Source organism: Amblyomma maculatum, chromosome 4, assembly GCF_055883805.1.
Source record: "Amblyomma maculatum isolate TAMU_Amacu chromosome 4, ASM5588380v1, whole genome shotgun sequence".
NCBI lineage: Eukaryota > Metazoa > Arthropoda > Arachnida > Ixodida > Ixodidae > Amblyomma > Amblyomma maculatum.
In genome coordinates, this window is record NC_139347.1 from 30,291,905 (window position 1) to 30,363,993 (window position 72,089).

Below are 72,089 nucleotides of genomic sequence, written 5' to 3' on the forward strand. Positions count from 1 at the left end.
AAGAGCATATTGCTTACTTATGACTGAACCGGAACAGTCGGTTCATTTGATAAGCAACACAGATATTCTCAAACTGCACTTAAGACTGTTGCCGTGCAGGCCTCATCTCCGCTCTCTGAAGTCGAAAAAAAAGAGCATCCACTTTTTTAAGTGCGCGAAAAATGCAGGCCTGTGAGTATACTGGCAGACATGAAAAGACCCACCGTGATTTCACAAAGAAAGTTATTTTAGATTTCCAGACTTTTGGTTTGATTATGTGCTTGAAATTTAACGTCCCAAAGTGACTCAGGCGTGAGAGAGGCCGCAGTGGAGGGCTACGGCAATTTCGCCCACCTGGAGTTTTTTAACGTGCACTGGCATTGCACAGCACACGGCCGCCTAGCTTTTCGCCTTCACCGAAAAGCGGCCACCACGGCCAAGATTCGATTCCGCAACATTATTTTCGGACTTTCAAAGGACAGTTTGTGAACAAGCTGAGCCTGCACATGTCAACTTTCGATGGGATCTATTTACCCTTTGTTTAGACACACTTATTTTGTCCCTCTAGTGCACGTAGAGGTACGTGATAATTGGCGATGCAGCTGTACCAGCAGGTGTGCTGAGGAGCTCCTACTATACGAATAAGGATGCAAGCCGGCAAAACCAAAACGACGCAAGTACCTTCAGTGATAGCTTTATTATGAACCGCAAAAACTAAGCCTTTATACTTTGTCCCCTGTCAGGTACGCATGCAAGCCTTTCTTAGAAGTATTGTACCACACAGTGCAATCGGTGCATTGCGAAAATTGTGAATCTCTCTGCTTAGGTGAACTGCTTTACCTATCGTAGACTTTCCAAGTAGCACACAATACAGGGCCCCGCTAGGGTCCATATATGGGCAAGATGGGCTGAGGAAACCAAAACATCCATGAGGGCCCTCTTTAAGCATCACGTGGGCAAACCCAAATCGGGCTTACCGCTATTTTTCCCATGGCAAAGGGTAACAGAGCACATATTCCCGCTTCTCACTCTCAAGGGTCCTTCGTGGGGAACTTTTAGGCAGATGCAAAGCAAATTTGGGCTTTAGAAAAATTCTTGACTAACGAGAATGGGGCTGTCCACTCAAAAGCCCCATAGGCCCCACATGGGCCGAGTTGAGGATAAAAACAGACGTGCCCGAACACTGCCTACGTGAGTACCTTGAGGGGTACTCCAGGGAAGGTGCGACGGAACTGTGGGCTTCATGTAGAAAACTCCTTCGTTATCCCAAATGTGGTTGCCCACCAAAAAGCTCGATAGTTTCCGCATGGGCTGTGGCGGGGCTGGAAAGTGGTCATACTCCCTTCTGTCCAGATCGGTCTCTTGCGGGGCACTTTATGGCAGATGCGGCGCAAATGTGGACCTCAAGCAGATAGAAGAGGGGCTGGCCCAAATGGGGCTGCCCACTCAAAAATCGAATAGGTCCCGCATGTGTCGCGGCCGGGCTGAAAAGCGGGCATTCCCCCATGCTGCCCACATGGGCCTTTGTTGAGGTGCTTGCGGGCAAATGCAACATAATTCGAATTCTTCGCTAATAATTAAGATGAGCCCTATTGGTGCTGCCCATGGGAGGCCGAAGTGGGCCCCAGTATGGCCGTAGCTGGACACACACACACACACACACACACACACACACACACACACACACACACACACACACACACACACACACACACACACACACACACACACACACACACACACACACACACACACACACACACACACACACACACACACACACACACACACACACACACACACACACACACACACACACACACACACACACACACACACACACACACACACACACACACACACACACACACACACACACACACACACACACACACACACACACACACACACACACACACACACACACACACACACACACACACACACACACACACACACACACACACACACACACACACACACACACACACACACACACACACACACACACACACACACACACACACACACACACACACACACACACACACACACACACACACACACACACACACACACACACACACACACACACACACACACACACACACACACACACACACACACACACACACACACACACACACACACACACACATGTACGTATGCACGTATGTATGTACGCACGCATGTATGCATGCATGTACGTATGCATGTGTGAGTGCGTGCATGCATACATACATACATACATACATACATACATACATACATACATACATACATACATACATACATACATACATACATACATACATACATACATACATACATACATACATACATACATACATACATACATACATACATACATACATACATACATACATACATACATACATACATACATACATACATACATACATACATACATACATACATACATACATAAACTCACCCATCCATCTATTCATCCACCAGTCCGTCCGTCCACCCACCCACCTATTAAGGTGAAGCCTGCTGTGCAGTCAAATACTTCCCGGAGGTTGTTGGTACTCATCCATAACAGCGCTGTGTGGTGTCCCTCCTTCATATCTGTCCTGTCGTTTGCGCTGTAGTTATGGATCGTCGAAAACACCAACTCGCCCAACAAATGCCTTTGTTGGCACCCGCTTTTTCCGGTCGCTTACCGTTGTAGACGATCATTTGCTCTCCTAAAGACAAGGTCGGATGCTCCAAAACATACGGGGCCCCCTGTGGATTGAGAAGATTCCGAGCGTTGCAGCCCCACAGAAGATGGGCTAGCGCAATACGCGGGAATTCTCTTGTAATTATTTAATCGCTAGGCACGCTGCGGTACCCATGACTATTTTATCCCATGGCGGCGGCGAATGTTTTGTGATGATGACATTAAAGATCAAGAGGGAGAGCTCCATATGCACTTTGAAAAACATGTTCAGATCCATTATAGAATCTCGTTCGAACCGTAAGCCCTTGAAAAGGCTTACTACAAAAGTAACGGGAAGTCCCTATTCCTTCGGAAAGCTGGTGCTGTTTTCTATGAGACTGGCAATTGAACCTAGCGAATCAGGAATGCAGCGCAGGTGCTGTAGGCCACTGTGCTGCTGCAGCAGCTGGCAGGAGCCGCTGCAGACGCCCTTTTGTGGGCTTATGACGGTCTGGCGCTAACCCCCAAAACAGCGATATCGGTCCTTTCAAGCTGCCAGATAGGGCTTATAGACCTCTTCTCGTCTGCGGCATCACAGCACCGCTTTCCAGACGGGTGGGCAAAAGATGCACCATACCGAGGGGACACCAAATGAGTGAAGAAATATTGGAATACACATGTCGGGGCTCGTATAATAGGAGCAACAATAGCTCCGGGGGAGAAGACTAGAAAAACTTGCCCAGAAGCGAAAGTGGTTGATTTTGCCCATAAGGCAACACCTTTTTGAGGTCATGTTGTTTACACGAGGGAGGGGTGTGTTTGTTGTGTTCTAGTTCGGCAAAAATTCAATGTATCGCATGACGTGTTTGCCTCTATATGAAAGGAGCTTGTTGTAGTGAGTTTGCCTAGATAAGCCAGGCGGACCTGTTTCCAGATAAGCCAGGCGGATCTGTCTCCAGCTGAGAGCAGCAAACTTGAGCTGCTGCGCCGCGAGTTTTACGAACAGCATTGCGGTTTTCTTTCGAGAGCAGAACGATATGGTGATTATGACCAGTTAGAGAGCTCTTCAAGGGAGTAACGAACATGCACGAGGCACACACGTGCTCAGTTTCTAGCTTTGTTCTTAAAATATTAAAAAGAAGCCTTGGAAGTTCTGTAGTCACTTTTATTTTCTCTTTTAGTGCATACCTCTCTCTCTTCTCTTCCTAAAGGATGCCTCTTGACGCTGCAAAAATATGTCAACATATTACAAACAGGCCAGGTATAGTGGGGTCACCTATACTTATGCAAATCGGCACACGTTCAGCCTTGAGTTGGAACGTTAAAGTGCGGTATTCGTCGACGTATCCTGTGCATATACTTTCTTCAATGAAGCCAAATGGGAGTAGTGCACTAGTGTGAACAGCCCGTAAAAGCAAGAACAGCACCAATGGTATAGAACCAGTGCTGAAAAAAAAAAAAGCACACAAGACTCGGCTTTACTAGTACTAGCTTAGCTCTGGCGAGGATCAGGTTTGGTTCTTGTATTCTGCTTTCGTCCACAAGAATGGCGCTCGTTATTCTGGCACCGCGTTTTCTGAGTGCAAATGGCTTCATTAGCAATTGTTCGCTTTCTATGTTGCTGCGCTGTTGAGGTCTGACGAGAAAGGGGCATAGCAGGATCACTTTTTCCGACCACATTCGGTCCAAACGTAGTAAGTGCTGCTTACAAAAAAAAAAAGAAAAAGAAAGGAAAACGGACCTTTTTTTTATTGGACTCTGGAAAAACGCAGAACGGAATTCGCGGTCACATAAGCCGCTGAAGAAATGGCACATTGAACAGCTAACGGCTGAAACTTTTTACAGTGGGCCTAACGCGTTTAAATTCGGTAAACATCAGGGCAGGCGGTGGGTGAAATCTTACATTCTACTTACGTCGTTGTGGTTACTTCCACAGAACGAATGTAGAAATAACTTATTGCTCCCAAGGGACTCTTGTTTACTTACAAAAATTCACAAGTGAAGGCTGCCAGTCTGTGATGTTTGAATGCACGCTTTAGGTCTTGTAGACAGTCCTGTCACTATGGTAGAGTATTCAATATTATCAGTTTCCTTACAAGGAAATTTTACACTACACTACCGTACACGATTGAGTATTGCAGTGCGGAGTTATACTTAAGGGCTAAAACATTCATGTGGTACTTAACTATTGACCTGTGTTTGTAGCCGTCGAAGCATTTGTATAGATTTTTTCTGTAAATTTTCTTCAAGGAGTTGATCCTAACGTACGAATAAGGACATCCTATCGAAGACCCAGCTTTCTTGTGCCAGATCGCACCAGGGTTGAAAACATGCTGGGCCTGATGGTTGTACCGGTAGCGATGTCAGTGACGGGTGAGGTTAGTCTTATATTAAAATACAGGCAATTAACACGTGCGGTCTCATAGGCTAATAAAAATATATTTTCTACCTTGTGTCCTGCAGATTTTGAGCTTTATATTTTTTCTTTATTTTTTCCGGCGCGATTGTTTCACGTATATGCGCCCAGGTATCAATGTTTTGTTGGGAAAGCTAAGTCAGGATGTATTAGAAGCGGTATTTGCTTTCTGTCTTTTTAGAAATGAAAAAGACGTTGTGTTTGATGCTAACAGCTAGGAGGGTAACGTTGCCAGAAGAAAGTGGCGCTACGTCATTGTGTCTGTGTTCAAGATCAAACAAGTCGTAATTGGTAAATAGGACAACATTAACCAACACGGGAAGTGACTGGCTCCACACAGCTGTGAATACTGAGAACAACAGCGAAAACAAAATAAAAAAAAAAGACTCCGAAAAACACGCAGTGGGCTGTTTCTGCACCGTTTCTCTACCGTACTTTTGGGCTCTTTCTAGAGTCCTTGAGCTCGTTTCTATGAAGAAATAAAAGCCTAAGCATTGCGGAAGTGCTATCGTTCCTTATGTGTCAAGATGTAGGTGCCCTACGTCCAGAAAATTTGGGCCAAGACCTTTATGTTGTTCCGCTGATGTCACAGATGATAGGGAGCAAGATGTGTTGAAGGTATTTAGGACAGACTAAAGTAAGGTGAGGCTATTATTGAGAGTATGTTCTCTTCCCCACCAAATAAGCTGCAACCCCAGTTGGACATTAAGGGAGATCATGACGTGGAACACTGCTTGCCCCACTGCATCGCCCTTCCAAAATATATATCTTCGGAATGGACATGGACTGGAATAATATGCGTCAGGCTGTTATTTTCTCCCAAAAAAATTGTAGGCCCTTCTAGCTGCTTTGCATTCCCGTTGCAAAACTGGTGAAAACTAGCGTAGTCAAACAACCTATGCAACGCACCAAGGCATTAGCGATTCTCCGCTGCAAAAAGAAAAGAAACTACGAAATAGCGACTGAAAGAAAAAAGGAAGAATAGAAAAAAATAATGTATTCAGATTCAGCGCTTTCGCTAGCATTTTAGAATGCATTCTTCGCGAGTCATAATCTCCGGGTTCATGAATGCCAAAAAGACCTAGGGAAACCAACAGTACCCTTGCGACTGCAATGGTACGGTAAAGTAAATGATGGGGTGCAGTGACAACGCATTGCTTGAGTAAAATGTGCGCGTTTTGAAGAACCAAATGCATTCGAATACACATGGATGTCATATTTATAACGAACACTTCCTTGTCACAAACGACGAACCGTCAAAATATGTACTGCACGACAGCTTGTCACTGTGCATCAGATAAAACAAAGTATGGCCACACCATTCGGCTATAAAGAACGTTGAGTCCTCGAGGCGCCACCGCAGTCGAACAAGTGCGCTTCTCGCCAATTCGGAGACTGGAGAGCATCTCCCAGGTGCAGATCCCCCCCTTTCTTTCTCTCAAAGAATTGGTCGATCCTTCTATAACAGCGGTCACAAGATAAATCGATGCGTGTATATACCCTGGTTGGGTAGAATGTCTCACGTCGAAGCAGAAGTGAGGTAAGCGCGAGAAAGGGGGCATCGCGGAGAGAAAAACTGCTGCACACGGCCGGTGGTCAACCACCATCACCGATCTGAGATCGGAAAACCTAGAATCCTAGTCGAGAGGCATGCTTCACTGGCCAACAAAGACCGGTGCGACGGCACAACCCGTATCGGATCTCCACCTTCTGCGCTCACACCGCACATACCGCAGAGATGAAATGCATCCTGCGTGCAATGTGCTATAGTAAATTCGCCGCTGTATCCTTGTCGAGAATCGAAGAGGATGATGGCGGCCGACGACCAACCGTAGGAAACGCCACAATCGCTATCATTATTAACGCGTTCGTATAGTGCCTGGTCCCCGAAAAGTGCGTCTCCCATAGCGCAGGGTCATGGTATACAGCGAGCTTAGAAGCAAGCGGCTTGGTAGTGTCTACTTTGAAAAAGCAGACACCGAGTTATTGTTGATAACCAAGGGAACAAAGCCGAGAAGCAAGCTTTACGAATAAATAAAACCATTAGAATACTTCTATCGTTGCACTTCCGTATAGTATGTTCTCTTCCATTAATAACAGAGCCATGCAATTTTTCGAGCATGTTGCTTCGGTGGTGGTGAGTAGATAAGCTCTCGCAGTGAGTTGACGAGCGTGCAGTATTATAAGCTACAGAAGCTGATATGACTTAAGCAGCATAAGCTGCTACAGATACTGTGAAGTACGTCCTTGCACGGCTAACTTGAGCTGTCATCTTTACTTTATAGGTTTTTGGAGGCTACAGTGACACCTAGGGAAATCAGTTCACTTCAACGCGCGAAAAAAATTCAAATAGGTGAGCTGAAACTGCACAATCCCATTTGATGTCTCGTTTTTGAAAGATCACTTGAGCCACTAGGTCAAAATGAAATTGAAGGGTAGTCCTGGCAGGTCATCCCCTCTTCAATGTGGGTGCGCTTGAAATCAATATGCGTAGGAAAAATTCTGCAAAATAGCTGCAAAATTATTATATTGATGGGGTTATCTGAGCGGAGTGCAAAATGGAGATCAGTATGAAAGCAGCTTTGCTGCAATCTAAGCAATAAACAGCCTGCGAAGGAGTTCTAGTTAACTGTCGCTCACTCTCGATAAGGTGGGTTGAAGCGTGTTTGATCTAAATTTCGTTGCATTTTATTTTGTGTTTGTACTAATTCCAGCTCTCAGGCTACTCCAATAGTCTTCCTGCAATGGGCTACTCCAAGAGGAAAAAGCTAGGCGGTTCAAATGCGGAGCATAGGAAGCGGGCCATTTTCTCACAGTGTGGATGTACTTGGATACTAACTGTGGAACGAAAATGAGGTGAACATGGTTGCAGCTGACCATGTCTAAGAAAACAGTTATATTCAAATGACAATCTTTTTCTAATGTTTAAGGGAAATACCCAAGATGGAGTAATGTTGCTCATTAACATCCACCCAAGTGCATCCAAAAGGGCTCCGAGGGAAAGTTATGCAGCTTTCTCGGAAACATTGTAGTAGAAGAAAAACATTATCTTGGTCTGGAACAAGTACGAATGTTTCTTTAACTGCGAAGCTTCTTAGAAGGCTGTACAACGTTCCTTTGTAGCCGTATATGGCTGCGCTTGGGTGTATGATCTATGAGTCATTAGTCTTTCACTATAAATAACAAACTAATTAAAACTTAAAATTAAATATTGTTGAATTTGGCTACCGCTACAGATATAGCTTTTTTATATTTAGTGAAGTATAGATCATTTTATAAAAGCAAGCATGTTGAAATCCTGACAAAGGACAGCACAGCTATTGAAGCGACCGCAGCGAAATAAATTCTCCCTGCAATGAAAGAAAATATCCAACCTAGCCGATAACTTGCAGCTCTGCTGGGCAAGAGCCATGAAGCCTTCGTATGTTATGCGGCGTTCTTGCCTAAACATAATTTTATTATCGGCCCACAAATTGCTACAGTGTAAAAAAATTCGTTTGCTTTACCAACTAATAGCATCGCAGGCCTTACACCATTACGAGAAGGAAAGCGAGAAATGTTCTTATTGTACAGGTGTCTTAAAAAAAAAATATTGGAAAGATTTATTCCGGCCAAACCTAGATACCTAATCATAAGAGCTGTTAAGCATGGCTACAAATGAGCCTGACGCCTGACCCGAAGTGCTGACGCACTCAGACCGTTACTCATTTCCATAGCGAAGCTGTGCAGCCAAGCGCCGGCGAAGCAGTTGTTGAACCCCCGCCTAGTTAACTGTATCATAGCGGAGACGCTCCGAGGGAGCGCTCCAGCCACCCCTCTCCGCACTTGGTCGCATGGAGTTAGCATTCACTGCCCGCTTACCCGCTCCAGGAGCTCAATGTCAAAGACGAAAATTAAGGACCTTGAGAGTTACAATGGGAATTACAGTGAGGCCCGCGCTAAACAAGTCGCCTTTCCCAGACAACTATGCAAGTTTATAAGCGATTTTCCGGCAGTAGTAGCCTCATTGTATTCGTGATCGGCCTTAACAACATTTACGTTGGAGATATTTTACAGGCAAAATTTCGTTCTAGGCATTTGTGTAAAGAACCAGAAATATCTTCCCAGGCAGCAGAATCTATTGGCCTAATATTGGTACTCTGTCGGCAGTGTCCGGCCCAACATAGAACCGGTGCATTGTCAATGTAGTACCAACATATTGGGCCGATTGTCGGTTCTTCCTGGGTTATTGCAGCCTTCGGTTCCCAGTAGTGCTGACATGAAACAAGAGACTTCTGGTATTACTTTGCCCTCACCGACTCGTACAAAACGTTTGCCACGACGCCACCTTCTGTGGTCATATTCGTGAACGTCCGCAGGTGAGTGACCTGCTGCTCTGCTCTACCCCCCTCCCCCCTCCCCCCCACACACGCACGCGCGCACACACACACACACACACACACACACACACACACACACACACACACACACACACACACACACACACACACACACACACACACACACACACACACACACACACACACACACACACACACACACACACACACACACACACACACACACACACACACACACACACACACACACACACACACACACACACACACACACACACACACACACACACACACACACACACACACACACACACACACACACACACACACACACACACACACACACACACACACACACACACACACACACACACACACACACACACACACACACACACACACACACACACACACACACACACACACACACACACACACACACACACACACACACACACACACACACACACACACACACACACACACACACACACACACACACACACACACCACACACCACACACACCACACACACACACACACACACACACACACACACACACACACACACACACACACACACACACACACACACACACACACACACACACGAGAGAGAGAGAGTGCACAAACTGGCACAGGCTGCAACTCATTCGAGCGCATATAGCTATAGGTTCAATTCTTTGATCGAAACAGTCTGGAAGGACTCATTACGTCGAACTTGCCTTTTTGGTAATGATATGCGACTATCTTCTCTGCTTCGGTGTTCTTCGAAAAGCGCAGAAAGCGTAGCTCCGCAGAATTTTTCGTTTGGAGCATGCAATCCTGCGGGAAGTTACTCTAGGCCAGTAGCTCGGAATAAGTTTTCGCAAAGCTTTCACCATAGGCCGGCACCAGCTGTTGTATTTAACAGGGGCGACACATTCGGCCCATTTCTTTTGCAGTTTTTATTTTTCTATTATTCTAGGCGCTGGAGGCACAGCGTATATGAAAGAGTAATTAGAATAAACTTTCACGGGTTCAGTGTGAAAGCATGATTAACTTGTTTGTTCTTTCTTTGAATTTTGGACATCGCAAGGTTCCTTACATGAATTGAATGTGGAAACTGTCTTATCTCTTCCGAAAAGAAAAAGAAACTCATTCTGTGTGTCATTTTTTGTTTTTTTTTGCCGAGCAGAAGGAAGCGATATACATCTCCAGCTTTTACTGGATGGTGTAAGGCGAAAGGAAGCTAAGATACAACTCAGGGGTACTTTGGCTCACTTACGTGCTTCAAGGCGGAAGCCCTCCCCGCCGCGCTGCTTAAACTGCGAGACCGTTTTCGATTCACTAGAATTGTGCCAGATACGGCGCCTTTTCTTTGCTGTCAACCAATTTTAAACGCCGCTCATGCCTGCTGTTCTGCGTCTATTTCTATAAATGCTCTGTGGTGCGACGTTCGAGGAAACGCCAAATAAAAGGCGGCGCACGGACGCCGGGATGGAACGCCCGGCGGGGCCAGCTTCGTATATGCGTGAATCTCCTGGTGACGTCATCACCAGTCATGACGTCATGACCAGATGTAACGTCATTATTACTTCCCGTTATTAGACTTGACCGGATGTGACGCCATGAGGACAAATCTGGTCATGGCGTCACGGCCAATGACGTCCCCAGTGACAGCTATGGACGTCGTGAAACGTCTAACCATTACTGTTGGTTAGTGATAAGTAACGATGACTTGTACTTTCTGTACTATTTGTCTTGTTAGTGTTAGTTAAACACCCCTTAGCTAGTAAGTGATGGTTAGTGATAGTTACGATGACCTCCAAATGCATGGGTTCCTATGGGCATCTGCTTAACTATTTCATTATAAGTCGTAAATTATTACGAAATTGTCAGAAAATGCCTTAAATCATGTTCCGATATCATCCCATTGCTATTGATTAAGTATTGATCCAATGGTGATTGGCATATGCCCATATAAGGCATGCACCCGAAACGCGGACACATTTGCGGACGACAGAATGAGGCATTAAAGGCTTTCGCCTTAATAGGCGTTTGCTTGCTGCCCCACTATCGCCAAGAAAAACTAAGTCCAGAACAAAGTAGAGCCTGAGTGTTACTCTATGAGATAAATATTTTTTTTTAAATCGATATTTATTGCCTCAGGGCATCAGTAGGTTATGAGATGAAGGATGAATAAATGATTAAATGAATGGGAAAAGGTTGGCTGATTTTATGAAGTCCAGAAGTGAGCGATGATGAGGTCCCTGCGTCCAAGTGACGTATGAGGCAGGATTGGTTGCTGAAAGGCCAGCTATGCTCAGGTGCCGGATTCGTGTTGGCTTGAGTGCTGGGCAGTCCCACAGCAAGTGGCGGATGTCGGCCTCGACATCTTCGTTGTTACAGATCGGGCATCCTGGGCGAGGATATAAGTGTTGGAAGTATGACCACGTCCTAGTTACTGCTGGTGTAAGGGCAACACCGACCCGGATCCTCCTAAGCGCAACCTCCTCTGCACGGGTGAGACCGCGGGGAAGGGATATCGCACACGGAGGGATAAGTGCACGTGTGCGGCGCCGGAGGTGCTCCTTTCTTGACAAAAGGAGGGTAGCGTCGTCGACTTCGAGAAGCCGTGGGATTGATGCGTTTTGGTTCACGAAGCGGGTTGCAAAATCAGCTTGACTTTGGGAAGGCAGCAGATCCCGTGGGACCCACTCAATGCGTATTGATTGTGGGATGCGCGCCGCAAGCTGATGGATGTCCTGGCAAATTTTAGGGCAGCGGCTGACACGTCGGAGCAGACGTACTGCTTGAAGTGCGCCAGTGGGGATGACAACGTGGGCTGTAGGGAGCATGGTTATAGAAGTCACGGAGCAGAGTGCCTCCTGAACTGCCACAAGCTCAGTGCAGAAAGATGTAAGTGGTTCCGAAAGCTGAAACGTAGCAGTGTTTTCGCAACTGCTATGATTGAAAACAATTGTTAGGAAGGACAAACCAGTTTTTCTGTATCCTTAACTACGGCCGTGTGATACTAACACCACCAAGTAATCGAATTTTGTTTTAGTGTTTTATGGTAAGAAAATATGCAGTGAGGGAGAGTGATGAGAATTGTTAAATATTAGGTGCACATGCAGAACAATTCTTGAAAATCCACATTTTCAATGGGATGTGGTTCATGAACGTATTGTTTTTGAAAGCGGTTAGAGTGTAATAATGCAAATATTTGTAATATAAATATAGTGTAATAATCAACGGAAAGGTGTATTGTTCTCACTAAATTACATACTCGCTGGGTGCACGAGGAACTAATGAACACAGAACTCCCTACTGTGCGCAGAATAAAAGAAAGCTTGATGTTCTTAACCAGTGACTTTAGGACACAAACAAGGAATAACCTGCGCTATATTAGGAGTGCATCAAAAGCCTAATTTGAATATATTGACATATGATTTGTTATTTAAAACTTCCTTAGCGAGATGCAATAAAATATTTGCAAACCGTTGCTTGTATCGTGAATTTAGTGAGAAAGTGAGTGAATGACAGCATTGCATTGCAAAACTAAGAACTGTCCACGAGCAAAATGCTGGAGAACAGTGGAAAACAGCGCATCAGTGGACAATTCAGACGCTTCTTGCTTCTCAGGGCTCAACTGCTGTATATTTTGTATATAACTGAAGCCGTGTTTTGGTAAGTTGCATCGATAAATAAGTCGGATTCTACAGACCTCTTCATTTTATCCAGGCCTACACCAAGCTGTGTACAACCGAATATATCTTACACGATTTATCTATTATTTTAATTCTAGAAAATTTCCTGGCTCAGGTATTAGACATACTCAAGAACCATGAACTATATTATACAATAGTTCTAAATGAATTGTAATTTTCGGTGCAGAAATTTACTTTCAAGTTAAAAAAAATTATATTCATTTTAAGAATACGAAGCATACCAGTTCAAGACCTACATATAGGAATGAAACTTGTATACAGTTCAGTTCAAAAATACTTCCAAATTCATAAATTCTCTGCCAGTCATGTATGCAGTGTATTGTATAGTTGGTGTCTGAAGCGACACAGCCGTTTAATGGTTCTCGTCCTTAAGAAGAATCCGGGCTCTAGAAGCACCTGGCACGAGAAAATGTAAGTACAAAGTTCTGCACTAAAAAAAAAAAAAGAAAAAGAAACGAATTTGAGTAGATATTCCCAGGCCAGCATACGCCTGTGGATGCTTAGTCAGAAATGTTAATCATCCATCAAATAATATGCTGCTGATAAGAGCACCCTATTCACACTGGTGGGCTGAGCTTTATGACGCTTCTCGCACAGAATACACTGAAAGCTGAAAAAGAACGTCCAAAATCAACTTATGTCTTATGACATAAATACGAACACGCTCTTATGAGCGTGTTTGTATCTCTAAGCATTCGGTGACTTTAAAATCGGTAAACTATATACATTTAGAATTTTCACTGCAAATAAGGAGGAGGAGGAGGAAAATTAGGGAGGTTAACCGGAAGAAACCAGTTTGCTATACCCTGCATTTGGGGGAAGGGGATGAGTGGATGTAGAAGGGATTGGTAAAAGAGGGTTACAGCCATATAAAGTCAGTAAATCGGCGAAGTCAGTATAGTCACACCACAGCCACATGACGTCACAGTCACATTGCAGCAAAAGCACAGGCTATCGATCAGGCGCGTGGATTTCATGAAGCGGAGCAGTGCCCGCGAGGCCTTCGCCGCAGACGATCGCCGCGGCCAATGTCCTAGAATCTTGATTTCTACGCTTACAAAATTGATTCGAAATCATTCATTGTTGTGCCTGTCGCTGCTAATTTGCAGCGTCGAGACATGACAAGATGCAATGTTTTTAGGCGTGGAGAACGACGAGGACGAAGTGGCGCGCTCCTTTGTGGAAGGTGAAGAGAAAGAAGTGCGTCGAACGGGGACCCTCATTGCCTGGCTTCTTAGCTGTGTCTCAATGTATATATCTTTATTCCTCTTTTGTAAGTATATTTATCCCTGTTACAATATTGTGGCAGAAATTAAAAATTGTTGGCGATTCACAAGTGCCGTAGAATCTTCAGATCAGCATAGTGCGCTATGCCTGGCACAAGGACCTCATTGAAGTAGCCATAATTACTACTAAGCAAAATTATGCAACATGTTTTAATAACTTTTAAAGATGAAGTAGAGGAGAATAGGTTGAAAAAGCTTAAAAAATATTAAAAAGTGGGTTTTGTTTCTAATTGTCCTCAGAAATTGTCATTGTTCGCTGTTTTCTTTAAATTAGCGGGATCGTATCGCTGTGTTGAAACGATATATAAATAGAAGCCTTAGGTATTTGATATATAACTATGCCGAAAACATAGTGCGGAAATATTGCTGTTCTGCCATAAACCATTTTTGAAATAAAGGCCAGCAAAGTAGATAAAATTGTGTTTCCAGGGCTGATTTGAGAAATTTTGTAAAAGCATCTACACTGCCCAGAAAAACAAGAATTAACTGAATACAAATAAAATATGCATATATGTAGTCATACAATTTTCAGCTACCTAAGTTAAAAATTGTGTGTAATTCATAACCAAAGCTGGCCAAAACAGCAGACGATAAGCCCGGCACTCCACCTCTTCGTCAACATTATTTCCTTGTGCCTCGAAAAAAATTTTGGCAGCAAAATAAATTGCAGGTTTTTTCTTTCCAGTCATCAGACTACAATATATAAAATTTGCAAATAAATATGAAAGGTTGACCGACCATCGTTTGTTCGATCTTACGTGAAAACACCCTCCTCTCTCTTGTGCGCTTCCATGACATTTTTTTAATCCTGCGAAGCCCCACCTGGTCGATTGTCTTGGTGTAGTCTGCTAGGCAGGGCGATAGCTATAAATAACCGTGAATCAAAATATCGGCAAAAGGAAGAAACGACGCACAGTTTTCCAGACAGACTGCACTGAAAATAGCACACTATATACCGTGTCTCCTCTTCATTATGTTTTCTGTGCGCGCGCTATAACCCTAGACTGGCACTTGCATGCATACTCCTCTTGTTTTCACTACGTTCGTAGCTCCAATGACTGCGGCAGCTTTGTGCGACAGTTTGGCAGATAAAATAAATTCTTCTTGACATGCCATATATTGAGGCCTTATAGCGTTTTTACAAAAACATAAAATGAACATAAATTCAGACTTCAACGTTTTGTTACTTTAATTCAGTTATGCACCCGTGCACCAAAGTTTTGGCTTGATGGTTGATGGTTGTAAATTAATTAATTGATTAGAGCCACAAATGTCAAATTTGCGTCGAAATAGAGGTGCGCGTCGATGTAGTCAGGGGACTTGAAAACAGCTCGAACGTTGAAGTTGTACAAAACGTCAAAATTGAGTTAGAAATGCCGGATATGTGTCGAATTAGATTAATAACGTGGAATTAAAAATATGTAATGCTTATGGTCACCTAATGACCTGTAATTTGGGTTAAAAAAAGAAAGAAACTGGGTTCATGACGGCGCATCCTGTTGAAAGGCGTCGAAGCAATGTGGGATCACACAAAACGAGTAAAAAAATTTCGGATTTTCGTCGAAATAGATACAAAAAGTTACGAAGAGAAAAAAACGAAAGTGAGCACAAATGAAAACAATGGAAACAGAATGAATGGAAAAGAAACAAATCGGGTAAAACGTTGCAAATGAGTTAAAACGCGGCCAATGAGTACAAAGAGTCACATAACGGCTTTCGCCTTACCGCACTTACGGGGTATAAGTGCCTCCGAAAAATTTTCTTTATTATCATCATCAAATATTAAGGCCGCTTCGAGGAGCCCTAATGCAAGGATTCTGTTTTTCATGGCGCCATCCACAAAGGTTTGCTGGTCGTTTACCCGTAAATAGGAGAGCGGTGAATACCTCACTGTGTCCTGCTACTCAAGCTGCATATTTATCTTTGCCTCTCGGGAAAAAGGTCCAGCAAGAGGAAAGGTGAGGAGCTTTGGGAACCATCGCAGCTGTCTACCCTGGCGGATAATGCGCCTACGAACTGAGTATACTGAAAGCCTTTGTTCGCTTCGTCGGCCCGACCATAGCCCACCGTAATTCAGCGGTTTCCTTCCGTAATCATGAGCGCGCTCTGCGTGTAATGTCAGTGAGGAAATGTTGCGCTGCCCTATACCGCAAATGTCGCTCACGCCTATCAGGGAGCGGTGTGGTGCATGCAGCTGCGTGGTAATGGTAGCAAGTTCTCAGCCGCTTTGTAATCAGGATCCGTACAGCTTAGCTATGCGACGGACATTTCAGGCGTGCGTTGTGAAGAGAAGAGTCTGCCGAACACCTCTTGTTTCTACACGAGTTTGCCTCGTTAGGCAGAAATGTTTTATGTATGTGTTCAGCTATACGCAGAGCTGTCCGCTGGGAATCGGGCAGTAATGGTATGAGCTGTAAATCCACCTGGTGACGTGGAATAATAAGAAAAAAAAAAACACCCTACTGAAAAACTTTTATGAATAACCTCACATTTTCTAACACATTCTCACTCAGTTCACATAAAAAATCACATACAAGTCGCATATAATTGCATAAGGTCTCATAGTTTCTTGTACGTTATCATAACTTATTTACGCTATCTTATGATAACGATATGCACCGTATAAGAGTCAATGCGATTAGATGAGATTTGTGTGAGTTTATTGCTTCAAAGAACTTTAGGTTTTTCTGTAGGACAGAAAGAGATATTCCTATTCGCATCTGGTCACGTTTTAGCATGCGCACATATTTGTACAGTGGGCCTCATTCAGTGCAACTGAGAATGTGGTAGTTGATTCGTGAACAGAGGGATTTGTCTGTCTCAGAAATAAAATGAAACTTGTTCGTATGAATCTGCAATTTTATGAGCAGGTACTGCAAAGAGCTCCAGTGAAACGCGCGCAATCCGACATTTGTCGCGAAACAAAAACCAGAAACTCTTGTTTTACTTTCCTGACGCGTGGAAGAACATAGGCGTAGCTGACTGTAAGCGCAGAGCATAAAAGTTTAGGATCGCCTGTTAGCGAATATAGACAAGTGTGGCTGCGCTTAAAGAATCAAGTTTCTGCTAGTGTCACTTCTGCACTGTTTCCACATGGATAGTCAAGCACTTCCGAAAGACAATAGGCAGCATTTGTGTGTATTCCCGTTGTCTTTCATTGGAAGCTATTATGTCAGTGAACAAATTAAGCCTTGTAGAATGCTAGAAAAATACAGACAAACTGTCAAGAAATATTTGAAGGCATCTGAAACTTTAACAGTAAATTAGACAGTGTAAATGACCCTGAAAAAAAAAAGAAACCGTTTGGAAAATATATCTGTGCAACTTGGAAACGATGAATTTTATTTATTGTTGCTCTCTGTTTGGATTTCTCCCACAGAAACTAACCCTGTAAAAACCGCATGTTGTGCGCCCTCTTTTCGGAAAGCGCCATCGGTCTGTCGTCATCGGCCGTTAAGAAGCAGCATAGAGAATCCATTGGTCAAGGGTGAAAGTCTCTCTTGTTTCAACCTCTGTTGCCGGGTAAAATTAACATGTTTATTTCTAATATTCATGTCCGATCCGGCAAAAAGAAGACATGCAATGCGGAAAGCTAACTTTGAGCTATATATCGTTGTGCTGCCGAAGGTATATATGTCACAAAATAGCTGTTATTTTGCCCTATGCTAATCGTGGACAGTAGGTGTGGCAGTGGGTCTAGCTCATTGGAATTTTGCAAGATATAGTGTGGATGCCTATCACATGCATACTATCACATCCATGTGATAGGTATGGAAAATAGCCCTGCATGCACAAACTGCGGGTGCGAAGAGGCTATAGGCCACATTCTTTGTGAGTGCCCCATATACAGCGAGGAAAGACAGTGCCTATGCCGTGCGCTGGAGCGTCTAGATGGACGCCCACTAACTGAAATTAAGATCCTAGGTCCCTGGCCACGGCGATCGTCTGCGATGAAGGCCTCCCAGGCACTGCTCCGCTTTATAAAAAGCACAGGACTGATCGAAAGGCTATGATTTTTTATGTTACGTGATATGTGACGTGACATGTCTGTGATGTAACTGTACTGTCATCACCCATCCTTCTCTCACCCACAACTTTTATACCCATCTACACCTCTCCCCCAGTGCAGGGTAGCAAACCAGTTCCTTTACCGGTTAACCTCCCTGCCTTTCTTCCTCATCTTCCTCCTCCTCCTAGTGTGCATGAGTAAACAATGAATGAATGAATGAATGAATGAATGAATGAATGAATGAATGAAACACACTTTCTCGCTTCTCATAGACCTTTTCCTCTTTTTCCTCTCCCTGTATTCTTTGTTCCTTTGCTGGTCCGCTAGCCGCAGCTCAGGTGCTTCAGTAGATCTTCGAGAGCGTGTTTTGACAGCCGTAGCCGTTATTCACCAAGTAATAGCGCCATACCGCACTGCTTGCTATTAGCGCTGCGCTCTTCCACACCAGTATTAGCCTCGTAGGAGTATTCGCTCTTATCATAGGAGTACGCTAACTATATGTTACATAACAGATGACCCAAGGTCATCTTTCTGTGATATAGTGAGAGCACCGGTTTGGTATGAATTTCGACCGACTGGCCCCCTTTAAAGCTTTCTTAATCAATATTGGATCATGCATCGAGTATTTACAAAATTATTCGATTCATATTCCATTCGCTTCTAGCAGCTCTTCAATTAGTATTTGATATAACTTTTATCAGCACCAATCCTGTTCAATTATACTGCTATTCGATCAAATTCTGATGCGTATTAAAATATAATTATTATTCGCGCACTTCCTGTAAACGGTCCTTGTAAACAATGTAAGATGGTTGCTTATGCCCCTAACTTCATGTAAACAAGAGGAAGTCTTCTCATGGTGTTGATAATAGAGAAACGTTTTGCCACATGCTAAAAGTTTTTCAAAACATTTCTCATATGTCTTTTGGAATGGCGTTAGAGGTAGCTTAGTTAAAATTGTACTCTACAAAAACGAATAATGTCCGGAGCCTTCCTGAGAAAGAAATGTAAAGAAAAAAACCTCGAAGTTCATGGTATGGTAGCATCAGCTCCGAGGTTCATGCTTGAGAAAGCAACCACTTTAAACCGCAGAGATGTGCTCACAAAATCACCAAACGCCAACACTGTACGCTAGAATTTTTTTGTAACGAAATACTCCAAAGCGCTTCCAAACGTAAACAATATCCTTCGGAAATACCACTATATGCTAACGTGTAATGAACGCCTGAAGAAATTGTTCTCGGAGGCACCATGGGTAACATACAAACGTAACACAATTCTCATAGATATTCTAGTATCTTATAACCTCGACGACAAGCACCCAACACAACCACATCCTTGCTCTGGACCAAGATGTAAGACGTGCAGTCATATATAAAAAAAAAAGCCCCACGGTTAAAGGTACTGCAAGAAATTTCACTTTTCCCATAAAGTCAGGCTTTAATTGCACATCTTCAAACGTTGTCTACCTTCTAGAATGCTCCTTCTTTCATAAACAGTGAATCGGAGAGACAGGGCATTCATTGAACATAAGGCTTAGTGGCCATCGGGCAGAGACAGGCAAAAATCTCCCAAATGCAGTTTCTCAGAATTTCAATCAGAAAGACCATAAGTTTTAAGGAATTAAATTTATTCTTCAATCAGGCTTTAAATCTTCAGGGGACATAACTATAGAGAGGCATATCTAATCCACACATTTAGAACATTGGAACCAGCAGGAAGAAATATATCAATAGGAGCGTCAGAAAATCTTAAATATATTCCATCTGCGCCATAACTGGTAGGGAAAGCAATAACATACAGCATTAATTGTACAGCTTATTCACAGCACGCCTACACTCTATCCCCCCTTTGCAATATCGTCAGTTGCACGTGTTTTTCCAAACATGTTTCCCTTCTTATAACTTCCTACATTTGGTTGGCCTTTGAACCCTTTTCTTTAGGACGTGGCAAGTGTGGTTGACTTGATGTGTTATTATTCTGTTTCCTTGTCCTTCTCCCCTCCTTGCCGAATGCTTTTGAGAAATGTTCCCCTGTAGATGTATTCTTTATCAGTACCCTTTGGAATGACTATCCCCTCTCAAGGTAGGCATGTTAGCATCGAACCTGCTTTGGTGCTGACTCATCATCCATCCTGCATTGTAGTTTTTCCTGCTGCCGCCGCTTTTTATTTACTTTTTCAGGCAGCGGAATCACCGGTTCCAGGCTGAGAAATGCATACTGAAGGAACATTTTTTTACTCTTTTACCTACTTTTTCTCCCTCACCCTTCTCCGCCCCCTCTTAGCTTTTCTTCTTCAGAAGCAAAAGCATATTTAAACCCCTGGCAGTGATGATCGCGCTGCCCAGACGAAGACAAGTCCACTTGTCGAGAGGTTGGCTTGACTTGAGAACTGAGGCTATGCCCCTTCTACCCTTGTTCAGTGCTCTTTAGTACTGTGTAGCCATCTTCTTTCATCGTTCTACCTTGGTATGTCAGAGGTAGATAAAGAGTGGTATTGTTGTTTCAACAATTCTAGACCGCAAATATTAAAACCAAGTGGCAGGCCACTCTGAATAAGCAAAACGTGATAACATATGCAGAATAATAAATGTACCAGATGGGAATAATACAGCGTGATGCAGGAAAGGACAAATGAGGGACGAACGCATACGCTATGTCTGTCCTTCAAGTGTTCCGTCTGGCCACAACAACCAGCTCGTATATTTAACAACCAGCCCGTATTCACCTTCTTATGGAAAATGCACTTGGCGCATTAAACCACGCCCTGCAAAATGTCAGTATTTTTTTCAGCGCATGTTGTCACGTAACCCATCCTTCTTAAAGAGTTAGTAACAACATAGAACGGCAAAATTTAATAATGCAGTGTTGTTCGACTTGTTTATCTTAGAAATAATACAAGTCTGCGCGAATGTAAACTTTTTTAGTTCTTCCCCAGAACGCAAGTCCATTACATAGAAAAGACCGTTGTTACATATACCAAACTAGCATGGTGAAAGTTCCTGAATTGACAGAGGATATGATTTTTTACCACTTTGTAAGCATTTCAAATATTTATTGCAATAAATTTGCTTCTTTTTTGTCCGCGCACTGGTGTTATAAGCGTAAGAATATAACATTAAAGCACAATGAACAGCTATAAATCACTATCTGTGAATTCGGGCACAACATTGCTTTCTTTGTTCTCCTGAGATGCAAAGTCAATCCTTCTCGTGAATACTTTATCTTCATGGCTGTTATATACATACTGCCGTTGAAAATTTACGTGATGAATTCCGTCAGTGCAATTGCCGTTATCGATGGTCTCGTGAGTCAGTTATTCTTATGTTCCTAGTTTCACTTCCAGTCTATAAGGAGTTAATAAAGCCTACAACTATTATAGATTCGCCCGCAACTTCATTCATAGGCTCGGCCCTTGTCGAAATGTCAATAAACCGAAGGGATGATTTTCAGCGAGTGTCATCCTACTTGTTAGCTTTGCAGCATATTCGTTCAAGCTGTCAGGCCCAAACTTCTATGTTACTACTATAATATAACAACTAAGTGGCTATCCTGCTTCATTTTCCAGTTTTAATGACGTTTGTGGTTGTGGCATAGTTATCGCCTTGCGTTCACCATGATTTTAATATTTAGCCTAAAATTTCCTAAACAAGAACGATTTGTGTAATTTTTCAGCGCATTTTAATTTCCTTCTTCACTAATTCCTTTTAGTCCCAAGTGTATATGTTAAATGCTCAGAAATGAGCATTGCATAACTTACCTTCAAGGTCCCTTGTACCAGATAAGCTCATCAGGAAGAAAAATGACAAAAAAAAAAACAAAAAACAGGCACCTACCTTTTCACAAATTCAGGGATACAGGTCCCCTACTCATAAAATGCGGTAGAAATACATTAGTTTAATAGTGTAATTTCTTGGGAATAGAATCATTTGGATATTTCAGGCCATGCACTGACAGAACAAAGCGTGACATTTCGCTGTATTTTACATGCCTCTTCCCCCTTCTTTAGTTTTATGTTTGAAAGACTGCGGTAAACATTTTCGGAAATGGGGAGGGTGGAGGGGGTTGCTTTATTCGAAAAATATGACCACCCTTCCGTTTTTCCCACGCAGTAACTCGAAAATTTCTTCACTTCTTACAAGCTAGCGCAGGCAACTCGGGAGAAGAACAGCTCGGCTTTCACGAAGCTCTCGCCTAAAATGAAAAATAGGGTTGACATAGAAGGGTAAGATCGTATTAGTGAAACGCTTGCGACATCTGCGCCATTGAAAGATCGACACGGTTACAGATCAAACCATATATATTTTGAGGACTTTTATCAGCTTGTTTTAAAAGAGCAAAGAGGATAGAACAAGAACAATTGAAACAGACAGCGGCTTCGATTTCAACTAAAGCTTTATTTAAAAGAGAGAGAAAATTTGGCGCAGAAAAACACCACCATCTAAAAACGAGATGCGATCTGAAGCACTACAGCTCTCAATTCCTCCCTCTCGTTATTAATGCCCATAGCAGCGGTCTTGCTAGGACCGACAAAACGTCTGGTCCACTTTCACTGATTTATGTTTACCCACTAAGACAAGTTTTAAAAGCGACCAGACAAGCCTCTCCTCTCAAGGCTTTTCTACAATTTGGAGGAAGACAACCATCCACACGTCATCGTTTGCGGCGTAGGAGCCCGGGCAACCATTTTCCCTTGTCGCTGCAGAGTTACAACGCCCAGTACAAGAGTGCTTCGTAGCAAGAACACATAAGTCTAATGAAACAAACAAAGCTGCTTCTGTACTTTCGCCTCTTTCGTTGCCATTACCTGCATTTAAGTTTACATGCAACCGATCAGCAAAAATTAACTTCTTTGCTTGCTGCCTGTAAAACCATCGCGTACCTGTCCGTAAAGGCCACCCATGTTTTTAAGTATGTGGCTTCTCTTCTGGTAGAAGGCATGTATATATCTAAGTCCCACTTGTGGTCTACATATTGCCCAAAGTAGCACATTTATACATGAACTCTTTCCGCAATACGACCCTGTTCAAAGATTCGGTTCACGCCACTCGCTGCACTTGATTCAGCACTGTAAGATGGTCTGCTGGCTTATATCAGCCAAGCGCCTGAGATCCAATATATCGCCCCGCCGGGTTTCAGTTGCCCGACCCTAACCTAGGGCGCAAAATGATGTTTATTCATTTTAATCTTTTCACTTTCATCCTACCTGCGAAACGTTCAGGCACCCGCCAACGGCATGAAATATGTCATGGGGAGAACCTCCTGTAAGAGCGACTGCCTCGTACCTTTGCCGCTAGACAGAGCCAAGGAATCAAGCGCAGGGAGGATGTAACCTATACTTTTCACTCTTTGCTTGAACCAGTGCCGGATGGCGACGGCATGCATCTGATAAGGCAGAAAAAGCGGTACATTACTATTCGTTTACGGACTGGTCACAAGACAACATTAGAGGAAATGACTGCATTCCACTAATATTTTTTTCTTCAAGTTTACGGGCTGTAAGAAGTATTTTAATGGTTATTGTATCCGGACAATGTCCGTTAGCCAAGGTTCTTTGCGAACAAGTTAACTGCCTTCTGACATATGAAAAGGAGCTCTAAGCCTCTTTTGTACAGGAAAAAATCTCGATTGCACGCAATCTGCTATAACATGTGAAGTTTTAAATTATCGAGTGTAGATTTTTCTTTCAAAAAACGCGAAAGATGCGCCCGTGCAGTCGTTACGGGTGTACTGCACGCAAGGCGGCATTGCTTCCTTAGTACAGTTTCTCTTTTGGCCACCCGAATTTCGAGTTTCTTATAGCATAAATGTCATATTTGGTCGCTACTTATTCTGATTCCTTGCTTTTAAAGCTCCATGAACGGTTTCAACAGCAAGGACGATCTCCTGCGAATAGGAACATTATACGTAGAACCTGGAAGGCAGATAATTTGGTTTTGGCTTTTCATTTGAAATGGTTTTTATTTGGATCCTGAGCATGTATGTGCTCGTAAGATGCAATGCCGAATTGAACATAAGTTACACGAGGAAGAAAAGAAGTAAAAACCTATGACCGTTACCCTATGAATAAAGTCTGTACGTTCTTAAGATTTTTTTTAAACGTTTATGTAGCCCGTTAATCAGCCACAGACCCTAGAAAGACGGAGTAGAAATCACGAGCCCACCAGATGTCCAAGGTTATTTCTAACGTTTAAATGTATTTATTTTAAAAGCTATAAGAGTGATGTCATTACAGGTGGGTTCCACAGGAGGCATAACAAGTAATGCGAACAGCGTGCTACGTGTTCCGCAGCTCGGATTCAATAATGCACAATAATTAATAGAATCATGGGGCAGAAAAACGTGCGCAGAATTCTGCACACAAAGTGACTGTCTGTCCGCATAGGTGCTGCAAATGGATGCAATCGAATGGAATGTAATAAATAACTGCTAAATGATACGTAGATAATGACTTGATAGTCCGCTATGGTGAATTCAGTGGAGAGTTCCAAATTTAGGTGGGCACACTCAAAATTTAGCACTTTGTACCCAGAAAATTTGTCTTCGTCCGATTTGGACCAAAGTTAGTGTCGAACCTCATTTGAGTGTGGACAACTCACTGATGCCTTCCAAATTTAGGTGAGCCACTGCTAAAGTTAGGCCCACCAGTCACCCGATGTTGTACTTCGTATATATGACCAAAATTGGCGCCCAACTTTATTAGACGGTGGCCAACTGAGACAGAGTTCGAAATTTAGCTGGAAAACCGCCTAAATTTGGCACACCGGATCCCAGAAAAGGTTGTTCACCAGTATTATGTAATAGCTAGTGACACTAATTAGTCATATTTAATTAGCAACTGTGCTTAGTGAAGCAAGTCAGTGATAGTAAATAATAAATAAATGTGTATGAATTATGCGCGAGTTGTAGGCTACATGCACCCTTGGAGATATTTTTTACATCGTGTGTTTACACAAGTGGCAAGAAAACATTAATTTACAGTTTAGGTAGGCTGTGCATGTATGAGTGTTCAGAAGAATTGTTTTGCACCAATTAGCCAAGTTTGGTTTCGTTTAGCTTTTTCTACTCTCACAACACCGTCGTATTCAAAGTTACCATTAGAGGAGCACAGCAAAGACGAAGTAAATCGAAGCGCTCCTAATGAAGCCGACGACCTCCGAAGCGCGGCGTGAAAAACTGGCAGCTTAGCATTCCAAGAAACCGGACACAAAGATGGCGCACAGGCCTAAAATGGTGGTTAACCAAGGTGAGCTCTTTGACTCGGCCTGTGGTCTAAACCCGCTGGCGACACGTTTTCTTTCATTACGCAATAGCGCAAGCAGCTCTTTCTGCCGAAAAGCCGTCGCCGCCGTAAAAAGGCAGTCGGGAATATTAATCACTGGTCGATAGTGTTATAACTTCACAATCACATGACTTCGCTCGAGAATTTAAAATACCCCACATTCAAACAAAGCTAACTTCAAATGATATGCAGCGATTGGCGAGGTGGGTACTATAATGCAGGTATTTAAACAAATGTAAGTAATTAAACAAAATAAAATGATCGCAAATTGAAGTTCCAACCCAGCCTCCTACTTTCCATTCGAGCACACAACGCATAGGCTGCGAAGGCCTGCAGATACCAAGCGTTTGAGAGCGGCACCTAGCGAACGTGGGGTGGTGTGTATGACTTCCCAACATGTAATTGTGATGTGTGCTGCTTTTGGAGTAATAATATCTAAAAAGTTTTTTTAATATAAACAAGAAAATGATTTTTTAGGAATGAAGAGACGATGTTCAAGGCGCTATCTTGTCTGCTTTTGAGTCAAAGCTAAAGCTTCATACATTTTTTTTAATGGTTGGTCGAGGCTGGTGAACAGCTAGCCCGGTGAAGCACAAAAAGGCGGGTGGGAGCGCTCCTGAATTAAAATACATTAAATTTCTCTACAACGATATTTTATAGATACCCAGGTACAAGCTCAACAAAAAGCAACTTGAGCAGCGGATCGCGTATGTGTCCCGCGTTCGAATTTTGTTTTCATTGCGTCGGTACAGAGACACAATAAAAACAAATGCGAACGCGGGACACTTACGCGCTCCGCTGCTCGAGTTGTTACAGCGATGCGGACCTAGTGTCTGTGTGGTAAATGTCAACATTGTCACGGCTAACGACAATTAACAAAATGAATTGTGTGCTTTTGCTTTCTCAAGGCAAGATTGTACTGAGAAATCGAAGGCCTTAAAAATGGAAGGTGAGCAAAGATGTGTTTACTAACTTAGCAATGTGTTTAGAAAGATCCAACCTGAAAAAATGCGAATTTTGAAGCTCGTATATTGTAAATGCATCTCCACCTTGCACGCTTATAAAACGCCTTCGCTCGCGTTTGCAACTGAGAAATTACCGACTGTGTATTTTGTGACAAAGGAGTAGTCACCAAGATTTTCGCAATGACAGTACGCGCAGCAGGAACATTTAAAAATATACAATGCTTAGAAACACAACTCAATCAGCTTTGAGGTGTGCCTTCTTGAAATTCAATACTTCAGAGCACAGAGACAATTATGAAATTTTTAAAGCAGGCCGCACCGTAGATCTTAATGGTGTTCAATTTGCCTAATAATCAAGCCACTTAAAATTCAAAATTAAGCAAGTCTGTTCGTTATTTCAGGGTAATTAATCATCAAAATGTGGAACTCTATCCTACCTTCTTTTATCATGCATCTACAGAGGCATAATCAGAAATTGTTTGAAGAGATTTGAAAATAATAATCTTAAAGGACAAAGGAAGGTCATTCAGAAATACGGCCCGTTCCTAGCTAGTAATATGTGTCCCGGCGCTGCGATCAGTTTTCACGATAGCAGTTACGCCACCTCCGTGAAGTCTGTGCGTATGCAGTGTACATGGACATTTATCTTGAACGTTTTGTGACATATGTAATCAGCCACTATGTATGACCAGATGTCTCCATGGAAGAAAACCGGAACTCCCGCCACATACGGCACGCTACTGTAGTTGTGCAGTCAACTCTGTAGCTGCGTTTTCACTTTGAAGAAACGCGCAGTCGCTGCAGTAGGTCTTCTATTTTGAGACAATCCAGATCCATTCGCACAGACTACACCGCATGGCACGTCGACAGCCAAGTCCGTCACACTTCCGAGGCCGCCACTGCGTTTCCGTTGATGGTGACCATCGGCAGTGCAGTGACGTCCTCGCGCTGACGGCCTGGCTGGCGCAGCAAGCGTCCCTTTACAAGCGCTGGACTGGCCAGTGATGCCGCGTCCGGCGTGTAGGATGTGGTGGTGAGCACTCCGGCGAGGCCCGCGCGGTGGCGCACGGTCGAGTCACGACCGCTGCTGTGGCGGTGACGGCGGTGCCGCGCGCACAGCAGGATGTCGCAGATTCCGCGACGTATCTGCACGTTGAACAGCCCATAGAAGACGGGGTTCACTGCGCTGTTGAGCAGAGCCATTGTCTCGGCCAGTACGATGGCGGTGCGTGGGACCTTGATGCAGTAATGACTGTGGATGCGCACGTTGTGCACGGTGAAGTACGGGATCCAGCAAAGCATGAAGCTGGCAATGATGCATATCTGGAAGGAAAAAGAAGAAGGGGGGGGGAGGGAGGATTAACGCCATGGGCAACTTAGTGACGCATGCACCGGCTTGCCTTGTATAGCTATGCAATTCATGTTTTCCGACTGAGTCATAAAACTTAATCTTGAACGAAACTTTCAATCATCGTCATAGCATCAGTAATCATCGACCGATAGTCGATGATTACTGATGCTATTCAAGCTCAAAATTTATTGCTTTCGGATCCGATGGTGCGATGTCTCAGTAGTAATTTTTATTCTGATATTATTACTCATGACTCATTTCACTTTAGCGTATCAACTATTCACCAGTAATTCCTGATCGAATTGACTCCCATGCCTTCCTTTATCGACTTTTCTGAAGCTCTGCGTCGAAGTCAAACTAGGATTTTAATGAAACGTTCATGACATGAAAAAAACTGAAGCACTGAAAGCGTTTTTATTCATAGGAAAAGATAATTGCACAATCGTAGACATTGGCCAGCATTTACAAGGCCATTCCATTCATGTACTCATAATCAAAGTTTGTGGAATAATTTTAAGTTTTGTGGCGTAGATATCAGTTTTTGTGGAATCCAGTGCTTTTTCGTAATTTTCGTTTCATGACGGGTCGCGCCTATGTCCTGTACCCCCGCTATCGGTAACTTCTGCCCGCACATATCGTGGTATTTAAACATACATTAACTATAGAATGATGTTCCATATTTTCACATCCTATTCTAGGGTATACTCTCGTTTTTCCTCAGCAGCATATTCTCGTAGGTTCACCGCCAAGCAGAAAATCTACTTCGAAAACATTTGTTTCCATGGATTCTCATGAACGTTTACACCACAGTCAACTGTGTTGGCGGCAGGAGCACCATAAAATTTTGCTGCATCACCGATCCATGTTGCTCTGTATTGCATAGCTCTCAAACACCACTGGTATCACCTAAAGCACATTAAATTATTTTAAACAGATGTTGGTTACACTTTGCCTTAGGTAGCTGCCTTACTAATACAAAATTAACAGTCAGCCTTCCACTAATTTGTACGACTTCGAACTAAAACGATATTTCGGATGGATTCTAAACAATGCCATTTATTCTGACCGTACACCTCTAAGGCAGGCACACCATCAAAGACGTAAAAAAGGCACGACAGTTCACTGAGACGTACCGTGAGTTTGAGTGTCTTTGCTCGGGCTCTAGGCAGCAGTGGGGGCCCCTGGGCGCATCTACGGAGCATCGGTGGGGACGCTGTTCCGTTTGAGTTGCCACTGACTTTGCTGGTATGGGAAGACGTGCTGCCGGTAATCAGGCATCCAGCAACGTCTGATCCGGAGGCTGTCCAGACGGCGCGTAGAAGGCGCAGGTAACAAGCCGAAATGAGCAAGCCCGGCACAACCAATATGTACAATGTGAGCCAAGAAAAGTACAGCTGCCTTTGCCAGTGCCGAGTATAACCCACACTCAGGCACTCGAAGTGCGGTCGACCGGTTGCCGTCACACCGGTTTGGACCTGCGCAGGGATTCGTTTAAGAAGAAGAAAAAAAAGACGTCTTGAAACATCGTATCGAAGAAGCATAGCTTATTTATTATTATCTATTTTTTTTTCCAAATAATGTTAGCCCTTACAGGCTGTTACAAGGTGGGAAGGGTACATTCATCAGTGCAACACAGTTCTAAAACTTTCTCGAAGGTTTCTAAAGAGCAAGGTTTATGAAATACACGCCTATTAAGGTTATTCCTTTTAACAACTTTTTTATGAGAAACGAAAATTTATAAACGTCAATTCTACGCACATAAGAAATAACTGCAAAGGGGTGGTTAGTACGGAATTAGTCTTCCGGGTGGCAGCAAGTAAAAGCCGGAATTCAGGTTGAAATTATTGTGGTAAATCGGATAGAAGAACTTCAGCCTAGCGATTTTTCTGCGAGTGATGCCAAAGTTGGTAGTTGAGCTAGTGAAATAAGTTGTGTTATCGACTTGGTTGTTCAGTAACAGGAAAATACATACATCATTGCTGATCTCTGAACACGTTAAAGTTTGTGAATGACATATTTATCGTTTGGATCTCAAAATATATTTGCGTATTCCGCACTTGGCCTTACTATCGATTGATTTATATGCTTTTATGCTTATTATATGCTTTTTGATTTTGGAGAAGACGCTTTTCTTGGCAATATTAATAGTAGCAATATGATTATTGGCTGCAGGTATAATTCTGAAACTTGTTGGGCCAGTTTGTGCGTGGTACTCAAGAAGCAGCGAAAGAAAGCTTTCACATAGAGAACTGTCATGAATTCCATAATTTATGAACGGGACATAGTCGCAACTTATGGTCTCTAAAACAATCAGCGGTCTTTGTTGTTTAGCTTTGTCATCATTGTAGCGGCCAGTCTTTCAAAAACCAGACGACTTCACGTGTCAGCTTCCAGAGATACGAGGAAGAGAAGGATTTCTCTTAACCTAGAGATATGAAAATTAATTGCGATAATATTGTTTAATTGCAGTTTTTTTTATCTTTAGAAATACTGGGAAATATGCCACTATTTGGTCTCATCAATGTTTCGGAATAAGGGCGAGACGGGCATACCTGCACAAAGATGAAGAGCTGTGGCAGTGCGAGGAGGAAGGCCAGTGCCCACGAAGCAGCCACCATGGCCCTAGCGCGGCGCAGCCCCGAGCGCGACTCAAGCGGGCGACAGATGGCAGCGTAGCGGTCGTAGCTCATCGAAGCCAGTATGAAAGTGGTTGAGGCGAGCGTAACCATCTGCACGTACACCACAGCCTTGCACGCTGCCCCACCCAAAACCCAGCCGCCGGACACCTGCGAATTGCAAACGGACATAGCCGCACGTAGTTATTGCGCAGGATATTCCATGGGTGCGCTATTAGAGCCATCAAGAGACGGGAAAACCAGAGCAGTAAAATGAGACACGAAGCCGACAGAATGCAATGAGTGGGTACTGCCTCGCCACTGTTTACGCGGAACAACCAGCAGGCAAACTTTCTTTTTTTAAAATAGTATATTTTTTAAAAATATGTTTTGAGCTGCCTTGAAAAGCTCTTAGAATGACCTAGCACTCTTGCTCATCCAAGTATAGAACGTGTGAACATGATGCTATATTACTCCAAGCGCATGCTGCAAAAGTAATAAACCCAGAGTACACACTCTATACAGGATGTAGGGACGCTGCCTTGAAACCTTTGCAGCGCTCAATACTTCTGCTTCTCGCCAAAGTTCAGAAGATGAAGGGGCACTGTCTTAACTTCAGAATGCTAAGTTCAACCCTTTGTTCCCATAATTGCAACTTGCTTACCACTTAGTGGGATCGCTAGAAAGTACATGCAACACATCAATTCCTACGAACCGTGATGCGGTTCCTATGATGTGTGAGGAGAAGAGTGGTAAAACCATCATAAGAGCAGTGTGCTGAATGTGAGAAAAAAATAATTGATGGGACACTTAACTCCGCCTTTTAGGGGCATGACGCAATAGCCTTTATGTCTCCCATCTGGGCGCCCTCTAACAGATCCTCGATTCCTACATGCACTTTGTTGCACGCTTAATCCCTAACCGCTTACTTTGTGCTTCGGTTGTGTCGCATATATTGGTTAGGATGCAGTTGTAAACTACCCGGTTATGTAAAAGGCCGCGTGACGCAGAAACCTATAAAGACTCCTTGAATCAAGCCGCACAGACGTGGCTGCGTGGCCTAGGAGTAGCGTGTCTATACTACCCTCCAAAAATCCTCCAAGACAGTTTTATAGCCATTTCCCCGTCTGATATTAATTAAGTAAGCCCTAGTTGCAGCCCCTCCCATATTATGTGGTCTGGTGACGTCGCACAACCCGTCGACCAATCCGTGACCGACCCTGTCACCTTTCAGGGACATGACCATAATGTTTCGCTCACAACACCTACGCCGACAATGACGACAGCGTCGGATTTTATGCAGAGCAGGGGATTTAACGCTATCGCGAAAAGAGAAAAGACGGGCTGAATAGTCGCGAGCAAATAATTGGCCGCGTTGTCACATGCTCTCAGTGCGCGTTTTTCAATAGTTATTATGTTCGTGCTTGCCTACTTAACTGGTGATCAAATTACTTTCGCCCATTACTAAAGCGTGCAGAATAAGAGCTCCCGCGGCCGTCCTCATAGAGTGGAAAATTTGTTTCCTGCTCCTTAATGGTACCTATCAAATTGATCCTATTCTTTCCAGCTACGCTGTTCCGTGCAATTCTACTGTAGGCATTTACTTCTTAAGCTTTTCTTCTTTGCTTTGGCATTATTCTTGTAAGCTATTTACAGAGCGAACTTGTCCATTATTCATTAACGGCGTTTTATAATTTGGACTGCATTTATGACATTGGTTTTTATGCAGTAATACTGACGCAGTCTTCTCCGGCAGGCAGAAACAGCATATCATTGAACAACACGTAAAGCTAGCGGCAAGGTAACATTGACTGCCTGTATAGATTAGGCAGTAATGATTTGATATCTCAAACACAGCATGCAGTCGGCATAATAATATGAAACGTAAGCTTATCACTATGAATTGAGTGACAAACAAGCGGTTTTAATGCCTCGTTTAGTGCATTATTTTCTTCTCGGCGTTTGGGCTTTCCAAACTCAAGTTACTTCTAGACATCCGGGTCTGAAAAACTTTCACTAGGCATCGGCATTCAACCGTTCCTTCAGAATAGCGGCAGTGGAATTCAAGACCACTGGAGATGCATTGCACTATGAATAGCATTTTAGGTAATAGCTAGCTACTATTATTAAGACGAAAGCCTTATATGTGTCTTGTAGCACTGGACATGTCACTAGAAACAGTGGTACAAAAGTCTCATGACAGGATGTGGCATCATAAGTCAAAATTAGTTCTGATAGTTAGGCATAAAGTGGATGATGGTGTAGTATTTGTCACTAGAGCCAATTAACACCGGATGTCCTGTCGTGGCTCGCTCGTGTCACTGTTTCTGTCAGCCGTTGTCTATTCGCCGAAGCGGCCAGTGGGACCACAGCATACATCTGTTGACAGGCCTCGTCGTTCGTTCCCTTGTCGCCATAGTGCGCACTTCGCTGTTACGGCATCCCTAACAAATCTCCATGTGGCTTCTTTCCTATCGAATTCGGAACGTGGGATGCAACCGTTTTTCGTGCAGCATTCAATTGGCGCCATACAATTTCGTTGCCTAATTTGCATGCGTATGCTAGTCTATATTTACCTGTAGATTTTCTAACTGACCTATGTGCCTCCGCTTGTCTCCCAAATTACGTCAATACATCACGTTACCAGCTCAGCGGGCGTTTTCAAAAAAAGAAGAGTGGAGTGAACGCGTGGCAGAAAGAGGCGTGGAAAGCTCGCTGTAATAGAAACAGGGGTACAGAGGCCATCATGCAACCGGTCGCGTGCTGGCGCGCAATGCAGAAGTAAGGTAGTGTTCCTGTAATTGATCCTGCGGGTAGTAATTACAGGAACAGCAGAAGAAGCGTGGGAAACCGGCGTCACTACGCAGCGAGGTTTTGAGTTTATACATAGGCAGCCCTAAGTGTCTCTAAATTTTCACATTATCCTCCCCGTGAGTTGCAATACCGCTTGATTGCTCTCGTGTCCTACCTTCATAAAAAAAGTGAAGTACTGGTAATTTTCTTCCCTTCAAGGACTGTAAGCACGGGTGCTTGGCTAAGCGTTAGGCATTTTATTCAATGTCAAATTGTTTAAAGCCTCTTTTCATGAGCGTATTGGGGCACTGATATTAACTTATGCATGAGTCGACCTCCCACTCAATGCTGCGCTCATTTGTCTGATTTGAAAACAGTATAGGTAAGCACTCGTTAACTTGGTCGCCTTTTTATTTCCCAGTGATTCATGCCGACTGTTCGGAGGTATGTATGGTTGAAGAAGCGATTTTTCATTAATACGTTTTATTGAAAACGGGTCATGGGGCAAAAAAATCAGCCCTGAAACGCGATAGGATGTGAAATAGCAATTACGATAGCACCAGTATGTGACAGTTACCATAATAATTTCAGTTCGAGTCCGAAGATGTTTGTCAGCCAGTCAATACGAGCCAAAACTTTAATTCGAAAGACTCTCAAATCCTTAGCGACTGAATAACTAAGGCCTACAAACTAAAACGTGCCTTAACATTCTTAATGCAAATAGAGCTTTAGTGGAAGCGCAAACAGAATAAAGTTTGCAGAACTGTCTTTGAGCAAACATATGTACCCCAGAAGAATGCCTGGAAGCAACCACTGGGACTGCTATCTGCAGCAGTCGAACAAGCAGTGAATATTGCAGGTCTTAGCATTCGCAGAAAAAAGAAAGAAAAATCCGCGATACACATTTCCTTTGAACGCATGGTTCATACGTATGATTCCTTTTGAAAGCGCATACAAAGACGCTGTCGAAGTCAACGTTGCTACATTATCCGCTTCTTTGTCCTGTCATTCCTCCCCAGTTTCCAGAAAAGCAGCTTGTTTACGGTCTCAATATCCTGTCTGGGGCGAAGTCTGCTCTACACTTTTTTTTTTTTGCACTAACCAAAGGTTTACTAAATATGGCAGGGGTTCTTTTAGCCTATTTTTAGTTTTCTCCGAGGTTTGGCGACAGCAGGAAGAAGTCAGAAATATAGAGACATCGCCTTTCAAGAGCGCGGAAGGTCTCCATTGGCGCCTAGACGAACGCGGTCTAACGGCAATACTTTTTGTTGACTTGAACTCGGCAGACAAATAGTGTACAGCCGAATTGAGACTACAGGCCCTAGAAAGAGAAACAAGAAGCGATGCCATGCCCTAGAAATCATCTTGGCACAAAGGAGTGTCAATATGGTGAAGAGCAACATTGGAAAACAAACACCAGAGGTGCTCTGCGCGGCGCAAGCATGTGTGCGATACCTAAGGTATACACTTTTATAGCAGAATGACAAAAACTCGTGAGAAGTTTGGGAATACTAAGGCTTGAGAACGTAAACAGTTTTGTTAAGAGAGTTTTATTTGCAAGCCTCATTATTTCAACTGCACATTTGTGACCTTCCATTAAATGAAATGACAGTTTAAATGTACAAGTATAAAATTTTAGAATAGGGTCCCGGTTACCCGCGTTTTTTCTTTTTTATGTTGTCACCTAGAAAATCACTTCTGGAATCATTCTGAATTGCATTAGAACTTACCATGGGCAGAGCACTGTTCAAATCATCAGTGTCAGTGGAAAATTATGCAGTGGTATAGCCCAGTTGGCGACGTGTTATGGGAGCAGCTTTGCGCTAAGCTGTTCAAATAATCAATGGCCAAAGTCTGTGACCGTTCATGTGGCTCGTCAATGCACAAAATACATATCGAAGTATGCAGAGAGAGGAGTCAAGTAAGACTGCCCAAACCCGTACTTATATTTTACTTTTACTTTTTAGTGGTCCAAGAGCATATATGGGCTGTTCGAGGCAGACTTGTAGCGAAGACACGTAAATAAAGGCACCCTAGCGTATATGAGAGGGCTGTAGATGTCGCGAAGCTCATGTTAGCGCGCCGCAACCTGTCAATTTGTTCTTTGTTTTTTAACATGGAAGGGTTAAAACTTCCCTGCTGCTGAAAAATGCAGCGTTGACGTTGACGGTGTTATGAGCGAAAAAACGCGATAATGCGCCTAACGTATGGTAGTCGGCAGGGAATATAGCCTCAGAATTGGCGACGTTACAAGACCAGATGTCACATGACATGGCTGAGTTGGGAACAGATGCCTACTCGGTTAAGAACTGCGAGAGAGGAAGTTCAGACCCCGAGCTCAGGTACCTTGAATGTCATCAGATACGTTACCTTTAGGATATGCAAGGCACGTTTATATGGCTTGGTTGCTTATATATATGTCGGGTGGTGTTGGACATAATGTGGTAAATTATGATTGTACGGTAATCAGTATGCGTGAAATAAGAGAGACACAAAATGAAAGAATTAGGGATCACACGAGCACCAAAATAAGGATCCGTAAATGGAGGACCAGGCGAGACAATGCGCAGCTTGTGTATCCAAATTTGTGCCCCAAATTTTATGACAGAGACAGCGGCATAATGAGATACTCAAATGGTAACAAGCACCAGGTTCCCAACTGTGACCAGGGAGTGTACATGAGATAACCACTATATGCTACGATAGCTAACGATAACCACGCAGTTACCAGATAGTCTTTAATGGTAATTAGATAAATCATATCAATGTTATATACGCATAACTAGTTAGTCATTATAGTCGTGGTAATTATAAGCTATGCAAGGGTGATAACATACCTCAGTGGGAATTTAGGTCCCCATTAACGGTAAATATATGGCGTCGTAACATTACATAAATAATTACTGATAGTGATTGTAGGTGATGTCATTGCCCAACCACGCGACTGCGTCTTAGCGATACGGTCGAACCGAAACTAGAATGCACCAGCATGCAAACAGCAGCTACAGAAAATACGCACCCCTGCCCCAAACCTCGCTATTGGATAAGCTGTCCATTGGCGCAAGCTGCAAACGCGTACAGCCAAATGTCACCATGCCCGCTTTCCTGATCAATTTCTTTCTGCCTACAAGCTCTGGGCAAACCTGGTGACTTTCTCCATACACTACTTACCTCCTTCTCATTCCCACGTCCTCCTTCGCGAGAGGTGGCCATAAATTACTGGGAGCATTTACTCACTACACCTCAGATCAGGGCTAGCGCAAGATTATTGCTAGCGCTCTCTCTAGAATAGCCCTCCAAGGACTCTAGTATGCTCTATAAGAGGGCTCTCCGTACAATGGCGGGGGTCTAAGTGTCATGTCTGGGGATTGCGGGGTTGCGGGTTGCGGAGTCCGAAGTCCTGAACTTTTTTACCAGATAATAAACTTATAAATCAATGAATTGTTGCGTTAACGTGCGATGACAGGACAATAAAGTAGCCTTTATTTTCATAGCGTTCACTTCAGAACTAGTCGTTTGTGACGCTGGTTATTGTGTAAAATATGTAAGCAAGATGATGTGCAAACGATTCCATTTTCTGCGGTGCACTTTCAATGTATTGCCTCCACGCACGAGGACAACAGACCTTATTAGTGCCCAAAGTCTCCGAATGTTGCTTATTTATTTTGAGGTGCGGTTTTAAGAGTGATTTAGGAGTGTTCTAAATGGACTTGTGCAATACGGGTGGCGAAAATCATGCATTCGAAAAGAGAACATTACATGAATTGAGCACTTAAGCATTGCTCGCGTGGACTGTCAGTAGGGATGTCGCTGCCATTTACTTTGCAGATTATGGAAATGGCACTGTGAGGGCGTATTGCTTGCATGATCGTTCGATAGTGATGAAAAAAAGGTCCAAGATGGAACAAAAAGATGCTATTACCTGATCAATTAAAGAAATGAAGTCTTTGCCTTTTCTGTTAGTATCATTACAGCTATCGGTCAATCTGGTACACCTGGAAAGGAGGTCAAGCTGCAAAACCTCACGTCGCCATAGCAAGAAGTCAAGTCCCCGCCGAATAGGGTGAGGTTACAGGGAACATTGACAGACTACAATGCTCATTGTCTGTGAACTTAATGCGCACAAGGGCGACAAAATACTGCATTGGATCTTGCATTTTATTTCACACGCTGTTTTCAACAACTAGTTCCATTACCTCTGATGTTCCAAGAGTATTCGCCAAAAACTGCGCATGAGATGAGCTTTTAAGCTGATATCGCTAGAAAAAATACCGCTTGCAAAAATAAATATCTTCGACGAAAAGCTGCTGACTAAGCAATCAGACTTACTTTATCAGTACAGAAAATGCAGAATCTCATTCCTCCTGCTCCCCAAATTGCAAGCTTTCTTCTCTTTATTATATAACCAACCAATGAATAATTCTGTGAAGAGCATACCGTTAATGATAAATACTTACCAATGTCCAAAACTGGATTAGAGGTTGTAATAGCATTTGCAATAGTACGTGTACCAGATTTCAGACTCGTTGTCCACATATGTAGACGCAACAAAAATACAAAAAGTTAACTAATGGGCATATATCTCCTCTTAGCCGCAACAAACAAAGCTGCAACGGTTGAAATGCAAATGGAAACCCAAGTTGGTAAACTTAGTTCCTCTTCCTTTGAGCTATGTTTGGAATATTGACCATATATTGATTTCAGCAGAGAAGCTTCCATGCCTACCTCGAAAAGCATCTCCGAAGACTGTGTGAATAGGCCTACAGCCAGGTCACCGATCGCCAGGTGTAGGATAAAGAGGTTGACTCGTGATGCGCGCTTGGCGGCCCGAGGACGTGCCAGCACGGCTATGATAGACGCATTGCCCACCAGCGTGAATAGCATGATCACCGAGAGTGCCGTGACACGCTGAACCTGAGGAGCGTCCCACACAACAGCATCAGGAAACACAACCGCGGCGGAGCCGTTCGTCCAGCTCGCAACTGTTCCTGGTAGAGGCACGCCGCCGAGACCACGTTCGCTGCAGCTCCTGGCGCTCATGCTGTGCGCTCCTGTAGCCGCTTCAGACAACCGTCACGCTGAAGCACCGCCATGATGCAGAGCACAGCGAAATACATGGGTGTACCTGGGAATAACGTACAATACATATTAGTGACCAATGCAACACAGTGAGTTTGATGGCACTGGGATCTTTGTCAAGGATTTTTGGCCCGGGTTCGGGTTCTTTATGGTTTCCGTTTGCATGATTTTTAAAGCATGAATTAAGAAAGTGCAAATGCTTCATTAAATGAGGTGACCAGAAGTTAGATGCGCCTTTTGTATTAATATGTGCTCCTGTGAATGCTGTGACTAAGTCTGAAGCTTAGTGGGCTGCAATATATGACATGCAGATTATTAGTATACCACCTCAGTGTGTGAAGATAAGCATTTGGTAAGGTGTTGTCGAACTATCGGAGCGTCAAAGACATGACAGATCTATTTGGGGTATTTGGGGAAAGGAAAAAAATATAAAAGAAAGCGCGAAAGGCGTGAAGTGTTTCGAAAAATGCCAATAAATGCTGATATTTGAACAGCCAGGTTGCAGCAAGCGTATTCGGCTGACATAAAAGCGAATAACTTAGAGAATATTTATCAAACTTTGCTAGTATTGGCATCGATGATCAATTTGAAGTTCTTGCTGTTTTCAGATGGACACTTATATTGACAGCACAGAAGCCCTAGAAAAATTGACAGCATAAAATTTGTTCTATTTATGTCAACCATCATTTGGCGATTTCGATGCCCTCTCAACCCTTACACAATGTTAAACATTAAGAAGCCGGAAAAAGCATCAATATAAAAGCTCTGCAGACTGGCGAAGCTTCATTGTATTGCTGCATTTTCCGGCTTCTTGAGCCTTGCGCCGAATGCAGTATTTATTTAAGAGTGTCTTGTCTGTGAAGAATAATACTATAATATGAAACATTTTTTTTTAGAATTTGTTCTTCAATTATAGAAATTGTGATCATAGCACTTCCGAAAGTCAACACCAGGTTTACGTTTCTTCTTTTTTTTTCGGTATCCAATGCAAGAATTGAAAGATATGTTTGTTTATTTTTTTGTAAAATTCCGCCCATTCAAGAAGAAGTTGATATTTTGAATGCGTTTAAAACTTAAGTTCCAAGCAAAAAAAGCTAACTATTAGAAAATATTCAGGTGCAATTGCTAAAAAACTTCTCGTTTTAACAATAATTAATATGGTATGAATGAAGGCTGACATCGAGAAACTGCTGTTCAAGTAAGGTGTATTACTTTTGTTCCAGCAATTTTGCCTTTTTTCTTCTACTAACCACGTTTTTTTTTTAACAATAATTTGCAACTAGAGTTTTGAGATGATGCCCGCTGTAGAATGCAAGAACAGCCCGGATGTTTTGTTTGAAAGTTTTTCTAACTCAAAAATTACGTCACCAGCCCCGTGTGCAGCCCTTACTGGCTTGTATGAGTCTTACCAACTTTTGTACACTTCAGAGAATTAAACTCCAGAAGCCATTTTAAACGCTATATAGCAACGAAACAGTATATGTCGTCAGAATGAATATGACTTGATGACATTATATGAACGAAGCATTCCGTTCGTGGCTGTGCACTCCCTTTCACTAGTAAGCTTGCTTTTAAAGTGTATCCACAAGCGTAAGGCTTTAATATACATTCATCGCCATCAACTATTAACTGTGTATACAGCCTCTGAAATGAGCAGAATGGCTAGTCTATATATTTTGCGGACTTCGTAACTCGGCTTAGCGTACTGGTAATGCCTGCTTGCATGATGGTGTAGATTCAGTAGAACACGGGTTTATTGCTATGTTTAGGAATTATTTTAGGGAGACGTATTCGTGGAAAGATGGTTTTCATAAGAAAATGAATGGTTTAGCAAATAAGTTTGTCGTCTGGTACCTACTGGGCTGTTTATTTCGGTGACTGAGGTAAGTACCACAGAGATAGGACAAAATTGGACGCAGCACCCCTAAAGCGCACTAAAAGCCGGCAGTTTATATCCATAAGCGCGAATTATATCATTTTACCATTTTATTCGTCCTCTCGAACTGAGAAAAAAAAACATGAAAATTATACGAAATATACCGGACATCTCAACTAAATATAACTAAGGTTTTAAAAAAGATACTCTGAGCCCGAGCCCAGTAAAGTGAATTCAGAGCAGTTCAGTGTCGCCTCTGCTAATCTGTAGTATACTTTACTTCGCCGATGGTAATCAAATATGCATGATTCGCCAGGCTTTATAATTTCTACTGTTGCAAGTATTTTTCGGATGATTTGACTTTGAGCCCTAGCTGTTCAAAACACAGTTCTTTCTGAAATCAAGTTGGTGTCTGGGTTTTTTGCAGTGGTCACTCATGTGACCAAATAGTGTGTTATCTGTCATATCTGATGCTCGTGCAGTCTGTCATTTACACACCTTCCCGCTACAAATTTCACAATATGTCCTATATAAAGCCGCATTGTTAACGAGCGCAAAAGAACGATGGAAATGACGGTAAAACAACACATGTCTAACTTATTCGAAACCCTGATGCTTGTAACATAAGGTACCACATGTGACTAGTAACAGTGATGTAGGAAGAACACGCGACGACGAAGAAAATCATTTCTTGCTTTGAGATTAAATATGTCTTTGCTCTCTCTACAACGTGATCAGGGCTAACCTTCTTTGTTATTCCTTCGTGCGATGCCTTCCAGAGCGCCACGAATCTCGCAATGTTCTCTAGGGCTCTTGATTTCACCGACGCCATTACTGAAGAAGTAACGAGTATGCTTAGGTGCCAGATTAGGTTTTTTTTTAGTGTTGTTAATTTTGCATGGTTTGCTACCTCTACATCGACGCATAAGAAGTGGTAAAAGAAACTTCTGCAAGCATGTTTCTGTATTTTTTATTTATTGTTGTAATATTTCTTATGCTTTAACTATGGCAGGGGGGTGAAACACAAGGTCGAGGAAGTTGCATACCTCAGTTGAATTCTTCAGGCGCCGGCAGGCTCACTAGCGGAAGTAAAAAAAAAGAAAATATATAAGAATGAACCTAAAGGAGCTGGCAAGAAACAACTTTAGATATATGCACGAATGTTTCCCAATATGACGCGAAATTGGAAGAGTAGGCGGAGACAAAAGTCTGCTTAAGGGCACAAATGACGAAAGCCACTTTAAGGACTGTTTTCACTAACTGCATTGTTTCCCTCACTATCATCATCATCAAACTCATCATCACTATCGCGATTATTATTATAATTATCAACTAAATGCACACTAATTGTCATTGCTACTATTATCATTATCATTGTTACTGAGGGCATCGTCGTTGTCACCGCTACTATTATCCTCACGGTAGGCAAGGAGGATTACGATGCTTTTATGCCGCCCTTAAAGAGCCGCCTATTTTGCTGCCGAATCTCGATGCTTCTGTGGGCCTCACATGATTTTGACATTAGGTATGGTGGGGAAATACTGGGTTATAACGAGCTCGCATTATAAAGAGTGGTGATTTCAGGACTGAACTGTCGTAGTTTCTCTTCCTCCGAAGTTTTCCAATGCAATAAAGAGAATAAAACTCCCAGCGTGGCCTAGTGGATTGCACGCTAGGTTTGAGAATTCGAGAGATCATCGTTCGAACCCCTGTGGTGAAACATTGTTTCTTCTTGCGGACATATTCGGAGCCCATGGGCCTAGAAAGGCGAAAAGAATTAATTCGGGCCTTGCGTCTGCCAGCACTTGACCTTCGGTCTGCTGAAAGTGTAGATGTATTATCGCATAAAAAAGAGTTTGATTGATGGATCAGGATTCTCCACGTAGAGTAGGCGCAAAGCCTCCCCTTCAATACTATTCAGGAAAAGGGAAGCACTCCCGTTCAAAAACGAAAGCTACAATGCGGAGCCCATTTTAAAGTGGGACTGCTGTATTATGACAAACTATTTGTGTCTCGACAACAAAATTCGGGATTTATTTATTTATTGTACATATTATCAAGGCCGGTAGGCACTACAGAAAGGAGTGGTACAGTACATTATTTGCAGAATTCATGGATTTTGTTCCGAATTATCTCTCTGTGTAGGGCATCAGAACCTCAGCTTCTATTGTTGCAGAGAATGTTTGGTCATCGATAGCAGCCTTTAGGTTTGCACCTTCAGGCTCAAACCAAATATGAACTCGCCTGGAGATGACATAGATCATTGTAAAATGATATTGTGAGCCGTGACTGGATTCAACGGTGTTACATGCAGTGAGCCTCTCTAACCGGACAGCGCGGGTGTGTTTCCTCAGCATGTTTTTGTGCTGTTAAAGCGTTCAGAGTTCTTATCCCCGCCGCAATATTCGAAGCTATGCTGAGGTGGCTCCTATTTCTGCGAGTTTCATTTATCCACCTCACCGCTGCAATGCAATTCATGGACTTGTAGACATTAGACATTTTTGTTCAAGTAAAGGCACCGGGTTTTATGAGGGGCTGTTCGTGATCGCGCTTTTCCGTTGAAGCACTTAGCTGAGGTTGAATTTATGTTAACTATGAGCTAAAATAATGGTGTCTGGGGAATGCTTACAATATTCCCATGGGTGTATACAACTGCAGTAGGTCGCTGTAAAAAAAAAAAAAAAAAAAAAACGAACTGAAAACGGCTGAAAAGCACTGAGGGCCAGTTATCGACATCGCTGATGATTCCAATATTGTAGTACTCCGATATCTTGCAAATGGCGACTTGCAGAATGTGAACAATGGCGTACAATGCTATATGGTGCAAACCAATTCGATCTGCAATTGCGAAGAACGGAATAATAGTGGTTGTGAAAAATAGCCGCATGCATTCAAGTTCAACGGTTGCGTGCTTTCATTTTTTACCGGAGTTAGTTGAAAATGATTTCTGATGGCCCTCTATTCTGCACTCGGTATTCCATTCTTTGTCCAGCCAGGCATTGAAACGATTGACGGGAACAATAGGAATATTGCGCGTTATAGTAGAAGACCGCAGAAAGAAAATTCATGAGAAGGACAACTATTTTTCATTTTTTGTGCCTTCTCGAAAACTGAGCGAGTGAAAACTGTTGCGGCCCACACAAAGAAATTAAAGCGTACAAAAGCTAAGTTTTTAATCATGTCTTTTTTCATGTCGCGGTGGAGCATCATGGCAATTCAAGCCGTGAAAATTGCAATTTACCTTTTCTTATTCCATCTTTAATGGTAATAAACTAAAGGTTAAAAAAAATCCATGTTATCATCAAGACGGGAGAGGAATTCTTTAATTGCAAGTCCAGCTTTCGGGGTAGCATTTAACCCTGAGGCGACTGTGTGATATTTACTCCAAGCTACTGTTTTGCAGTTGTGAAAATGGTCTAAATGTGTGATGCGCAGCAAAAATTTGCTTTTTAAGTTTTCCCTGCTCTTGCAGCGAGTAATTAGGACTGCCACAAAAAACTGTTGGGGCGCATTTTCAAAATATATGGCAAGAAACTACAAGTCTGCCTAGGGAAGATCGGCAAGTTTATTGATATTCATTGAATGTGCGTTTGTTTTTTTAGATGCGGCATTACTAATCTTATAATTGCCTGTTTTACCGACCTCCTGACATGTGTGACGGTTTTGATGAAGAATTACACTGCCTATTAGGTGAAATGTGTGTGCGTTTTCCGAATTCTGTTTTGTTTATTCTCGGTGACTTTAACTTTGCTAACATCAAGTTGGATATGCTGTCTGCCCTCCTAGTAACAAAGAAGTTCATGCTTTCCTACAGACGTGTCTTGACGTTTCGTTATGGTAAATTATTTTTAAACCTACTCGGTCATCGCCGCATTACTCAAACATTCTGGACTTCACCCTTACCAGTGATCCAAATATTTGTTCAGATATCGTTCCTCTTGAAGGGCTTTCCGATCACGACATTATCACCGGGTACATCAACTATCTGTTAGGCGAAATAATATGTGTTCAAAAAAGATAAGATGCTACAACAGGGCTAACTTTTACAAAATGAACTCCGAATTAACCACCTTCTCAGGGCAATACCTTTCTTATTGGTCCTCTAAATGTGTTGAGGAGAACTGGATGTTATTCAAAGCTACACTTACTAACCACATCAGTGCATTCCACTCATATCGATTAAGTGCAACCTAAGTGTGCCTATTTTTGATCACAGGCTGCGTAGAGCAAATATTAAGAAAAAAATAGTTGTGGTTTAGCTCTGGTTGACTCTAGTTGAATTGCGAAAGTAACGGCGGAAGCTTCTTTTCCCTGCTACATTATTCCCCTGTCACGCCCTATCAGTGTAAGGTGCTACATTATTGGGGACACTTAAGCTCATCCTTTAAGAGTATGATGCGAGAGCGTAAGTTACCAGCCCACATATAAAGTCCCGCTTCAACCAAGCCGTATGGACGCGCCTGCGTGGCGTAGAGGTAACGAGAATACAACCGGTTCTAGCAGGCTGGTTTTGATATGTCACCCTCCCATATGAAAGGAGCGACCCGAGTTGGCAGCTCCTGCCCGTGGCATAGGGGTAACGTGAAGGCAAATGTCATGGCAGGCTTATTTTTTCATGAGGGGACCGTAGCTACGCCTCTTCATGACGTAGCTGCGGCCACCTGAGGTCTTGAAGAACTACCGCAGTGTAGCTTTCGCTACAAAAACGTCTGTAGAGACAAGCCAAAGCGCATAGAACTACTCATTCACTTGACAGGTATAAGCAAAGCGATAAAGAATACCAAGTTTTATTAAAAAGTAACCCGCAGAAAATTCTTTAGCAATGTTTTGCCAACAATCATCACAAATAACCCACGAAGATTTTGGCACGTTATCGATCCCGACAGTTCTGATTACATTATCCTTACTGACTCGAATAACACTCCTATTCCTGCATCCGAATGTGCACCAGATGTTTCTTTCAGCATTCTTATCTGTATTTATTTTTGAATACTTCATTTCAGCTCTAAGCCTAGATCCATTTCTTGAGATTACTATACCACAAATAGTTATTAATGATAAATGAATTAAATCTCTCCTAAATAATGTTAAACAAACTAATAGCTCAGATCCTCCTGGGTTTTTACAACGGGATTCTTAAAAATATCTCTTAGGGAATTTATCTAGTATTATCTAGATAATTATTATCTGGATCGATTTCTAGCGATTGGCGCGTAGCCAAAGCAATACCCATATTCAAATCTGGTGACCACTCTAATCCTTTCAATTACTATCAAATATCCTTAACTAGCTCCATATCTAAGCTCATGGAACATGTTGTTTACACTAATATTATTAGCTATCTTGAGCACCACAACACCATATTTAAATACCAGCATGGATTTCGAAAGGGTTTCTCATGTGCCATTCAACTTTCCGGATTTATAAACCACCTTTTTTCATCAGTGGACGCAGGCAAACAAATTGATGCGCTATTCCTTGACTTTTCTAAAGTATTCTACCGGATCCCCCATCACAGACGTTTACTCAATCTGACCCACTTGAACACCTATCTTACGTTATTGCCTGGGTTAAGGGATTTCTCGCATGTCAATCTAACTTCATTTCTGTCAGTGACCATTTTTCTTCCTCCTCACCTGTTTCATCCGGTGTTCCCCAGGAAAGCGTTCTGGGACCTTTACTTTTTCTAATCTTCATTATTGACTTACCCGCTTGCGCATCATCCAAAATTAGGTTATTAGCTGATGATTGTGTTGTATACCTATAACATCACTAATGACTCTGACCTACAATCATTGCAAACTGATTTAGATTCCATTAGCAACGGGTGTTCATTTTGGTTTATGACCCTAATTCCTCTAAAACAAAACTTCTCTTTCACTCGCAAGTCATGCCGCATCTCGACATCTTACACTCTCCTTAATAGCCCGGTTGAACTTCCTATTTCCTACAAGAATTTGGGATTACATCGGCAGTGTAATTTAACATGAAATCACCATCTTAGCTAAACTCTGGCAGCTTCTAACCGCTTTTTTGGTCTTCTAAAACGTAACCTTAAACAAGCGCCTTTTCACCTAAAAAAAAAAAAAAAACGTTACCTAAATATGGCCTAAAATCGAATATGCGTCAGCCATCTGGGACTTGCATCAAGCATACCTTATAGATGAGTTGGAATCATTGCGAAGCCGTGCCGTTAGATTCATCTTTTCGGACTATTCTCGTCATACTAGCGTCATCGCACTAAAGACTTGCGCCGAACGTGATACCTTTTCCCATCGTCGCAAACTAGCACACTTGGCTCTTTTCCATAAACTTTAGCATCATGTTTTGCTGCATGACAATTTTTATTCAATCACCTGAATCATTTTTTCCACGTCGCGACTACCCGCTAAATGTTAAGCGGGTGGTCGCGACTTTCAGAAGAGAGAACCTGGCCTGTCTAACCATGGGTTTCGCTGGGCCGAACAAGAAAAAACACCGGCCAAGTCGACTCAGCCGGAACACCTTTCTCTGCTCCTCCTTATTTGTCTTCTGTAAACTTTCGTCATTTTCTTTCCAAGGAGTTTATTTCTCCTTAGAGAACGTTTTCACCCATAGCACGTCGGAAGCCTGCTTAGGTAAGTACTGCTTTGCCCACCAGGTTCTCTGGCTCCGCTCTCTCCTTTTATTCCGGACGGATGGAAAAGTTGTGGCTCCGCCGGGCGTCGTTCATCTGCGCTGGCAACGAAGGCCAGTCCATGCCCCATCAAAGTTTTAGCACAGAAACGACAAAAAATCTAATGCATTATGCCATAACACTTCGTGCTTTTCTTCTGCGTTTTACATGTTCTTGACCTTACTCCCTGTAATCGTAAAAGCGGCTCAAAGTATTCTGACGAGAAGAGCGAGATTGCGGCTCAGTCGTTGTAGGCCCGAATGTTAAAGAGGAGAAAGTACAAGGAAGCGCGATTTGTAGTTTGTAGACATTTTCGAATAAGTGCGCTAGGGCATTAGGGCATCAGGGCACACAATGAGAGCTGGACAAACTGGAAATAAATAGCTTTTTTTCCTGCATTGTATTAATCACTGCTTATGATGAATGTAGTGAAATTTTGAACTGCCTTTAATATGAGCCGTCAGTTTTGGTCCTTGCCATATGAAAGGGGGCGCCGAATTACGAGACCACATAACGGCCGTTGCCATCGCACGGGGGCTTATACTTTTGACATAGATAGAACGTGCCTCGGTGGGCGAAAAACCTTTCTCTGTCACGAGTTTGCAGCTGTAATCAATAAGTTCAGTAGTTCAGAAACCCTAGCTGCTTTTAATACAGCGTCCATTACTACATAGACGCGCAGCCCTTCCAACGTGAAACAATTACTTCTCTTACTTTAGTACGAATGTTTCAGCTTCTTTCTTTCGTTTGCAGTTCGGTACGGGCAAGTAATCAAACAGTACATGTCAATGAGACTTTTTTCAGATCCTGAGCATTATAGTGTGTTGTACTCCAAAACACCCATCTTCACGTTTACTGCCCTATACTACTATGAAAGCGCATATTTTGAAAGCTTACATTCTTTGCCCCAAAATACATTACATTATCAGTAAGTTGCATTAATGAAAGCGCTCACTCTTACTCATGGGAATCTTTCGAGATTAAGGAGATGGGAGTTGTGTCATTGTTACTTGGTTCTTATAGCCAGGGTGGATGTCTGTTCTGTCTTTAATAGTTTAGTACACACTGCCCCAGTTCCTTCCCTCTTTCCCTGTCCAGACGTCCTCAAAGGACATCCAGCGACCGCGTCGCCGCGTCGGCAGTTACGCGAAGCTAGACAGATGCTCCCTGCCAATTCCAGGCTAGCTTCGGACGACGACGCTTGATTAGATGCCACCGTATACCCATTCTTTTACGTCTCTTTGACTGGAAGTGGACCGTTTTCTTAAGCTAAGTGGTAGTTGTCTGAGAAATGTCGAAAAGACATGTTTCTAAAATTTCTTTTATTCTGCATTAACTTGGAAACATATCATCTCGACGCTTCTCAGACAAGCGGCTGCGTTTCGATGCAGCGAAACGGAGAGGCGTCCGTGTGCTGTGTGATGTCAGTGCACGTTAAAGATCCACAGATCGTCGAAATTACTTCTAGGCCTTCCACTACGGCACTCCTTTCTCTCTTTCCGCTTTCACTACCACCTTCATTCCTTCAGCGCGGTTCAGGTATCCTCAGAACAAGCGTGACAGATATTGCGCATTTCCTTTCCTGTTAACCAATTATTATAATCAGTTTGGTCTGGTTTGGTCTGTGGGGTTTAACGTGCCAAAGTGACTCGGACTATGAGAGGCAACGTAGCGGAAAACTCCAGAAACGTCGACCCCCTGGGATTCTTTAACGTGCACTGACATTGCACAGCCCACGGGCGCCTTGCTTGTAGCCTCCACTGAAAAGCGGCCGCCGAGGCCAGCACACTATTCAAGCGCCCTAACCATTGCTCCACTACGGCGGGGTATTATTATTAAGCTTGCCTGTGTGCTCAACAGGCACCAAAGTTTAAGCTTCCGTTCAAAAGCCCGGCCATCACATCTTAATATTTTTTTCTTAAGTGCAATTTCCTGGCCTATCGCAGAGACTAGCGTTTTGAGCTTCTCAATGTTAGTGTTTCCAATCAGCAGTACACTGCGTACAACATTAGGGGCAGGAATAGAGGTGCAACTAGGGAGTAGCACTAATAAAAATTTAGAGATTCAACTATCAATGAACCAAGTTTTTTAAGTTTTAGCCATCGGCCGCAGCCGCAGTCATTGCTGTTGCTCCGATCTTGGTTCGCTTGAGTGCTTGGTGAGCATCTCGGCAATGGATAAAATCTGGTTTCTTGTGCGATGGCCTCGGCAGCTTATTTGACAGCGCTGCGGCCTCTGTCTGTAGCGACGTAGCGTATGTGTATGGCGTATTTGCCTAGGTTAAATGAAGGGGCGGCTCAAATGGAACTTCATCAATACAATATTCAATGGACAGCGCAACAGTGTCTTGCAGTTTTACACGAGGCGTGATCGGCTCCGGCGATTGCATATTGCTGTCGTGTCTAAGCACGACGATAAAAAGATGGTGTTACAAACAAAAAAAAAAAAAATAAAACATGGAGCGCGTGAGTACATGGCGAAAATTGTGGAGCGCATGATATATTAGGTCTGTGAATAACGCGAAATAGGCGCGTGAAAGCTGTAGAGCTAACACACTAAGAACTTTAGCATAATAAATTTTGACATGCCGCGAACTACATGCCAGTCATTAGCTAACGTCCTACAGCCAGGAGTATGTCGTTTAGCCTCCATGCAGGGCAAACCAACAATAGGTAAACGATATGATGTACGAGGAAGCCTGATCTGCACCCTACCATGCGTATTTCACGCAAGAAAGGGGTGGTAAATCGCTCGTTACCACCTTTTTTCGGCTTCGGTCACAAAAAACACCTTTGTGACACTGCGTCTCTGTTAATGCCTTGTGAAAGTCATGCTAAAATAGGAAATTTTGGCTAAAGTTCACCTTATTATGGCGGGACGGGGCCCTCGCACTTATGTCCACATTACTACTACGTTTGCTTCGGATGGAACGCCAACGTATAAACGCTTATTTTAAGCATTGCGTTAAGAAACAGCAAAACCCGGATTCCACTGAACAATAAAGAACACTCAGGTGCTTTGCCGGTGGCAAGCGGTTACAGGAACTTAACTTGGAGCCCGAGCTGCCCAATGCCCGTACAGCCGAAATCGCGAGTATTCCCATTGGCATGGCCCACAAGCCGGAGCGTCGAGATAAGCAGAGTGCAGCCTCTTAGGGAAAAAAGCGAGCAACGAAAGAAAAACGACTTATCGTGCAGACAGGCGTAACATAAAGAATGCCTGCGCAGAACCGCGGTCCGTAACTGGAATCGAAACTTGAGGCTAAGCGCAAGCGTGCCGAGGTTTAGCGGGGGCGTCATTCGAAGCGCAGGTGCAGCTGGGTGTGGCCTAGGGGAATAGTCTCGGCAACTGTTGTCACAGACATGGATTCAAGAGCATTAGTGCAGCAAAATATGGATTCCCTATTTATTTTGTGTAACACGCACGTACAGTGACAGAGAGAGCAGCACACACACATGCTGCGTGTGCGCACACAGGCACGGTGACAGAGATAGCAGCGCTTTCGCTGAAAGAAAACTATGGTAACACCTCTCAGTATTTTTTCAAAAGAGAGGGAATTGGCAAGCGAAGTCCACGGTCAAGTTTGGTCTCGCGACGATCGCACCACGCTCTGCTCCTACAGCCTATCATACAGCTAGTGGCACTTCGCAGTGTCCGGTTTTACACCGGTGGTAGCGAATGGAGTAGGCGCGTGTTCAGGCCGGCCGTGGCTCGGCAGTTGGGGCCGCTGTTCAGCTAGCAGTATGCACTCACTGGACATGAAGCTAAGGCGAAGAAGAGCTAGCTCCAACACTGCCGGGTTTCAAACTGAATTTGTATTGAGCTGTACGCTCTGCAGGTTCAGTGCAACCTGATTTACCTTTGAGCGGCGCTGCAGGCGGCGGGGGTTCTAGTCTGCGGCCGGAGCGCGACTCGAACTCGTAAGCGGAGTGCTGACGGGAAGGTCCCATAGAGCGAAGCCACAGGAGGCTCCCAGTGGACGTGTTTCAATGAGGTGCACAGAAAGATGGGAGGCGACAGCGTGATGTAGACCGAGGCTAGTGCCATGAAAGGCTGGCCGCTGTAACCGACACAATATAGTTCAATGTGTTCGTGGCAACTAGCGTAGTTTGATATCTCTTGTCTTTCCCTGTCAGAATCAGTGCGCTCTTGGTGGGCTCGTGTCGCCGCGTTCCCCTCGTGGCTGCGGTAAACACAGGTGCACAGAAAACACGTTGCAGTTTGTTTGTATCGTCAATCCGACTTCGCGTGCGACTGCTCATGCACATTTCAAGTTTGGCCTTGAAGTTGCCGTTTGAAAAAAAGTGTAGGAAAGGAAGAGCAAACGGAGCAGATCCGGCTTGTCATGTTTATAAGGCTGGATGACAAATAAATATGCCAGATGTAGTTTACCAGCTTCTTTAGACCAAAGTTTTTGCTTCTTGAGCTTTTAGGCCAAACATTGAAGGCGTGCGAGCAGTGGTATGCAGTGTCGGGTTGCTGAGATAAGCCATCGGCAACGCGTTTTCTGTGCGCGTGTGTTTGACTGCAGCCAAAAGCGAAACGCAGCGACACGTGCTCGTCAAGAGCACGCCTCAGAGTGCAGGCTAAAAGCTGTCATATCCAACTGCGCTTCAGCTATCGTCAACAACCGCAAACATACTTAGGTAATGTCACCGCTCTAGCGGCCACCTCTTCGCGGAGCTGGCATCATTGCAGGCCTCGCTATCGAGCACTTGGGTTTAAGCGTTCTGGCGCAGGTACACACACTCACTCGTACACTAGTGCTGTGAGTGTATGTACGGTAATTTTGTCTGTTGTTTTCTTAGTCGCAATGTTTGCTCTGCGTTGTACGAAGCGCAATTTTATAGTGACAGAAGCGGCCCCATCGCAGCCAAATGAGGGTGCGCGGTATTGTGTCAGGACTCCCCAGTGCCAGGAACACCAAAGGCAGAGAGCTATCTTCGCAGCTATATATACCGATTCTCTTTTAAAATTTACGGAGAAGGTAGTCAGGCCGCTGATAGTTTTTAGCCGAACATAGTAAAGAATAGATACTCAGCAGCATGTCGCATGATGATACCCTACAGCTCTGCGCTATACTTGTAGTTTTTTTCTGGCCAGCACTTTGTGGCTTGGTGTAACCTGACGAAAGTGAGAAATAACAAAAATTAAAGCGAACGTACATAATTGAAGATCTTCTACTGTAATACAATACAATTTCCCCGGTATGTGTTAACGGCCATGCTTATTACGGAAACGCTTCGCGCATATGTTATTGCCAAGCGATGGTGTTTCAACTCCCGCCGTTTACAACAAACGGCAAGCTTTAGCTCTGTGATGCCGGCATCATCAAATGTGCTAATTGGAAGCCTGGAGTTTAAAACAAAAGTGATTGCAGAAGCAGTCAACTTCGCTTCGCAGCGTTTGTAGTTCGACCTTGCCCCTCGCTAAGCGGTCAGAAGATTTAGCGGTAGGAGCGTGCATGAGCCCGGAATACATAGTACCTACAGAAGAGTACTTTTGTTGCGAAAGCATTATATGGTTCACTACGAGAAAAGCCATCTGCGGCGATTCTGATTACTACTTGTTCGAGAATTCTAGCGATGGATAGAGATATAGGGTGACGTCATCAAGCGGCCATATTACACACTCCGCAAGAAAAGCATCCACGATGCATCACTAGATGCATCCAAACGCATCCGCAACCGATGCCACCGCCACTTCAGGCAATCTTATTCATGTCGATCATCTATATATACTCTCCACCGGACCCAGCAAGCCTCCATGTGGCGCCAGTTTTACTAATATTTGTATCAAATTTCTGATGCAACTGTTGGTCTTTCAGCGTTCCGAGTGGTGTCATAAGATTGATCGCTGCGTGCAGCATACAAGTGCTACTCAAATTGGAGGCTAGCTCACAACAGCGATTTGATTCAATGACATACTTACCTCCCAATTTCTGTTTATAAAATTCATGTTTCGACGAATACAGCTCCCAAACACCAATTGAAGTATGACGATCTACGTGGAATACAAAACCGTAGTAATCGAAATTGATATAGGCAGAAAAAATCTACAACACATGTCGGAAACCTCCCTTCAAACCCTTCATCCGTGATATTGTAATGCTTCCGCATTCATACTCGCACAAAAGCGCCTTCTGAATTTATTTTGTGTCGAAGGTTTCTTTTTCGAGCACTAGCCAGCCTATCGCGCTGTGATGAGCATAATTTCGTCTTCGTCAACTTCTATTCGTGCTTCTCGCCATCCCCTTTTCCTGTAATCGTCTTCAACGGCCTAATCCGCTTCCAAGTGCTACACCATGTAAGAACTTGAGCACCGCCTTCTCCTATAAGTAAAAAGGACGCAAGGATCAATAGAAGCACCGTCTGTTCTTCGTCAAGTCAGTTTGCTAGTCAAGGTCTTGCTAAAGTCGAAATGTAGATGGCGTATTGCGACGATCGAGAGACTCGGCGCAAGCTATTAGCGCGTGCGTTTGTTGCTATGAAAGCAGTGAGGGCTGTCCCGAGCGGCCAGCAAGCGAGCTCATTCGCTACACATCATGTTATGATTGTTTATGCGTATTTTAGGCCGGAGGAGGCCTTACCTGTAGCGAACTAATGCAGATCGTGGGTGGTTTCGATGATACTGTCAAGTAAGGAAAAAAACAACAACAACACCCCGTGTAAATGTAGGCACTTCGGTTTCTTTACTGTTCAAATAAGAATATCTAAACAAAGGGGTGCTTGTGTTGAAGCACTTCGACAGAATGATGTTTTTTCAGTCATTGGGTCTATTATTACAAGGAAGCTTGATATGCTGAAGCTTTTCAGGATTTCTGACATCTTTTCTTCCTATCTGGAACGGATAAGAGACTTTGGGATTTCATATTTGACCAGATATGTGAACACGCCAAACCTTGTGGTAAAAATGTAAAGACGAAGAAGAACGTTCTTGTAAAGACGAATACCCAGTTTTCCTGCCCTCCAGCTTAGCTCCATGGCGAATTTCTTGAAAGTATTTAGCCCATCGCATCTCTCCTCACCCGTTTAGCAAATACCGATTCACCTCACTTAGCTATGACTGCGCTCAGAATTCCATCTGCTGCGCTTCCTCCCTCCTCTGTAAACAGATCTGCTCATCCGTTCTACCAACGCCGACCTTTCTTCAATGCAGCGGACGCAGCTTCATAACCTCATTGCCGAGTTCCGCTTCTCCTTCGACTGCCATGAGAGTTCCCTGGGCAAAACTTCTGTCACCCATATCTTGTCGACACCTGAAATCACGCTCCACTGCGTCAGTGCACCTATCGTCTATTTTCAATCGAGCGCAAGGCTATTGAATAGCAAATCGACGAAATGGTCTTAAACAGCGTGATTCAGCCCTCAAGCAGCTCTTGGACGTTCCTGTGGTGCTCATCAAGAAGAAAGATGTCTCGATCTACTTCTGTGTAGATTACCGCCGCCTTAATAGGATTACACGTAAGCACGTCTACCCTCTCCAGCGCATCGATGAGGCTGTGGACGGTTTGCAAGGGGCCGAACTCTTTTCTTTTCCTCGATATACGTTCCAGGTACAGGTCCTTATGGAAGCGATCGATCATCCCAAAACCGCCTTTGTAACCCGCGACGGCTTACGCGAATTTACAATCATGGCTTTCAGCTTTTAAAATGGGCCTGCAACATTGGAGAGAAAGATGGACATCATATTGCGGGGACTAACGTAGAGGATATGTCTCTGCCACCTAGAGGCACCGTTTACCTTTCTCGCAATTCTGGCACCAACTACTACAGCCTGAGGACCCGTTTTGACTTGCCATTCTGACGTCAGCTTACAGCTGCACTTAAAAAAAAAAACTAGGCCACGTTGGAGCCCGTTGTCTCCAAGGATGGCGTCTTTCTTTACCCAGCCAAACTTCGTGCGGTCGCTGCCTTTCCCAAGACTACTTCCATCAAAGCTCTGCGCGGCTTCCTATACCTGTACTTCTACTATAGTAGGTTTATTCGAAACTTTGCTTCGATGGCTGGGCCCCACTCTAACACTTCTGTGTGGATATTCCGGCTTTTCGCAGTGATCCCCCGCATGCAACGATGTCTTTCATATCCTGCGTCACATTCCCCCTGCACCGCCTGTCAGGCGTAACTTCGGTCCGATAACTTTACCGAGCTCCGCACCGGCCCCAGTGGTATTGGTGTAATCGCAGTACGCGCGCAGCGCAAACCATGCTTTGCTGAATGCGTCGTCGACTATGCAAGCCGCACCCTATCGAAAGCGGAATCCAGTTACTCAACAACACAGAAGGATAGTTTGGCTATCGTTATTGCCCTTACCAAATTCCGCCCTTATCACTATGGTCGCCTTATTGATGCGGTGACGAACTACCACGCGCTTTCTTGGCTATTCACCCTAGAAGGCCTCTCCAGCCGCTTCGCAGGATGGGTTCTCTTTGTCTGCAGGAATATGTTGTCCGCGTTGTCTATCGCACCGGACGCCAGCACCAAGATGCAGATTCCCTTTCTCGCTGCCCCTTCCGGTCGAGCTTGCCCGGCTGTCAACGTTCGAAGCCTGCCCGCTTTCCCTTCACATCAGACACATGCCTTCAGCGCGGGGCACGGACCCCTGGATTGCATCTCTCGTTCATTTCCTTTCTGACCCTACTTCCTCCTTCGCGCGGTCTCCGCCGCCAGGCTTCCCACTTCCCCATTTGCGGCAATCTCCTTTATCTTTATCGCCGCTTCTGCAGTGCAGGGCGGTGACTTTTCATCTCCCCGAGGTAATTGTAAAGATAAGGGAGAAGAACAAGACCTTCTAAACGTTCTCCTCAGCAGCATTGTTATTGCTTCGTGTGTTCTCGGAGCTCCACCCTTCTGACCACCCACTGCTGTCGCCACTGCTGTCGCCACTGCTCCCTTTGGCCCCATTGCTTTCAGATACACCCCCATGTTACAAAATATAGGAAAAGAGTGGAGGAAGCCACACCGCAACTCGCTTAATTACTTCTATTCGCTAAACAGATCAGGTGATGGCTGTCAAACTATGTGCTTCAAGTAATGAATGAATTTTAGAAAGACGGAACTGGTGGTCATATATTGATCCGGCTGTGCCTCAAAAACAGTGTACCTCATTTTCAACCTAAACCTTGCATATGCAGAGAAGATTCACAGACAGCAGCGGGGTTGTAATTCCGCTTTCTATTATACCCGAAAAAAAAAAAACAGTCAATTTGCGGGAATTTGCTGCACATGCCGTTACTGTCAAGTAACTCTTGATTGTTGGAAGGAAGAGCAGCAATTACGAGCGGGCATAATAAAAATAGTACTTTTGGAATGAATTGCGGTTTCCAAAACTAGTAGACATATAACAGCAGTTTGCTGTTTCGAATTCAAACAATGAAAGAACGCGCCATACTCAGATCGTTTTTCAGCTGAGTGAAGAGATAATGTAGAGCATGGGACCGCTTTTGAGCGGTAGGACAAACCGTCCTCATAAGCCTTCAGAGAAAACAAAAAAGGTGGAGTAGGCGATGGCAAAATAACAAATAATATGAACGACGTTGTATGCTGTTAGAGAACCTTGACGGTTCACCAAGCGTAAATGCAACTACATAATAATGCAATCTACGGGTTATCCTGACACGAAAAACATAAGTTGTTATGGAAACCGAGAAGGGGGGGGGGGGGGGGGGGGACTCTCGGAATAAAATTTGATGCAAGTAGACGCAGACATATGCCGCTTGGTTTCTCGCCGCGCTTAGGCAACGGTGAATTGTCAGCAGTAAAAACTAAGCTGCTCCGTCTGCCCTGTCTTTCGCAGGAATAGCTAGAGGGAACATGATGACAAGCACGTGAAAATGAAAGTAACAGCAAGCATCTCACGTACAAATTCGTAATACGGGCTAGGGGTATAGTTTTTTGTGCGAAATTAAGCTTTTCCAGGGAGACGCCATCTTGCGAGTGCTTAAATCTGAGGCCAGCCTGGCAGAACACAATTATCAACGTTCAGCCATGAAAGGTAAAAAACACCACAAAAAACATCATTATCAATCTCCTGCAGTGCTCACCGAAATTGGGCTTGCTTAGCTCAGCCTTGTTTGGTCAGTCACGTCAAATCTATTGAGGTTCCTGCAGAAACGATGTTAGCAAAATCAAAAGAGCCGTTTCCTAGTAGCACCTCAGTCGAGGAGAGGCTCGACTGTTCTTTAATGCACATCGCGGGTCGGACGCAAGGCTGATAGAGAGCCATAATTTTTCTCCACCCTCTGCATCTACCATCGGGATAAGCGGAACATAAACACAGAAACCCATATAAACGAGAAGAAGTGGGGAGCTCGTCAAGCCGATTGCCCGGCCTTTTCTCCCTTCTCCCCTATCACTATGAGGGCAAAATAAAGACTTTATTATTATCGCCATGCATTTCAGTGCAGGCACCAGCTAGCTGTAGCCCGACGCTTTCCTCACCTGGAGTGCACATGATAGCATCTTTTTTTTTTTTTCCTGAACAGCGAGGTGCTCGTGCTCTTTATTTTGTCGCCCTCCCAAGGCTACTCTGTTTGGCGTAGAAATATAATCTTCATAAACACTATTAGTCGTATTATATTGTTTATATCGACAAATCGCATGTAGGAGTTAATTTCATTTTATAATACATGTTACAAAATCTATAGACTGATACTTCAGAATTCTCTTCGTGCTCAGTGTGATATCATTACATTCTAGCTGTGCTGAGCACACTATGATGGTTTCAAGCGGCTGCATTGCTCAGGAATACAATTCTTTTTACTACTTGAACGCTGCTTGCAAGAGAGTTTGGGATCAAAGAGCAGTATATAATAGGTTCCTAATGAATGTCAGTTCGGAGTTGCCAAACTGTACGAGGCCACATAACACTGACCCCATACTGTAAATTATAAAATGCATTCGCATTTTGTTCTGAGGCACTTTAATTCAATATAATGCGTAGACATGTCTGGTAGGTGATCTGAAGGATCAAATAATTTAGAAGTAGTTCGTGCCCTTGCTGTATACGTGACAATCCTGGTATTGAAAGTTTCTATAAGGTCTGGAAGTGCGCTAAGAATGGGTGTCGCGACTTGCAGTAGCAGTAGCAGAGATTGCTGATGGCTGTGTCTGTGGGTGCTCGATCGCTATGGGTCTGTGATACGAGATTATAGCGCTGTAGCTTCTCCATAATATAGTCGCTTTATGCAGCATATTTAGGAGCATCACTCTTAAACAAAAGTGACGCCGACAGTTGTTTTTGGTATTGGGAGTAGAATGAATGCGGCTTGTAATCAGCAGCACAGCTGCAGCAGTGCGACGCGATTTATTCTGCTGCAGCAGCTGATATATGTTTAGTTCGTGTCGTATTTCTTTACAGTTCTTGTTTCCAATCGCGACTCTCGACATTTTGCTAGAGATGTTTGTTTCGACCTGCGGCAACTACAAATGCAACGTTAAAGTCGCCATGGTTAATCGCCCTGGATAATGCGCGAAGCATACTATAAATTTCCGACTAATTTGTCTTTCCTTCGTCTTGAGTGGCTTGTAAGAGAGAAAAATAAGCAACGTTAAATAAATTTCAACGTTTGTTCTTCTCCTAAAGAAAGACAAACATGATTCTCCCACTATATCCTAAACGCCCGACGTCGGACTAACGAAAGCTTATTTTATATAAGATTCAGATTATTTTTTACACTGCGAGTGCTATACTACCATCATCCCACCATAGGAGCAAGATAGCTTCGCGAGCCTGCAGAACGTGATAAAGCCATGGTTAGGATAGCTACGGCGCCTTAGAACAAACACGTTGGGATGGCATGATAAAAAAGATAAACTAACTTGTGGTTGTGATTGCTCATAAAATTAGGGAAATAACCTTCACTGCCATCATGTAGGTGTAGATCAGGGATAAAAAGAAAGCGCGCAAAGATGCATGTTAAAGCTCAGCGACGAAAATCGAGTTAAGCTCACATACCCGCATATCTTAGGCGCAGAGCTTTCCAGGCAGCTATGGGGAAGGGCTTGAACAGGGACTACAGCATCTTAAATCCTGGGTAATGAAACTTGGTTAAAAATTATAGGTACTGACTATTCGTTCACTTTTTATTCTGAGTTTTCTCGATGCCTCGTAGAGCTCTATAGTAAAAAGCTGGTGACTGAGGAGTTCTGAATTGATGTTTAGGATTATGGAAAGGAATAATGAGTTTTGTCTGCTTCGCTTATAAAGAAATGCAGTGTAAATCAAACATGCATAAAGTATATACATTTGTATTGCAGTACACCACCACTGTAATGTGACATCAAAAACGCTACAGAGCCTAAAGGACATGATGAACACGGCTTGAGATTACACAACCTTCACTGTTTCAGGAGCTACAATTATAACGCTTTGGCTAAACTGCGATGTCGGGCTGGGCGCTGATGTCGCTTAGCTATGAGATCCTTTTCCTGTTTCTACCACGTTGTAATTTAAGGTTTTTAACAGTCTGCCTAAATTAGGAGCCATGAATGTATTCGAGATGAGTGCTACCAAATGGTGGTTACATTACACAAAATGCGATTGTTATAGAAGATTGCATTAGAAGTGTGCAAATATCCTCACGGCAGAAGATTGTATTCACTTCTTTAGTAACATTGCTGAATTCATTTCTAATTACGTTTGATGAATAGTAGCTCCTCTGCAGTGTTTATGACTCTGTGAGTTGATTTTTTTCTTTATTCGGGGACACGCTTTCTGTTTCCTGTCTTCATGGAAGCTTCCGTTTAATTTGATTTGCTTCTGTTTTGCCTTGTTCAAGTTAACCTTGTCCTCTTGCCTAATAAATCCTTCTGTGCGAAGCAGAAGACTTAAATAAGATAAACAAACTGCTGAGCAGCATGTGGATCTCATTGCAGTCGCTTTTTGATCTTCTCTAGCTCTTTTATATTTCTTTGCCAATTCTTTCTTCTGCTGCTTTCCCTATTAGGAGCAAAAATTAATCTCTCGGCTGTCGAGTAACTGTGCTCGGCGCTGAATATTTCATCTCGATGATGCGAAGGTGCAGTGAATAATGAAACGAGCTTTGCGTTGTGTTTGTTTAGTGAATGCATTCACGATTACACCATATTGATCAGTTATCGCTGATCCAACTTCAATGCGTCGCATCTCTGCTATTTATCAAGCTCTGTTACATCACATCAGACCGCAGTAGTACTTTAAGGCAGACCACATTTTTCCTGTAATCAGCTGAAACCCAAGCAGTTCACTAGAATTGGGCACTAGAAGCTGCCGAATAAATTCTCACCGACTCTTTCTTTTCCTTGATTGAGGGGATTCTGTTGACAAAGATGACAGCACACCACCAATTGGCTTAATTTGCGTTATTGAAACGGCTGGTTAAAAAAGCAGTTAAAGCATATCAGAATCCCCAAAGTAGTTTTGAAAACATATTGCATGGAATCATACAACGAAATCTTCATTTTATCCAAATCAAGCATACTTTCAATTTTAGGTACGCTGTGTTTCTTTTTATGGATGGCGTTTGGATATCAGCTACCTTCTCCAAGAATTACCACCGAATCCTAATGGGAGTGATCATTACCAAACCATTTTTCCGGACCGTTGAACAATGCCGGCCTAAGTTGACGGGAAGGGCGATTAAAACTGTGATGCCGACAGGCGTTGAGCAATAAATGCCATGATGAGGCGAGTTCCAGATCCCGAAGGGAAGCCAGTGATGATGTCGCGGTGTTAGAACGCTGACGACCTGTACATCAGAAGGTGGCCTTCACCTTGAAAAAGAATTCAAAACATGCTCTGCTAATGAGCTTGAGCCAAAAAGGCCTGATTCATGGGCTGATAAGTGTTTTATTCATTCCTGTTTTGGCATTTCTTCTTTTTCACACAGACGGTCTTGGCGAAATGAAGAGAACACTGTTTGTGCGCCAAACTAGTTTCGCGAGCGTTCTTGATTTTGTTCTCCGAAGCGAATAAAAAAAAAAAACAAGAATATTTTCTGATGGCCGGTAGGGGAGTGTGGGGCGGATATCAGTCAAGGATAATACACACAAAAAAACTATCAGTCGAAATCGATTCTTCTAATCGTGGCTACCTATAATGATGTCGGTTTTAAATGCTTGAATGAGAAGCTTAGCACACCTCGGCATAAAAAAAAAAAAACAGTTGTCAAATGGGTTCCAGTACATTTATCCTAGACGGAGAGGGATGTGTTAATTATAAGGACTGTAAATAAATACACTCTAGGAGACAGTGAGCAAGGCATCAGAGCCTAGCGGCTGTTTTATGAAACACTTCAGAGCACTTCCAGCGGATTCGGTCTAGTGTCAAAAAGCCAACTCTGTAGTGTTTTACGCTCGTTGGCTGGATTGGACTTGAGTAGAGATTATCAATGTTTAACATGCGGCCATGCTTTTTGGCAAAGCGACATCGCCAAGGAGTACCAACTTTGCGCACTTCTGCATTGCAAGCTTACGCTAATACGCGTATCCATGCTAAAGAGAGAGAAAACAATCGCTCAAGGCGAATAACATAGAGGTGGAAAAATATGCAGCGTGACTCTTTTTCGCGATTAAGCATCTGTCTCTTAGGAATCGTGAGAAATGAATCATTGATATCAATGTGCGTGGATTCTAGAGCACGGTGACAATATAAAGATAAAAAGCTCACTATAACAGTGTGATTGAATGCACTAATAACTTATCTTCTCCTTTGGGGCATGATTACATTGTGTAACTGAAAGCTATCGGCATAGAAGATGAGCCCATATTTAAAAGCTCTTAGCCCCGCGCCGCTGCTAGAACGGATACCAAACACGGATTGAAACCGAAGCGCCCCAAAGCAAACCTAAATGACCACATTCAAGAATGAAGGAATTCACAGCGATTACGGATCCTTTATAACAGTTTACATAATCCAAAGCGACTTGAGCAATTGTGATCAGTATCTTTAGTGACCAGAAAAAGCTGAGCTCGTTCACAGTTTTTTTTTTTTGCGAGGAGATTGCTTAGGGAATGAAATGGGGAAGGGGAGTGTAGAGGGGACACGTCGGTTAAGTATATGTCATGTCCTCCACGTCGATGGGTTAGTCGTGCCAACACTACCAAGTGAAGCTGAGTGGACAGCTTCTATTCCACTGACCTAGCCTTAAACGAATAGAAGAGCTAAAGATAACCAAGCGTATAGAAAAGAATGCCATTGTCTAAGTCTGCGCACGTCTGCTGTGATGGTTCGCAGAGTTAGCACAAAAGAAACCAGAGGAGTCGTTGTACGAAATGGATTCTTTCACGCTTCACATGTCATACTGCCTCTATACGAAAGACGTCTGGTTCCGTATTACGCCTCAAGCGTCCCAGTAAGCCAGATACTGAGAACCAGCCGGCTGCAAAGCATTTCTTAGGTGGCGCCGGCTCCTGCATTACTGTTGACGAAAGTGACGAAGCGTGCTAATGGAGCCGGCTTCATCGAGAGTCTTAGCGTCGTGCTTTTATCGCCCTGTGCTGGAGGGCACGGATAGCTTTAGTGATGAGACCAAGTATCCGTAATTCCTGAGCTGTGAATTAGAAGTTTTGTGCAAATATAAGTTTTCAAGAAAACGAACATTGCGAAAAATGTATTGCAAAATTCAGGAATTGAAGAATCAGCGAATCCATGGAAACAAACGGCGGTCTCGGAGGGTGGACAAGGTAAACAGTGTTAACTGCCGAATGCCAAGGCTTTCACCTAAGTTGCGTTGACATCTTCGTGCGAACAGCTTGCAAATATTTCTCAGTAGGCACGCTATATATACCGAGTTTAGGAGATGTTTTTATTTTTTGGCCAAAATTGCTGGGTGAAAAAAATTAGGTGTGTTATTATAATAGACGAAGTCGTGTAATGTAATGACGTCGCGAATATTCCAACAAAGATAAGAAAATGTAGCTAGAAAACGGTTTTTCCTGCCTTCATGACGCAGCCTAATGATTCCTCGCAAAAAAAAAAAAAACTAAAAAACAACAGCCATCTATGCGCCAACATCAGTACGGCCGCGGCAGAACAGCACCAAATGAACTGCAGTATCAGTCAGGTTTAATACTGTCATTAGAAAAGGGCAGGGCAGTTAACACAACCCAACTCTTGAATGAAAGCGGAAAAGTTGAGCAACATAAATATGAAACCAAAATACCCGGGTCTATTGCTCAGCAAGTACACGTCTGGAGCCATGTCGTGCTTTCTGTAACCCACACACCCGTCACCTGCTGGGAATCGATCCCCTAATCCACGAGAAACGGGATCGAAGCAAACAAAGCTATGCGCCCAGAGTGCCGTTAGTGGCCCTCCCTCCTATACCTCGATTACATGAGGCAAACTCTTAGTTCCGTTAACCCCGTGTCGGTTCTCCACAGTCAGCTCTCCATGCGACAGCGAATTGCCCTCGTCGATCCTTTATTTGCACCTCAAAATCAGCGGATTATGTTAGCTTGCACCAGTGGCTACGCCTGTGGTCGTTTCCCCAATGTGGCGCCTTGCCGCGTCAGCTTGCACTATCCAAACGGCCGACAAGGTCAGAGAAATCGATCTCTCCTCCATTTAGGACGCAGGCCCCCATTTACTTCTACGACTGCACGTTCACTACCGCTATACATGCCCTTAGCAACTACTCCTTGACGGTCTTAACTAGATAGCCTTGAAGGAGCAGTCGCCTTCCTGTTCCTAGTAAAATTAGGCATACTATGCATATTTATACTGTCCCAAATATTTAGTTTTGTGATGATTATTAATAGCGTAGGTCGTTAGATCAAGCTGCTAAGCGTTCCCGTCCTTAGGATTTTCAAGTGAGACCAGCGCAACAACACAAGGACGCTAAAAAGCGCGTCAACAGACTTGATAATTATGTGACTTGACTCACATAACATAATTATATAAGACGAGCTCAGAAGTGTCTCACGTTTTGACGTTTAATTGCGAGATTGTTAAAGGAGATGTTCCGGCATCGGCATCAGTGTCAGCGTCAGAAGCTTTGTATGACTTAACAAGACCACGTGACATCAGAAAGTTGTGAGGAGCTGCCAGCTTATTTGAGATGGGAAGGTGGCATAAGCAAGAGCCTTCCAGGGCTTTGAATGCTGTGTCAGGCACGTTACTCGTAACCACGCAGACGCGTTCATTAATGCGGCTTGGTTAAAGCGGGGCTTTATATGTCGGGTGGTCTCCTGCGCTATCGCGTCATATTCTTGGGGCGGAGCTTATGTGTCCCGTATAATTTTTGAAGTGCACAAAATGTGAAAATGCGAGTTTTCAGTAATATTTTAATTTCGACTAAATGGTTCATATTTGCTGTTGACGCTGAAATCAAGACCGGCTACCGACGGTTGCTCAGCTGGTTTTCTGCCTTTTTCTTGCATGTTCTTTTTTGCGCCATCTTCAATATCCGGCGTCACATTTCACCATGACGCGGTCCTTGGCATGCCGTAGTGGCCCTAGAAAACCGATATTACTTAGTTGTAAAGTCATGCAAACAAACGTAGACGTACTGCAGATTTGGCACAGGGAAGAATGCGTCAGTTAAGCTATTTCGAAACTGAGAAACATATACATCCCATTTTGGCCATGACAGACGGAGTTACTTGACAATTTTAACTACGTCATTCAGCATTCCGCATATGCTGACTTTCTACTGCCTGAGAAGATCCAGATTGTTAAACTAGAGCGCAATCTTTATTAAATCTCCTGCGGCAGTAAATGTCTTTTATGCCCTATCGAACCAACGCTGTGCAACTACCTTCTTGTGGGCCGATACGCAAAATGTATTGAATGCGTGTGCTGTGAAGCCGTTTACATAAAAGTTCAGAAGATGTCGTCCCTAATTTGGCAGTTCTGTTCGACATGATTGGCCCCGCAATCGCATTCTTTAGACTCGAGGTGGTCAACAAATGTCATTAGTAGTTCTCGCACATTTTCCTAAGGCTTAAACATTCGGTGCGTCTACAGCTATACAGCGATTACGTTATTGCTTTAGTTCCTCGTTTTCCTCGTCAACGTGATCTGCAAAAGCCATCACATTTACGGACGTTAGCTAAATGACCTCCATTAGAGTCGTGTAGGACGTGCACTTATATAGCTGTTTCCATCAAGGATCGCCTCACTGAACGGCGCAGTCTTCATACGCTCAGAGCGCTGAATTAGTTGCCCGCGCGAACAAGTAAAGAATTACGCCATCGTATAAGTCCTCAAAGGCCACAAAGTGCTCTAAATGAGAAATGACTCAGGATGAAAGCTGAACCAACTCTGACAAGCTTAAATTTACGGGTGTCGCAAGACATTCTCAGGTTTCCCGAATTTGCCATCCGAGACGCTGAGGTAAGATGTGCCACTCCAAACTCCATGCTTAAGAAGCATGAGATACAAAGGAGAACACCGTACGAGAACGTATTTCGTGATGCCGATTCTCAGTATGATTGATCCCACGGTAGTTGAAATTGGTGAATCCTAGCACGGCCGTACTTTTGGTATTGTGGATACGATAACGATATTGAGGTCGCACCGTCGGTGGGGCAGACTAGTCACTGCTGCCTTATGATCCTAGATAGCGTATTGAAAGAACGGAGCGTTCTGAAAAATAATACCAGAGTGGTCCTTTACGGCCTTGCTCAATCCTTAGTGCGCCCTTGAGACGATCACATCATAAACTACAACTTCGATACGTTTCCATGGGGCATCGATTTGGCGCAGTCGCCGCGGTATACACGAAGTGCGTGGCATGTAATCAGCAGAGGTGCACTGCTAACGAGCGTATACGACAGAGGCCAGTTCGTATGTGGGATGCCTCTGCCTCCTTTGCAGTTGTATGTGCTGCCGGTTTAAAAGGGCCGTATATTATGTCGAAAGCTTTTTATGACCCATGTTTAGTGAAACCTATCGGTAGTGTCGAGCAGCAGTGGTCTGAGAACATATTGGTGAAGCAGGAGAGTGATGGCATTACCCCAGGAACAACATAGAAACCGGCGCCAAATTCTTGAAAGCTATTTGGGATGTGTGGAGCGATGTGTGGAATGAATATGAAAAAAATATGCAGTGAGAAATAAATACTGCCTCATGTCTCAAATATTTCACTTTGTGAAGCAATTATTTTCCTCGAACAAACTTTTATTGCGAAAGCAATACTACTCGCACTTTCAAGCCTTCGCGTGACCCAGCCGTAGTTACGCCTTACCCACGTGAGGCTATGACGTCACACCCCACGTTACACACGGGCTGGCAGGAGCTGCCAACTTGGGTCTCTCGTTTCACATGGGATGGTTATGTCAGAATCAGCCTGCTAGGACCCTGGCATTCACGTTACCCCTATAGGCCACTAAGGCACGTTCATATGGGTTGGTTAAAGCGGGGCTTTATATGTGCGCTGAGGAAGAAGAAAAAGAGAAGAAGAACGCTCGGTCACCCGCAGCTATAGCTTTCGTTGAATATTTGATTCAGCTGCATTGAGCCCTTGTAAATATTTGAGTTAGAGTGGGATTCGAAACCATGGCACATGGGTCGCATGCCAAACATATGTCCGACAAGGCCAGCCAAGTTTTTTTTTCCTTAAACATGTATTTATTACACTGATACAATGTTTTATGCATATGAATTACGTAACGTTTTTTAGAAAAACAGCGTCGAATGAACACGATGCCCAATAGGACATAAAAGATCAAAAAGCTCCAAACAAAAGGCAATGCAAAGCGCATCACTAAGATTGAGTGCCACTCCGGTTAGAACTCAGCCTGTGGATACAATTTCCTTGAATGAACGATCGTTCTACAGAAGCGGACTTTTTTTGAAGCAACAGATCAATGATGTCGGTCCAGCGTGTGCGTTTTCCAGAGGCCGTGTATTCCAATTAAAAAAAAAAACATCTATGAGGAATCATCCACAAATGGCAGTTCAGCGAGGTATGGTACAGAATGCGGTGTAAAATTACCCTTTTCTTTTTGAAATGTACACTACATAATACCCCATAGAAATATTGCATCTTTGCAATCAGTCAAGCAATGCTCAGTGGTTTCTGGAGAATCACAAAGATGGTAATCTACTTCGGGAGAAAAATGCTCTTTTTACCTATTCACGTTTTAACGGGCTGAGCCTAGCTAGCTTACATAACATAGTCTATGTACGTGAAGAGAGAGGCATTTTTAGCAGTCTTTGGAGTACGTTATGTCCCGCTGAATTAAAATACATACATGGATGCAGGGTAGAGCATTGAAACTAAATCTTTTGTACAATGCTTCCTCGACACTGGTCCACATCGTTTCAGGAAACGACAACTATCCGCTTGATTTATGAACAAGTTGATTTCCTTGAAAGTAATCTCATATTTGGACACTATAACCAGTCTGAATGCACAAAAAACAAATTATTTCTTATTATTGTTTGCAGGTCCTTGCTTTTGGCAATTTTTGCCAATTAACAATAAATTAGCAATGAACGTGTACAAACATTTGACAAATAAGCATGAGGTCCCAAAGCCAGAGGCTGCACATGGGATCTCCTGTTACAAGCATGCAAAAGAAATAATAACATATAAACAACAGCGGCTGAAAGTGAAACTGTTACGTAAAGTAATTATAAAACACGTGGAAATACAAGCTGGCGTAAATATAAACGACACATAGTTTGCAAACATGTTGTATAAATGCATAAACAGAGGAAAACAATTCAAAGTGTGCTGCGTGTGTTCTTATCAGTGAAAAAAAAAAATTATTTAGCGCGATAGAAGAAAAGCACGAAATCTACGTTTGAAAGCACGAATGTTAGATAATTGCTTTATACTGAATGATAATGAATTCTACAAAATGAGGCAGAGAAATTAACTGTGAATTTGTCGTAGTTAGTCTTGGCATGAGAAGCGAGTGAATCTGCGTCACGGAAAAGGGGTACTATTAATTATTGTAGTGGAAGTTATTCATTTATGAACTTAAAGATGACGATGCCAAGATAATAATGTAGCCTGGATGAGACTCCTAGGATGTTATGAGCTTGCAGTAAGGGTGCAGCACTGCGCGAATAGCTATTAAACGTAATAATGCGTATGGCTTGATTTTCTTTGTGTTGTAGCGATGCTATATGTGTTCTATATGTTTTCCCTAGAAAGAAATACAGTAGATAAAACGACTATGGATGAGGGTATAGTAGAGTGAAATTATCGTATGTAAATAAAGTAATTTCGAACCTTAATGAGCACTGTTATGCCATATGCTGTTTTTCTTATAAAGAAGTTTATATGTCTGTTGAATATTAAGTGGCAGTCAAGATGTATGCCATGAAGCATCGCATGATCAGCGACAGATTATGAGAGAATTGAGGGAAATATGTAGAGATGCAGGACTAGTCTTGTGAGGAGATGAAAAGACGACAAAGCTGGATTAAAGCGTTAATAGTAAGCATGGGGCTTCGATATCAAAATGCTAAGTTAACGGCATCGGTATTCACTTTTTGCGTTAAAAAATCTACGCACGTGTCAGACGCTAGTATGGTACTATCATCGTCGTAAAATATACGTTCATAAGAGTTAGGACACGATAGCAGATCATTATTGTATATTAGAAAAAGAAGTGGTCAAAGGATGGAATTCTCAAGAATTCTTTTTTTACATGTAAGCATACTTCATAAACTTTATTTGGTGACCCGTTCTTGGCCATTCCCTTTGTGGATATATGTCATATGTTATTTGGTCGAGAACAACGCTGAAATTACTGGTCTTCGGTGCAGAGTAAGTATCAGAGGTGCAAACTGCTTGGATTCGGTTAAGTTTGTAGCTGCGGATAAACTTTAAGGCAGGACTGGATAGTCCAGGGGCATTTTATTGATCTAAAAGTATGTTGCATTACATGAACCAAATGCCTTTGAAAGGCCAATGAATAATGCGCCAGTTAATTAAATACAATCAATAGCTTCTTTACTTTATTTGTTAAAAAAATAAAGCTAATTTATTCAGAAAACCAGACCGGAAGCCGAACTGATTAGAAGATTTGCTGTTAAATTTTGTAAGGCAATTTACCAGATAGACGACAAACGTAAAGTAACCACGTTTTTCAGAGGTGCGCGTCTCTCATTTTAAACATTGAGTTGTCATACAATATGACAACTTGCATGGCATATGAGGCTAGCACACGGACACCAGAAAACAGATCAATAATTTTAAATACAATGTTAAGAACGTTTATAATTACATTTCTACTATTGCAGATGCACACCTTTTTTGCAGTTCGAAGATTCAAGCTCCTGTATAAGATAGCGATATAGCTTTGAGAGCTTGAACAATGCCGTTATCTTTCGCCGGTCGCCAGGGCAGGAAACTTTCATAGAAGCCCATTGTCGCCCTCCTAAGACGCTAGTGCCCATTCATTTCAAAGTGGCCGGAGGAAATCCTATCGAAGCGTAGTGAACGACTACGTCACCATGCATGATTCGAACCACCACAAGCGAAAAAGAAGTACTTCACAAGGCCAGCGTCCTAAACATCTCGACCACTATGTTCGTTTTGCGCGGCATGCGTGCACAGCTACACACTTCTTTTTAAGCATTAATAATGCGTAAGCATTAAGTGGGTATGTCAGTAGGTTCCTGTCATGAAGAGATTGTCCGCATGATTACGTTTGAACGAAGCGAGATATATAAAAAAAAGAGTGGTTGCATTAGACACAGGATGAAAAATCTCGCTTTGGAAAAAATTGATGCGGGTTAATTAGGTAAATAATTAGAGCCAGTTAGTTCAGTCAGATGTTAAATAACCGGGAGGGGCAATGAGGACGTCCAAATAGGGTCACGTGGTGCTCGACTTCCAGTGACGTAGGCCTAACTTTCAGTTGCGGGAAATTTGAAATGCTTGAACGTGAAAGAGGGGAAAGGGCATGATTTGCGTGCACAAACTGGTGGGAATGAATAAAAAGTGTATAAAGAAAGATAATCAACCAACTGCAGCCTGAAAAATTCCGAGAGCGCTGCAATATATTCGTTGGAGAAATGCGAAAGCCTGAGCGTTGCCACTGCACACGGTACATCACGCGCCCCTTCTTTGACAAACAGCGTTCCGTTGAACGCATCAATGTTCACTGGCTTTCTATAATTAGTTTTCAGGAAAGGAAAATCGCAGTACCTGTCACTCGCGAAATCTCACTGACACATCTCATGGACAACACAGAAACGCGCAGGCTTGCGCATTTCTCCAGTGCAGATTCTGCAGTATTCTCGGCCATTTTGTTCATCATAAAAGGCAAAATGCAGACGATTCATACTAGGTTGCTCCGGCCAAACCTCGCCATTTCCGGAGTGATTTGAAACTCGCGAGTCCGTGAAGTGCACTCTACGGTGTTGAAAAAAAAAAAAAAAAAAGCTGTAGTGTTTTAACATACTTAGATCCACTAGACATACGAAAGTATGTTTTTCTTTTCTTGTTGCCTTATGGTTTTTCTTTGTGTTAAAAGGTCGATGAAGGCGGCATGCAATGCACAGCGTGACGGTGTAACAGTTAAGCACACGAGTTGATCGGCCACAGCGATAGATACGATAATAAATAAAAAAAGAAAGGGGCGATTGCTACGAGGCTTCACACTCACGTCCACAAGAAATTCTTAGATTCCAATTTCGCTCCGCACCGACAGCTTATTCCTTCCTATTGTTTTGCTACTGCTATGCGTCTCGGACATGCAAGCGTTAGACCATTGTGCAAGCCTTTGAAACCTCCAGATTTGTGCCTTCGCACCAAGAAGTGTCGCTCCATTGATTATGTCATGTGACATCTCAAGCCCTTCATGCACTTCGGCGCTCACCGCTACTCGCAACTAGATTCGCTAGATAAGTTTTCTTGCTACTCTTCACTCAACTTTAGCCAGTCAAACAAGTCATTCTTCAACAAGCATTCTTGTGTCTTGAGCTATATGCGGAAACGCTGACAGCCATCTCATTGAGATGCGTCACATTCGGGAGAGGTTTGGAATGTCAAAGCAAGTCTTCTCGTGCCTTGTGCAATATGCTGAAACGCGGACATCTCTCAGATTTCTGTCCCTGAAGGAAAAGCCGCGGAAAAGGCACTTTCGATCCCTTTATGCAGAAATGTACGGTAGGAGTATTGAAATTATTTGTCAAAGCCGTTTGTTTGTTTTCCTGTTACGCAGTGCATGCGTGGCTGAAAAGGAGAATGAAAAAACGACATCGCGTAAAAAGGAATAAAGCTGATAGCATTCAGCGCTTACGAGAACACGGAAAAGGAAGTTGTCGTGCATATTGTGCTTTCTGTCAAAAGAACTTTCAACACGCGGTTTTGTGGAAACTAATTATTTCGTAGCTGTCGGATCGAAACATGGACTCTGATATCTAAGCTCAACTAGTGATGCGCATCCTGCATGCATAGGTAGCAATACCTGCGAAATTTCATGCTCTGCGATACAGTGGCAAAATAGCTGTTTTCGTGAGCAGGGGCCTCTCAAGCTTCTTCGGTCCATAGCGCATATTATACGCACATCAACACATACAATCATGACATCGCACCTTCTTCTGGTGTAATTAAGTTCTGCAGGTCCACTCTGCGAAACTTTGCGCATGTAACTCTAGCAGCGTGTCCCTATTTAACTTAAAAAAAAAAAAAAAACTGAATAGCTCTGCTCCAAATTTATCATTCTCTATATGATGTCATATATGTTAGAGCATGGGAAGGAAGAAAAGGGAAGAAAAATTTATTTAAATAACGCATAATGTTAATTTATAGGTGAGCAAAATATTTTCAGCTATCTTCCTCAAGATTCTCATTATTTTTTACACCTTCGTGGAGGCTGGTCGTATATACGAGCATTAGGTAAGCTTTTGAAAGATTTCTGGGGTAGACGCGTTATTTCGGTTTTAAAAGTTAATATTTGCGGCTTTATTACACGATTTTGTAGATCAATGAAGTCATTAGAGTAATTAGGACGGCGTCAAAGCACCAAGTTTTAAGTTATATGCATTCAGGTCTTTATTTCAGCCGTGCAACGCTCTCTTCATTTTCTGAATTATTTTCGCTTATTTCTCATTATTATGGTTACCAACGATAACAGTCATATTGCTAACTTATTGAAAGGAGTTGACTGGGAAACT

At 43.3% G+C, this 72,089-nt stretch overlaps 1 protein-coding gene across 1 annotated transcript; it reads right to left on the reverse strand.

Annotated features, from left to right (window-relative positions):
• Positions 1 to 27,185: 27,185 nt before the first annotated feature.
• Positions 27,186 to 38,470, reverse strand: LOC146190578 (gonadotropin-releasing hormone II receptor-like). Its single transcript, XM_084599812.1, has 4 exons — positions 38,140 to 38,470; positions 30,559 to 30,792; positions 29,140 to 29,481; positions 27,186 to 27,978 (listed from the first exon to the last, which is right to left on the reverse strand). The coding sequence occupies exons 1-4, from the start codon at positions 38,452 to 38,454 to the stop codon at positions 27,535 to 27,537; spliced, it is 1,335 nt and encodes a 444-aa protein (XP_084455938.1). The 5' UTR covers positions 38,455 to 38,470; the 3' UTR covers positions 27,186 to 27,534.
• Between the last annotated feature and the right edge of the window lie 33,619 nt (positions 38,471 to 72,089).

Excerpts from the sequence above, each read along its gene's own strand:
- LOC146190578 (XM_084599812.1), bottom strand. The coding sequence starts at position 38,454 with ATGAGCGCCAGGAGCTGCAGCGAACGTGGTCTCGGCGGCGTGCCTCTA. Across the intron at positions 30,793-38,139 it reads CTTCGGAGATGCTTTTCGAG|GTGTCCGGCGGCTGGGTTTT; the intron begins GTAGGCATGGAA and ends TGCAATTCGCAG. Across the intron at positions 29,482-30,558 it reads AGCTCTTCATCTTTGTGCAG|GTCCAAACCGGTGTGACGGC; the intron begins GTATGCCCGTCT and ends ATCCCTGCGCAG.